Below are 72,089 nucleotides of genomic sequence, written 5' to 3'. Positions count from 1 at the left end.
ACGGTGCAAGATTAGGTAAATAAGGTGGGTGCGGAATTACTTCCCAACCCAATTTTTCCAGTCTAGTAGAACGTGGGCGAGCGTTGTTGTGGAGTAGCATCCCTTCAAGCAGTCTTCCTAGTAGTCGTTGTTGGACAGCGTCTGCAAGGCGTCTCAGGTGTTGACACTAAATGTCAACAGTGACGGTAAATCTTCGGGAAAGCAATAAGCAGTACACCACACCTTCGCTGTTCCACCAGATACACAATATTATCTTATGTGGATACACGTATGTCTTTCTACGGTGAGTTACTGCATTCTTTGGGCTCAGCCTTTCCTTTATTTTCCTTACGTTATCGTAAAGACACTATTTCTCGTCGACAGGAGTAAAACAGGACAGGAATGGTCGGTGTTGTTCACAAGCCAACTGATGACGAATAAGCAGAGCTGCACGTATGACCACCCGCTGATTTATGTGATTTTGGTTTAGAGCATGTGGTACCCATACACCCGTTTCTTGAGCCTCCCCCATTGCTTGCAAATGTCGCATACTGACGTGGATCGCTGTGGATTAATGAATTCAAGCGATCTTCTTCTAACCCTTCCTGAAGCTGGAGAATCACTAATGTCAAGACGATCCTCCTTAAAATGAGAAAACCATTTTCTTGCCGTGGTCTGCCTAAAGTGGCGTTATCCCCATACAAGGTGCAAATGTTTTTGGTTGCCTCCGCTGCTCTAGATGATCTGGTGAACTCAAACAGAACAATGTGACGGAAATGTTCTTATTTCTCCACTTGGCACCCATTTTTCCAGCGTCCACAGGTCCACTCGCTATCTAAAGATAACAATATGATAATATGTAAACTCAAATAGCAACAGTGAACTAGAAATGAAACTAATAATTAATATATAAACGCTTAGCAGCCAGAATACTAAGACACAAAACAAAAACGCTACGAACTTATGCTCCACCCCAATAGATGCTAACGGACAGTGTCACCACTGTCAATGGCAGATGGTTGCAAACTCGGTAGGGATTGTAGCTGTCAGTGAGTACAGGTCCATCTTTACAAGTATAAGGGCGGACATAGCGAAGGAACTCAATGCCTGGAACATTTCGGAGTCGAAAACCTCGCAATAGGCCACTGCTCATAGTGGTACTCAAAACTGTCCGTCTTCAAAGAGCCAAACAACACTGTAAATGGACAGTCGCTGACTGTAGGCGTTTGGTGTGGGTTACGTTATGATGTTCTGAAATTAAAAAAGACAGTTTACTACAAAAATATCGTGGCAACATTTCGACGCCTGCCAAAATCAGGCAAGGAAGGTCAGAATATAAATTGGTTCAGATTAAACATTTGAAAGTAGATAACGAAAAGCTATAGGACTTATTGCACGATTTTCACATTAAGAACCAGTTCTAAGTCTCTGCTTGGAATAAAGCTGACTGTAAGACTCGGTGTACTCCTTACTGAGAATGGTAACAATTTGGGTCCTCCTGCAAGGAACTCATGGAGTATTTACGAGTGCTTTCCGTCAGCCTGTGGATAGTGAGCCAAAAAACTGACTCTTGCGCGGATGTCTGCCTTGAGCAGTATAACGCTTTGTTTGTGATGTTGAAGATGACAGAACACATGAAAAGGAATCATTAGATAAATCACTCTCTTCTCTAGGGGCCGTATTTTTGCCTATGATTATGCGGAGTCGTGAAACATACTAGGAGTAGGCAGAGAAGCAGAGTTTTAGTTTCAGTTCTATGTAATTACCAAAAGCGCCCCATTTTTCTGTTATATGCAAATAAAAACATGAACCGTAGATTATCAACAGGTAAAATGAAAATCGTGCGAAGTTTTCTGGCGAATAGCTTCTCCTCTCACAGATGTGATCATATAAAATTAATTGTTGGTAAGGCGGGTACCGGGTTGAGATTCATTGGGAGAGTCCTTAGAAAATGTAGTCCATCAACAAAGGAGGTGGCTTACAAAACACTCGTTCGACCTATACTTGAGTATTGCTCATCAGTGTGGGATCCGTACCAGATCGGATTGACGGAGGGGATAGAGAAGATCCAAAAAAGAGCGGCGCGTTTCGTCACAGGGTTATTTGGTAACCGTGATAGCGTTACGGTGATGTTTAGCAAACTCAAGTGGCAGACTCTGCAAGAGAGGCGCTCTGCATCGCGGTGTAGCTTGCTGTCCAGGTTTCGAGAGGGTGCGTTTCTGGATGAGGTATCGAATATATTGCTTCCTCCTACTTATACCTCCCGAGGAGATCACGAATGTAAAATTAGAGAGATTCGAGCGCGCATGGAGGCTTTCAGACAGTCGTTCTTCCCGCGAACCATACGCGACTGGAACAGAAAAGGGAGGTAATGACAGTGGCACGTAAAGTGCCCTCCGCCACACACCGTTGGGTGGCTTGCGGAGTAAAAATGTAGATGTAGATGGAGATGTAATTAGCGAGGAAAGGCTCAAGAACGATTTTGATTGTAAACAGATGGAGAGGGAGACACACTACACTATGTCGAGGAAGTTACCGAATTCGCTCTTTTGCACACACGAAGACAATTACTTACATATTCTGGGCATTGTTAATTTACTGTCCCAGGTGCAAAATGAAAATAGATCCCTCCTCCGACTCCTATAATGGTTTTCAGGAGATTTGCTTTGGTCACATGGTAAATACCGTTACTGCAAATTCCTTTCCCTTATTCCCCATTCGGAACTCATCTGTTCAACTGCGGGATGGCTGAGATATGTCTGAAAATAAGCAAGCTCTGCAAATAAGTCAGATCCCAAACACCCCAATCTGACCTCTAGCTCGAGGGATGAAACGTTTAACAATACATAAATATATAAATAATCAGTAACGGGACACGTGTAGCGGTCTCATCGCGTTCAGTAGATTCGTATTCACGCTGTTAGCAAAGCAAGCACCACAATTCTGCATGGCTGCCATTAAATACTGCAGTCAGCAGGTGATCCGCTTCCCACCGCTACGTCAACAAAACACGGATTGATGCAGTTCGCCATCAAGCGATATACCGCGTACAGTACATGTAGAATGTTACAGAATTGCAATTTTCCTCGATGCCTGTGTGAACTACAAAGGAAAATCCAGCCGAAAGACATAAAAGCTACACTCCCGCTCTATAGACCTCACATCTACATGTACACTCTGCGAATCACGAAGAGTGAGGCAAAAGACATTCTTTGTTGTACACACTCATGTAGCACCATACGAAAATTACAGGAAAATTCTGAGGAAGAGAACATAGGGCAAAGTTGAGAAGATAATGAATTGACAGAAATACGGTTTCTGGCTGGGTAGGTTAACGACAGGCACTATTTTTCCGGTAACGCACCTCGCAAGATGCCCTCTGAACTAAACTTTGATATGTCTTTCTCAGAATAGCTACGAATCCGTAGGCGTTGATATAGGAGCTGTACAGATAAACTAAGCATGCTTTTTCAGTTGAGACGACAGGGAAAAGATAACTATTTTGTCGATTAATTTTGCGAGTCGACACGTAAGACATCCTCCTACCTGTTTGTGTAGCATTCTCATACCTCGCAGCAGATAAAACCGCTCTTCTGGAAAAAAATTTGACGTAGCAACGTTCTATCTATGTGGCCCTGGTTGGGCGAGCGGATAACAAGTCTACATTAAACAGTAATTCGGAACGCCATTAACGTGCTTTTTTTGATAAACATCGTAAAACAATAAACAATTTCTCAGTCTAACACATGTAATTCCGTATGTTACTGAAAACGGAGAGCATGAGACAGAGTTCAGACCAGGAGATCATTTTAAAGCCGACTGCCTTAGTTGCAGACTTTCTACGACATGAAAATGATTCGTATTTAGTCGGTGGAGCCTTCACTATCATTTGTTTCTTATTCCGGTTAGTTTAGTGTATAATTTAATAACAGTAAAGACTCTGTAAGGACTTTTGACGGCCCCTAGCATTTATTACGTTAAAACTGGTTCCATGTAATTAATATTCCATAAGACCAGGGTGAAATCATATAAGGGGTTCCCCAAGGCACAATCGTAAGACCAGTATTGTCCCTCAGACACGTAAACGATCCTCCTATAGATACATAACATACAGAAACAGAATAAATGGTAAACAATGTTCTTAAAAGTATTATTGACTGTTTTTCTGCGAATGGTCTCACTCTCAATTTTAAAAAGACACAACTTATGCAGTTCTGCGCATCTAGCGGGGCATGATGACGAAATAATAAATAGAGTAGAAACTTTAAAGTTATCAAGTATCCATATTGGTGAAAATTTAAACGGAGAAAGCATACTTTGGAACTCCTAAAATAACTTAGTTCAGCCACATTTGCACTTACAATCACTGGAAATCTTTGGGAGAGACAAATCAGAAAGCTGACATACTTTACATGTTTCCATTAAATAATGCCGTACGGAATAATGTTATGGGGTAACTCATCTTTAAGAAAGAAAGACTTTGAAACTTCTTCATTTAAATGAGTGTGGCTGTACTTAAATTGCTGAATGACTGAGACCCACAATATCCTAGCGCAACGTAATCTGACTGCTCAAAAAAAAATAAATAAATAAATAAATAAATAAATCAAGCACTTACCTCATAAATCTTCATTAGGCGAACTACTGCAATACAGCGAGCGTCAATACTGACAGCTAAATAAAAGATTCTAACTACTAAATCCATTAACTACTGATAGGCATGTGGTTAGCAAAGGAAAGATTTTGCTGCAAACCTTAATAATGTGACATCCAGTTCAAACATGACTATAAATCGTCATTGACATCCAGTACAAAGATATATAATCATGAATAAATTTCAGTCTCCAAGTCGGATACTTCTAAATCGTTAGCCTACGCTAAGACTCCAGACCTCTCCTCTCCATCAATGCTAACTTCTCACATTTAACATCCATCACTGCTGGCTGTTCGCCTCCAACTGCCCAACAGTACTTCCAGCATTGCTGGCGACTAACTTCCAACTGCCCAACACTACTGGCGATTAACTTCCAACAACGAGTCCAACCAGCCACAGAGTCTCTTACAAAGAAAGCCCAGTCAGATCCAATGCAAAGCGCTACACAGCGCTGCCAACACAGAAGCAGCCCACTTACTTCATTGCTCAAAAACGTGGTGTAAAAACGTGGTGCTCATCCACGATCATCTTGTAGACATCTATTTAAGGATTTGACCGTTCTGACTACTGTCTCGCAGTACATTTATTCCCTCATGAAGACTGCTGTAAATAATTCACTGTAGTTTAAAAGGAACAATGATGTATATAATTACAATACCGGAAGGAAAAATGAGATTCAGTACTCCACGTAAAGGTTGTCTTTGGCACAAAAAGTGGTGCACAATGCTGCAAATAAAGTTATTGATAACTTACCCAGTGACGTAATCTGTCTGACACAGGGCAAAGAAAAAACTGAAAAAGTTTCTCCTTGATAACTCCCTCTGTCCCGTAGAAGAATCTCTGTTACTACAATGTGTAAAAGGTGGTGGGAAGGAATTACTAACATCCGTATATTAAAAAAAAGAGAGCGATATATCTTATAAATGTTCAGCATGTAGTCACATTTACAAATTAAATTGCGATGTAAATGTAAAATGACTCGTTCCATACTATTACGATTTATCACGCAAATGATCCATGGAATATGAAACTAAATGAGAAACTAACTACAGAAAAAGCTGTTTCGCACCTGAACGTCGCATTGTGCCCTGCTTCTCGACTGCTCTGTTAGATACTGTACTCTGTAGAAACACGCATCGCTGGGTTCCAGCGACATATGGCACGACTACACTCGCTGGCAGCTTGCCGATCGTGGGAATTACCTCTCCCCCCACCCCCCTAAGCTTAACAGTAGCGCACTGTACTACCGTTCACGATGGCAACTAGTACAGCATACATGCAGCGTTCAAATGGAAAAAAGGCAAAAATGGGATAGTGAAATAAGAGGGTCCTCATAACCTCTCCAGTTCCTTTCGTCTCTGCATAAACATTGCAAGCTACATGCATTGGAACCTGCTTACTATATTTGTGCTGTGGTCTTCTTCTGCCATTTGAAATCTCCAGACTTCTTTCTATTACCAAATAAACTATCGTAACTGATGGCTCAAGATGTCTCCTTTCAGTTAGTCTCTTCTTATTTTCAAGCTTGTCCTTAAACCTCTTTTCTCCATGAAGTTAATTCGACTGCAATGCATTAAGCTCGTTTTACATTTATTGGCAATCAGCTTCCGAACTCTTTCAAGACACTACATTTCGGCCAACTGCTCTTTCAAGCACTTCACCGTCTCTGAAACGATTGCAATGTCACCGCCATCCGTTGATTTTGCTCTCTACACCTTTACTCTCCTTAGGGTCCTTTACTTATTGCTCAAAATATCGATTATAAAACGAGGTGTCAGAAGTCATGGGATAGCGATATACACATATGCAGGTGGCGGTAGTATCGCGTACACAAGGAGTAAAAGGGCAGCGCACTGATGGAACTGTCATTTGTACTCAGGTGATTCACATGAAAAGGTTTCCGACGTCATTATGGCCTCACGACAGGAATTAACAGACATTGAGCGCGGAATGGTAGTTGGAGCTAGATGCAAGGGACATTCCGTTTCGGTATTCGTCAGGGAATTCAATATAGTGTCAAGAGTGTGCCCAGAATATCAAATATCAGGCATTACTTCTCACCACGGACAACGAAGTGACCGACGGCCTTCACTTAACAATCGAAAGCAGCGGCGTTTGCTTAGAGTTGTCAGTGCTAAGAAACAAGCAGTAATGAGTGAAATAACCGCAGAAATCAGTGTGGGACGTACAGCTAACGTATCCGTTAGGACAGTGCGGCGGAATTTGGCGTTAATGGACTATGGCAGCAGATGACCTACGCGAATGTGTTTGCTAACAGCAAGACATGGCCTGCTGCGCCTTTCTTGGGCTCGTGACCCTGTCTGTCGGACCTAGATGACTGAAGATCCTTGGCCTGGTCCGATGAATCCCGGCTTCGGTTGGTAAGGGCTGACGGAGGGTTTCGAGAGTGGCGCAGACCTCATGAAGCCATGGACCCAAGTTGTCAATGAGACACTGTGAAAGCTGGTGGTGTCTCGGAAGTAATAGTTTGTGCTGTGTTTACACAGAATGGTCTGGGTCCTATGGTCCATTTGAACCGACCATTGACTGGAACTGGTTGTATTGGCTGCTTGGAGAGCATTTGCGACCATTCATGGACTCCATGTCCACAAACAACGATGGAATATTTATGGATGACAGTGCACCACATCACTGAGCCACAATTCTGCGCGACTGGTTTGAAGAACAATCTGGCAGTTCGATAACATGATTTGGCCACTCAGATCGCCCGATATGAATCTCACCAAACATTTATGGGACATAATGAAAAGGTTAGTTCGGGCACAAAGTACTGCACCCGCAACACTTCCGCAATTTTGGTCAGCTGTAGAGACAGGGTGGCACAAGATTTCTGCAGGGGAATCCAACGACTTGTTGAGTCCATGGCCACATCGAGTTGCTGCAGTATGCCGAGAAAATGGAGGTCCGACACAATATTGGAGCCGCCCGGTGTGGCCGAGCGGTTCTAGGCGCTTCAGTCCGGAACCGCGCGACCGCTACGGTCGCAGGTTCGAATCCTGCCTCGGGCATGGATATGTGGGATGTCCCTAGGTTCGTTAGGTTTAAGTCGTTCTAAGTTCTAGGCGACTGATGACCTCATATCTTAAGTCCCATAGTGGTCAGAGCCATTTGAACCGTGTCAACAATATTGGAAGGTATCCCATGACTTTTATCGCCTCAGTGAAGAGTATAACCTTATCTCATTATCTGCTCCACTACAGCTTCCCTTGCCCGCATCTCGTGGTCGTGCGGTAGCGTTCTCGCTTCCCACGCCCGGGTTCCCCGGTTCGATTCCCGGCGGGGTCAGGGATTTTCTCTGCCTCGTGATGGCTGGGTGTTGTGTGCTGTCCTTAGGTTAGTTAGATTTAAGTAGTTCTACGTTCTAGGGGACTGATGACCATAGATGTTAAGTCCCATAGTGCTCAGAGCCATTTGAACCATTTTTTGAACAGCTTCCTTTGGTGTCCTTCGGCCTTCCGAACTACAGTCTGGTTTCTGTACAAGAGTAAACTGCATGCTGCGGATTCTCCTTTATGAATACCGTATGTTGTTGTTGTGGTCTTCAGTAAAGAGACTGGTTTGATGCAGCTTTCCATGCTACTCTATCCTGTGCAAGCTTCTTCAACTCCCAGTACCTACTGCAACCTACATCCTTCTGAATCTGCTTAATGTATTCATGTCTTGGTCTCCCTCTACGATTTTTACTCTCCACGCTGCCCTCCAATACTACATTGTTGATCACTTGATGCCTCAGAACATGTCCTACCAACCGATCCCTTCTTCTAGTCAAGTTGTGCCACAAACTTCTCTTCTCCCCAATCCTGTTCAATACCTCCTCATTAGTTATAGTTATTAGTTATTAGCACCACATTTCGAAAGCTTCTATTCTCCTCTTGTCCAAACTAGTTGTCGTCCTTGTTTCACTTCCATACATGGCTACACTCCATACAAATAATATCAGAAACAACTTCCTGACACTTGAATCTATACTCGATGTGAACAAATTTCTCTTCTTCAGGAACGCTTTCCTTGGCATTGCCAGTCTACATTTTATATCCTCTCTACTTCGACCATCATAAGTTATTTTGCTCCTCAAATAGCAAAACTCCTTTACTACTTTAAGTGTCTCATTTCCTAATCTAATTCCTTCAGCATCGCCCGATTCAATCGACTACATTCCATTATCCTCGTTTTGCTTTTGTTGATGTTCATCTTATATCCTCCTTTCAAGACACTATCCATTCCGTTCAACTGCTCTTGCAAGTCCTTTGTTGTCTCTGACCGAATTACAATCTCATCGGCGAACCTGAAAGTTTTTATTTCTTCTCCATGGATTTTAATACCTACTCCGAATTTTTCTTTTGTTTCCTTTACTTCTTGCTCAATATACAGATTGAATAACATTGGGGATGGGCTACAACACTGTCTCACTCCCTTCCCAACCACTGCTTCCCTTTCATGTCCCTCGACTCTTATAACTGCCATCTGGTTTCTATACAAATTGCAAATAGTCTTTCGCTCCCTGTATTTTACCCCTGCCACCTTCATAATTTGAAAGAGAGTATTTCAGTCAATATTGTCAAAAACTTTCTCTAAATCTACAAATGCTAGAAACGTAGGTTTGCCTTTCCTTAATCTAGCTTCTAAGGTAAGTCGTAGGGTCAGTATTGCCTAAAGCTGCATGCCCTCGGGAAAAATTACGGCTGTAGTTTCCCCTTGCTTTCAGCCGTTCGTAGTACCTGCACAGCAATGCCTATATTTCTGCACAAAACAGACACTCAAAATCAGGGTCGTCTTATACGACAGATATAAAACAAAGATTGAAATACATATAAATTAAAAGCATTATAAAATAAAATAAATCACTCACTAATGCATTTTAAAACGCTGCAAATGCTCACAGTTACTATCTAAGGAAAGCAGCACCTCAGTACATCCTCACTTTCGTTGTTGAGAAAGTCGTCATATGGATCCTATTCTGCATTTTGTGAATCGATTTCCGCTTCATCATTATCCCATCACAAAATGTCCTCAGTGCCAACCCGTAACGTTGGAATTCCTACACTTCTTAATGGATTTGATCTTTCTTCCCACTTTAAGTTTTTTACATGATTTGATCACGAAATCACACAAAACATCAAGCTCTGGATTGACTCGTGCCCACTTCAGTGCGTAAGCTCTAACCATATTTCTTGTAACATCATAACAATTCTGCCTCTATCATTGCAACCGTTTTATAAATCTGGCCGGCAAACTATTCCTCTCCCCATACAACACATTTTCATTGGCAATCTCTTGCCGTCTTCTCTGTCATATTGCAAGCCCTTGCTGCACCACAGTTGTTCGATTCTTTAGCCTGTTTTATGTCCTTTAACTCGAATCTTGCTTCGTGTTTCCTTCTTTGTGTTGGATCCGTCATAAGGCACACACTTTACAAATCTTAAATCCGGTTGCACTTACAGTACAAACTGTCTGAACGCACAACACGACTGACAATACTGACATTACTTGTCAGCTACACATATGAGTCCTTTATTCGGCGCATGCTTCTACAGGAAAAACTGTAACAATACTGAAGGAGACTTTGGTTTTTGGAGTGCGCAGCCGTTTTTTTAGTAGTACTGTGCGGGTATGTCAGCAAAACTAAATAGCCAATACGACGCTTTTATAAATACTCAAATGACATTACCTAAATCAGTGTGCATATTATTACCCAGATGATCACACTTCTAAGCTTAATAGTTTGTGGATCTGAAACTTCCTGGCAGATTAAAACTGTGTGCCAGACCAAGACTCGAACTCGGGACCATTGCCTTTCGCGGGCAAGTGCTCTACCAACTGAGCTCCCCAAGAACGACTCACGCCCCGTTCTCACAGCTTTAGTACTGCCAGTACCTCGTCTCCTACCTTCCAAACTTTACAGAAGCTCCTCTGCGACCTTGCAGAACTAGCACTCCTGAAAGAAAGGATATTGCGGAGACATGGCTTAGCCATAGCCTGGGGGATGTTTCCAGAATGAGATTTTCACTCTGCAGCGGGGTGTGCGCTGATATGAAACTTCCTGGCAGTTTAAAACTGTGTGCCAGACCGAGACTCGAACTCGGGACCATTGCCTTTCGCGGGCAAGTGCTCTACCAACTGAGCTACCCAGCACGACTCACGGCCCGTTCTCACGGCTTTAGTTCTGCCAGTACCTCGTCTCCTACCTTCCAAACTTTACAGAAGCTTTCTGCGAGTTCGAGTTTCGGTCTGGCACACAGTTTTAACCTGCCAGGAAGTTCAAATGCTTCAAATGGCTCTGAGCACTATGCGACTTAACTTCTGAGGTCATCAGTCGCCAGAAATTAGAAGTAATTAAACCTAACTAACCTAAGGACATCACACACATCCATGCCCGGGGCAGGATTCGAACCTGCGACCTTAGCGGTCGCTCGGCTCCAGATTGTAGCGCCTAGAACCGCAAGGCCACTCCGGCTGGCAATCTGCCAGGAAGTTTCATATCAGCGCACACTCCGCTGCAGAGTGAAAATCTCATTCTGGAGTTTGGGGATCGTCTTGTAGGACGGGCATACGGTGTCTTTGACAAAAAGTTATACCTTGTCTTACTTGAAGGTCGCCTTATTCGCCGAAATGTACGGTACGTCTGCTTCGGCTGTACGTGCTGACGCCCGTTGTTCAGTGGAAGCTCGCAGATTTTAGGGAGCAGGGGCAGCTCGTTCGGTGGCGCCACTGTACTTTGCGGACCCCTCCCCCCGCAGCCCTTGCCGCTCTCTACAAGGAGCTGCGAGGCGTTTTGAGTCACCACGGCTGTGGGTGCTTTCAGCCGGGGCTTTATTGCTCTCCTCTAATGAGAGGCGGGCAGCGGCCGCGGCGCCTTTAGATGTGCCAACGCGTAGCCTCCACAACGCCGCCTTGCCGTAATGCCGGTCTGCTCTCTGTAGGCTGCAGTTCCAGCCGGCCTTGGCACATTTCGCTTCTATTTATCTCGGAAACGCCGCTTGGGTTTTCTGTCTTAGACGAGACGTGACCTGTTTTCACTAGGATGATTTGTTTATTGGATTCTGGAAACTGGCACGTCGATGCATCGTTTGTGAACACTGTGTTTAGATATTGAGAATATAAAGAACGTCGAAATAGAAACCGAACTATTGATTACATGCAGGCCAGATCTACTATCAACCTGTTCTCTTCCCAGCCGTAGCCCAACCAAATTAGTGCTCTGTTCCTCTCGATCTCTTGTCGCCGGGGCTTCAAAATTTCATCTTTTAATTCTGTTTGTAGTCAGACAAGTTTAGACAAACTTTTCTCACTCACGAAAAGCAAAGCTACTGAAGGAAAAACTTTTCCACAGCTACACTACTGGCCATTAAAATTGCTACACCACGAAGATGACGTGCCACAGAGGCGAAATTTAACCGACAGGAAGAAGATGCTGTGATATGCAAATGATTAGCTTTTCAGAGCATTCACACAAGGTTGGCGCCAGTGTTGACACCTACAACGTGCTGACATGAGGAAAGTTTCCGACCGATTTCGGATACACAAACAGCAGTTGACCGGCGTTGTCTCGTGAAACGTTGTTGTGATGCCTCGTGTAAGGAGGAGAAATGCGTACCAACACGTTTCCGACTTTGATTAAGATCGGATTGTAGCCTATCGCGATTGCGGTTTATCGTATCGCGACATTACTGCTCGCGTTGGTCGAGATCCAATGATTGTTAGCAGAATATGGAATCGGTGGGTTCAGGAGGGTAATACGGAATGCCCTGCTGGATCCCAACGGCCTCGTATCACTAGCAGTCAAGATGACAGGCATCTTATCCGCATGGCTGTAACCGATCGTGCAGCCACGTCTCGATCCCTGAGTCAACAGATGGGGACGTTTGCAAGACGACAACCATCTGCACCAACAGTTCGACGACGTTTACAGCAGCATGAACTATCAGCTCGGAGACCATGGCTGCGGTTACCCTTGACGCTGCATCACAGACAGGAGCGCATGCGATTGTGTACTCAACGACGAACCTCGGTGCACAAATGCCAAAACGTTATTTTTTCGGATAAATCCAGGTTCTGTTTACAGCATCATTATGGTCACATCAGTGTTTGGCGACATCGCGGTTAACGCACATTGTAAGCGTGTATTCGTCATCGCTATACTGGCATATCACCCGGCGTGATGGTATGAGGTGCCATTGGTTAAACGTCTCGGTCACCTCTTGTTCGCATTGACGGCACTTTGAACACTAGACGTTACATTTCAGATGTTTTACGACCCGTGGCTTTACCCTTCATTCGATTCCTGCGAAACCCTACATTTCAGCAGGATAATGCTCGACCGCAATTGTAAGGTCCTGTACGGGCCTTTCTGAATACAGAAAATGTTTAACTGATGTCCTGGCCAGCACATTCTCCAGATCTCTCACCAACTGAAAACGTCTGATCAATGATGGCCCAGCAACTGGCTCGTCACAATACGCCAGTCACTACTCTTGATGAACTGTGGTATCGTGTTGAAGCTGCATGGGCAACTGTACCTGTATACGCCATCCGAACTCTGTTTGACTGAATGCCGAGGCGTATCAAGGCCGTTATTACGGCCAGAGGTGGTTGTTCTGGGTACTGATTTCTCTGGATCTATGCACCCAAAATGCGTGAAAATGTAATTACAAGTCAGTTATAGTATAATATATTTGTCCAATGAATATCCGTTTATCATCTGCATTTCTTCTTGGTGTAGCAATTTTAATGGCCAGTATTGTGATAAGGTCAAGGAATGTTGCTGACTCGTTATTGGAGAAACCACATTATAAATACAAATCTGAGCTCAAAGCTGGAATGTGGTGGTGTGAGACTCTGCTAGAAATTATTTCTCCGGAAATGTAAAAATCAGCGTCACGTTTAGATACTTTATACTGGTAATATTTTTCCGTTAAGAAAATTAACTGTTTAATCACAAAAATTGTTGGCGAATGCCACGTAGTTTACAAAGCAACTAAGGCAGTGTGTGCGCATTATAGTGCACATGCATTCACTGTGTGCTTCCGAGTGTGTATTTTAGCTTCCAAAATAACTGGACTTTAGACGAACTAAGTACAGTTTCAGTTCTACTTTTCGTTGCTCCTCACACCGAATGCGATATATGAACCCACTGACGCCAGATGTCGCTATTTGTTTGGAACTCGCGTGACTTAATATTTCTACGTCATACAAGTCTCATAGCAAACATTTGCGAACTCCATTGTGAAACAAATTAATTTTGCACCACTCTCTCTTTCACCCAGTAACATTTCGGAATTCCAGCCTACCAAATTCTGTAGTTTATATATATCTTTGGGTTCAAAGCAAATTCCGGCCGCTGTGGTAGAGCGGTTCCAGGCGCCTCAGTTCGGAATCGCGCGACTGCTACGGTCGCAGTTTCGAATCCTCCCTCGGTCATGGATGTATGTGATGTCCTTAGGTTAGTTGGTTTAAGTAGTTCTAAGTTCTAAGGGACTGATAACCTCAGATGTTACGTCCCATAGTGCTCAGAGCCATTTGAACCATTTTTTAAAGCAAGTGGATATGGAATACTCTCTACAGCTGTAATGTTACGTCGCTAACTGGTACTCTTAACACTTATTTCATAATACCCCTTGATGTGATACAATAACCGATACAAGTGTAAATACTATTGCTGTACGATCTGTGCTGCTTTTCCTGTAATTCTGTGCTGTTCATCTAAGCGAATAAGAGAGTGATTGAGGATTACAGAATAAAAGTATCACCTAATAAGCACTGCCTGACAAAGAAAATAAAGCACCTGGAAGACATGGGCGGATGTCAATGACCATCGGCGGCTGTGCAATAGATTGGAGTTGCAGTTCTCTGTGGCAGGTAGAACAGTCACCAGATGCGTTAGAATTGTTAGCGTTTAGTGTTGTTAGCATGCCTGGTAGAGTATGTAAGGGGTGCGAACAACGTTAGATGTTGGGTTATCACCGTGAAGGACGCGGAATTTCGTTACATATCTGAGACAGCGAAATTATGGGTCTCCATATGACTGGCTAGTTAAATCGTACAATATCTAGAATTGTGGGGGATTCTGATGTGACAGTGTCCCGATGTTGGACTAAATAGAAACATGTGGGAGGCGTACTCGTTGTCACGATTCCCGTCGACCATCACGAGGGACAGTTGGCTTCTTCTGTTCCAAGCACATTTTAACCCATTCACATCTGCCATGCCAGAATAAGTAATGGTTCAAATGGCTCTGAGCACTATGGGACTTAACATCTGTGGTCATCAGTCCCATAGAACTTAGAACTACTTAAACCTAACTAACCTAAGGACATCACACACATCCATGCCCGAGGCAGGATTCGAACCTGCGACCATAGCGGTCACGCGGTTCCAGACTGAAGCGCCTAGAACCGCACGGCCACACCGGCCAGCTCCAGAATAAGTAATGGGGTCCTTGTGGCGCTCTGTGTCATTCCAGCAATTGATCGGAGTCTAGCAGCAACTTGACTACGCAATTACCATCCCAAGCGTAGCCTGCCGTTAACAGCACAAAACAAACGACTGCGTTTCGAGTCGTGCCGTGACGGGAAAACATAAACTGCTGACGAATGACGTCACAATGTGCTCACTCAAGAATGGTGATCCTGCACTACGTCGGATGACTATAGTTGGCGGCTACGGCGGGGATCTGCAGAATGGTGCCATTCATTCAATATTTTAGAGAGGCACAGAGGTGTTACTCCTGATGTCATGGAGTGGGTATCCACCATGTATGACGTCAGATCACGGCTGGTAGTGATTGACGGAACTCTGGCTACACAGCTGTACGTCACGGACATCCTACGCCCTCATGTGTTGCCTCTCTTGCGAATGTATTGTGGTGCTATTTTTCAAGACGACCACGCTCGTCCACACATGCACGTGTCTCTATGACATGTCTGCGCTCGATTACACGTGTGGAACCAGTCGGACGTCCACTATGTTCCAGTGACAGTATACAGGATATCAGGGACAGGTTACACCTGTCGTGGGTCAGCTTGCCTCGGGAGAGCACACGACCGATTTGTGACACCCTTCCAAACCGAAACTGTGCATGCATTCCGGCAAGTAGAAAACGAGAGGGGAAGAGAGAGGGTGATATTTACGTTCGTATTAGCAACCCTTTCTCTCGAAGTTTACTTCTGTCCTTCATACCTCCTGTGTGTTACTACAGATGACATGTCACTGATCTCATTTGTACTAAGATCGCAGTACACGCGGGTAGTGGAGCATTTAGTTAGTGCGGGTTGCCTACATAAGGAGATGGTTTACACTCAGGGGCAAACCTGTTCCGTGCTTTTCCATGTCAGCCTATTGTTCTCCATTGGTTCAAATGGCTCTGAGCACTATGGGACTTAACATCTGTGGTCATCAGTCCCCTAGAACTTAGAACTACTTAAACCTAACTAACCTAAGGACAGCACACAACACCCAGCCATCACGAGGCAGAGAAAATCCCTGACCACGCCGGGAATCGATGCCGGGAACCCGGGCGTGGGAAGCGAGAACGCTACCGCACGACCACGAGATGCGGGCTGTTCTCCATTGATTGGCAGGTACTTAACCTATTGTTCTGCTAAGTGATTTTCGTGTAACTTCTGGAAAACCCCCCAACTTTTTTTTCTATTAAATTCTGTCATTCTTCCCAGACTTGTGCTTTCAGGTTGTCTGATAGAAAGATCATTGTTTCTCTCCAAAAATCCTGAAAGCCAATAGGCCCCAAATATTCCTTTTGTGCCCAAGAGGATGGCAATTTCAGGTTAAAGTATTCTGCACGAAGACACCACAGTTCTTGCTCGTTGGTCAACTCGAACATTATTTCGCTGGATCTAACGATATAATCCCTGAGTATTTTTTCCTGATTGTATGAAAACACTTTCATGTGTTTAGAGTACCAACAAGTAACGTTTCCGTCTGTTTCCTTTTTCTTTTTGATGAATCGAGAAAGGTTACAGTAGCAGATACTAAATTCTTTTGCAGTTTTTCCAATAGAAAAATTGTCCTTCCCTCCACTTTCTAAAACCAAAGTGCCCGCTCTCTGTATCACAACTAAAGGTGTCAAACCTTTTTCTTTCGAGTTTGTAATGCCGCATTTTCTTTACCTGAAAGTAAAAATTTGGACTGAGTAAACGTAAAATACAAGAACAAGTAAAAGAAAAAGTCATAAAAATTCGACCTAACCAAGAACGTGGTAAGTTGCAACACCGTGTTGCATCATCATGCCCCATTTCACACCGCCATATAAGTCATAAGTGAACACCCCGACAATGACTTTAAATTAAAAATAGTTATTACATTATTAAACTGCAAAACTATTTAACACTTGTGAAATCTAATTGTCACCGAACGTGTCATTATGTATACAACGGAAAATCTATAAACAGTTACTCACCAATGACGATTTCAATAAAAGAAAGAGAACAGAAAGAAAAACGTCTTCTTGCGACTCTGACCATCACAGTAATGATACTATGCAGTTGAAAGTGCCTCCAAACGATGGCAGCACCTGATAGGTTTCTTCATGAAAAAATGCAGATGTTGCAATTTACCCCTGTTGCAACATGCCCCTCTCTCCCCTACCCATCGATTACGCAACTGCATAATACATACTGTGAATTCCCATCCCTCTCTTCTGTCATTCTCATTCATTTGTAAAGGCTTGTGACGATAGATCGTTGGCTGTCCCTTTTTTTTGTAAACAGCCACTAGAGCTGTGGATGTCCTTCATACCACGAACAAGTAGCGACGGATAGACAGTGCTGACACTGATTCTGCCGACCTGAAGACAGTCGAGCCGACCGCAAAATGCCACACCTCAGTACCAAATGAAATGTCACGATGGACCGGGTGCTCCCGAGAAGGACCGAGCGAAGCTGAGGTAGGCTGAGCCTCTGGCCGCACGTTGCCGAAACATCCGGCTCGCGAGACGTTTGGTACGCCGTGGCTGGCCCTGCTCTAGAGCATAAAATGTCTAACAGTCCAGGGTACCAAATAAAATACTACTTGGCAATTTGCAGTTGAAAATAATTTAGCCTCTGGCTGCAAGGATGATTTTTAATTTCTTTATTGCATAATCGATTTCTGGGCTATCAGTCCCATGTTCAGAAGCACTTTGTAATATGCGCCTAATCGATATTAGGTAATTTTTTTTCCAGTTCGCGTCCACCATCAGCAATACTTGCAAGACCCCTGTCCACAACAGCACACAGAAAATGGCATCTCCGCTGTTTTCTGAAGCCCCTCGGGGGAGACGTACAGTGTAGGATCATGCTTCCATTTCGTTAGGCGGGCCAGTTCCTTTTGAACGGGTAAGTGAACAGTAGACGAAGAAACGGCAGCGCTTTTGGAAAACAAAAGCGGAACGCGTAGGTAGTGGCAGTGCAGTACTGACAGTGGACGGGCGCGCAGGGCCCGCGGCAGCGCCGGTCGGGACTGGGGCGACTGCGGCCTGTGGGCCGCGGCGCGTGCTGGCGCTGCAGTGAGAGTATTCCCGGATCGATGCGGGGCCGCGCTGCCGCCCTTCCAGAAACTTCCGGCCCGGCCTTTGGCCCACCAGTCCGGAGTTGCAGTTCGCCACTCTCCTGCCCTTGGAGTAAACGCGGGACGAGCCTTTCGTACTACCGCAGTTTGACAGGAGACATCCGCCTCATTACGGTGCTCTTGCGCACTTTCCGTCAAGATCTACATCTACGATTCTCAGGTCACTTCACGTACTGAGATATGTAAGTAGGGTACGGTAAACACCGAGCAGTTTAAACCGATACCAGTATTTTAGTTCTGAATAACCAGAATTAGTCTGGTTTCGGTTTTCACATGTGTTTTTATTTTTTACCAGTAATGGAAAATCAACAGAAGAAATATTGAATTTAATTGATGAAAGGAGGAAATATAAAAATGCAGTAAATGAAGCAGGCAAAAAAGAATACAGATGTCTCAAAAATGAGATCGACAGGAAGTGCAAAATGGCTAAGCAGGAATGGCTAGAGGACAAATGTAAGCATGTAGAGGCTTATCTCACCAGGGGTTACATAGATACTGCCTACAGGAAAATTAAAGAGACCTCTGGATAAAAGAGAACCACTAGTATGAATATCAAGAGCTCAGATGGAAACCCAGTTCTAAGCAAAGAAGGGAAAGCAGAAAGGTGGAAGGAGTATACGGAGGGTCTATACAAGGGCGATGAACTGGAGGACAATATTATGCAAATGGAAGAGGATGTAGATGAAGATGCAATGGGAGATATCATACTGCGTGAAGAGTTTGACAGAGCACTGAAAGACCTGAGTCGAAACAAGGTCCCGGGAGTAGACAACATTCCATTAGAAATACTGACAGCCTTGGGAGAGCCAGTCCTGACAAAACTCTACCATCTAGTGAGCAAGATGTATGAGACACGCGAAATACCCTCAGACTTCAAGATGAATACAATAATTCCAATCCCAAAGAAAGCAGCTCTTGACTGATGTGAAAATTACCGAACTATCAGTTTAATAAGTCACGGTTGCAAAATACTTACGCGAATTCTTTACAGACGAATGGAAAAACTGGTAGAAGCCGACCTCGTGGAAGATCAGTTTACATTCCGTAGAAATACTGGATCATGTGAGGCAATACTGACCCTACGACTTATCTGCCCGCATCTCGTGGTCGTGCGGTAGCGTTCTCGCTTCCCACGCCCGGGTTCCCGGGTTCGATTCCCGGCGGGGTCGGGGATTTTCTCTGCCTCGTGATGGCTGGGTGTTGTGTGATGTCCTTAGGTTAGTTAGGTTTAAGTAGTTCTAAGTTCTAGGGGACTGATAACCATAGATGTTAAGTCCCATAGTGCTCAGAGCCACTTATCTCAAAAGATAGATTAACGAAAGGCAAACCTACGTTTCTAGCATTTGTAGACTTAGAGAAAGCTTTTAACAATGTTGACTTGAATACTCTCTTTCAAATTCTGAAGGTGGCAGGGGTAAAATACAGGGAGCGAAAGGCTATTTACAATTTGTACAGAAACCAGATGGCAGTTGTAAGAGTCGAGGGGTATGAAAGGGAAGTAGTGGTTGGGAAGGGAGTGAGACAGGGTTGTAGCCTCTCCCCGATGTTATTCAATCTGTATATTGAGCAAGTAGTAAAGGAAACACAAGAAAAATTCTGAGTAGGTATTAGAATCCATGGAGAAGAAATAAAAACTTTGAGGTTTGCCGATGACATTGTAATTCTGTTCAAATGGTTCAAATGGTTCTGAGCACTATGCGACTTAACTTCTGAGGTCATCAGTCGCCTAGAACTTAGAACTAATTAAAACTAACTAACCGAAGGACATCACACACATCCATGCCCGAGGCAGGATTCGAACCTGCGACCGAAGCGGTCGCTCGGCTCCAGACTGTAGCGCCTAGAACCGCATGGACACTCCGGCCGGCTTCATAATATACTTTTACCTGCTTGTTGCCATATAAAACGGATAAATTAACACCAGAAACAGAGTTCTTCAACCTCAGTTTTCACCCTTTTGCACTAGCTATTCGTAATGCGCAAATGGTAGTATGACCGCCGATTGCAATATGATTTTTGAGCAGAGTTTCAAAAAATTAGAATCAATTGAACAACACCGGTGATTTTTATGGCATTCAATCACTTTTCGAGAAAAGCAATGAACGGTGGACGGCCAAACTTTCCTTTTATTTGCCTGCTTAATTTAATATTTTGGTCCTATGTATCATGAAACAGAAAGAATCAAATTTTTTCGATCTTTGTTCGTTTTCTATATTTATTACTGGAAGTAATAGGAATAAAATACCGAAAACTGTTTTTTTTTCAGAAACCGTTTATTTTGAGTGGTTTTAGCAGTCTCGCTAAATTTTCGATCTAACATCCCAAAGATGTTCGTGCTCACATCCGATTCCTCTCCGTCGAAATGGCTTGGCTCAAACTAGTCTAAGGGTTGAACCGCACGTGTCGCATTACACGCCCTAAATTAGACACTTGTGACCCTTTGGTTAAATTGTCTGTCTGATAGCAAGTTTTAGAATCTGTGTGGTTCAAATGTTTCAAATGGCTCTGAGCACTATGGGGCGTAACATCTGAGGTCATCAGTCGCCTAGAACTTAGAATTACTTAAACCTTACTAACCTAAGGACATCACACACATCCATGCCCGAGGCTGGATTCGAACCTTTGACCGTAGCAGCAGAACGGTTCCGGACTGGAGCGCCTAGAACCGCTCGGCCACAACCGCCGGCAGAAACTGTATGAATCATACAAAGTTAATATATCATATAGTAACAGTAATAAATATATCGGGAACTAAATTAACGACCCATAAATGTTGTAGGCCACGCAGTTTCGATTTGGTTAGAATAACGTTTATTCAGAAAGGGAACTAATAACGAAAGTAGTCGTATTTAGAGTTACTGTTACATTCGAGCGCATATCCATTTGACACAGTTCGATCATTCACAATCTCATCGCGAAACACAAGTCCAATACTCCACCGCGTTATCTACGCGAGAAGTGAAGAGTTCACACCAGGCTCGCGGCTGTCCACCGCTCAGAGCCTAAGTCCCACAATACTACACAACGCGAAATTGTTGAAGCCGTCCATCTGATTGGCTACAGCTTATTCTGCATTATTTAAATTTTAACATATTTAAATAATCAAAGCTTGGCCACTTTCACATTCTAAATAAAGTAACAATAATGTCCATTAAATAATAAATGTCAAATTGTTTTACATAAAACAAATGTAATTTCCTTCTTAACTTTGAATGTCACGGCCAATAGCCTTGCACCAATGTGCTTCCTGATAAATAAATAAACAAAAGTAACTATTATGCAATAAGCTTTCCAACAAATATTCTGTTACCTAACGATTCAATAAGGTGTCATGCTGTCATCATTCAATGTGTTTTGTGTGGAGGAAATGACGATCTGATGCTTGACTGAAAACGCTGATAATTTAAATTTACTACATCTTTTAAACAAATAAAGTTACAAAGTTGATATTTACATTTGTCAATGTAATGATGCGCTTTTACATGAAATGTCGATCGTTAAGATCGACCAAAGCGTTCAGAATTTAGCATTCAGGTCTTTGTTACGAAACTTTTTAATTTCACTTTACCAGTAAATCCTAAACTGTTATAGATATGATCAGTATTAAAGTTTCATTGGGATCACAATGAAAATTTAAGAAACATGGTAGATTAAAATTGCTGTGGTTTCATTCCCTGAATTACTACAGAATTAAATAGTTTTCATAAATGTTTTATGGCCATCTTAGGTCCGCCATATTTAACACTGCTACGCCTCCCTAGGCACAAACAGCTCCTACGGGGTTTACCCATGACGTATGTTGTCGTCTGTCTCACTCGCACACTACAGCGCTTAGGCCTGATCAGCCTGGCCTCACTCAGCACAATAGACGCCTGTGAATTTTCCCATCTCGTGGCGAATCTGCGATCTTTGTGTTACACGGTCCTGGACGACATGCTTCGTTTCACAATTCTTTTCTGCCCGAGGCAGGATTCGAACCTGCTACCGTAGCGATCGCGCGGTTTCGAATCCTGCCTCGGGCATGGATGTGTGTGATGTCCTTAGGTTAGTTAGGTTTAAGTAGTTCTAAGTTCTAGGGGACTGATGACCACAGCAGTTGAGTCCCATAGTGCTCAGAGCCATTTGAACCATTTTTGATCGCGCGGTTCCTGACTGTAGCGCCTAGAACCGCTCGGCCACCCCGGCCGGCCAGAACTGAATTTTGCCAACGGCATGTTGATAAATGTGCAGGAAGTGTGCCATTCCCAATAAAATTGTCTGGAGTAGCGGGATTACATTTAACTTACACTGCTCTATTAATCCAGATGATTGTGGCTACAGTACTACTCAAATCCAGAATGTCACAGAGGAGCACAAAATAATTTTGTAGCCTATTACAGTATGGTGTGCGACTGATCTCTTAGAACCAGTCCCCATTGACTGGACTGTCACTGCTACGGCTTACTTTATTTTTCGCAGTATATGTTTGCGGCTCACACTTTCACGTACGGTTTGAAGCGAAGAGATTTACCTCCAACGAAGTACAGCAACTGCCTACTGCTGGAGGCATAGGGGTACATATAAAGTCCTATGTTGGTATAAACCAGCCGAGGAGATTGAGTGGGCATAGAATCTTTGGTAAATACTCTGACGTTAATAGTACCTCAGATTTATGGATTACTTTAGTGAACATGAGTCAAGAAACAGTTCAACAAATAAAGTTGAAACTGAAAGACAGTGTCTCAGATCGTAAGTGGGATGCTTCATACTGTCTGTGACTCTATTACTCGGTGTATTATACTCTGCATATGCTGGTTATCTGTTCAAGAACCTGCAAACATGTATGACGCAATATATTTGTTATAAATTATTTACATTTCATCTGTCTCGGTTGTTGCGAGAATAAATAATACATAATTTAGCTGTTTTTTTTATTATTATTAGGTCACTTTCTCGGCTTCTCGTCTGTTCAGTACAAATTTTGCAGTTGATTTTAATCTAACTTCCCGATGACCAAGTGACTTGAAACTTTCTACAGGGGTCAGAACTGGATGACAATGCAATAGTAACTCGCTTTCGTGTCTGACGTTTGGGGGAGAGGACTTCGTTTTCCTGACTGTTTGTCAGTTCGGTACAAATTTTGAATTGATTTCTAATTAACTTTCCGATGAACTAGAGACTTGAAACTTCCAAATAGCTCGGAACGGAATAACAATGCGATATTAATTCGCTCTCTTGTCTGGTGTGCCGCCGAGGGTGCTTTGTTTCTCTGTCTGTCTATCTGTTTGATTCAGATTTGACAACCGATTTTAAACCAACTTCCCTCGTGAGTTAGTGACCTGAAACTTTCAACATATCTCAGAACTGGATGTCAGTGCAATCACAGCTCGCTTTTTCTTCTGGTGTGTGGCGCAGAATACTGTGTTTACCACTGCTGTTTCCACTTTATTTCTTCCAGTCGCGAATGTTTTGCGCTACGAACGATCGCTGGTAAGCATCTGTATGAGATCGATTCTCCCTCATTTTTTACCTTCGTGGTTTCTTCGAGAGATATACGTAGGGGAAAGCAAAATACTGGTTCACCCAGGTGAAGGGCAGCTGAACTAAATCTGAAATTGATCACATGTCTGTCGTAATCTCATCAAAAAGTTTGAAGTCGACTGATTAATTTCACACACACAAAGGCTAAAAAGCAGAAAATGATTATTTAAATAATCATTTTTAACGCAATATGTTTTTAAAACGGACTAGAAAGTATAAAATAATTTTTTCTCGCCTCTTCCAGATTTCTAACCTCACATAGATAGCCCTGAAAATCTGCGCTTGTGAAATTTTGATAGCTGTGACAATAGTTGTAAAATATAAAAGGATAAACGTGAGGCACATGCAGTAGATAATAGTAAGGAGTGTAGAGAGTTTTTTCATTAAGGAAAATCACTCAACAGTTTATACCATTTGCAGTGTAATGAAACGGAAAGGCGAAATATTCGTGCATCAATCAGCTGTTGCATCCGCCCCACATTTGGGTTTTAAACTATTATCATAGCTATTGAAAATACACAAACAGAAATTTTTAGGACTATATTTATTGGATTTAGGAGTCTATGTAGGGCTATGAGGAATTATTTTATACTGTTTAATTCACTTTAAATTTCACTAGATGTAAGACGTCCAGTTCACAGACTGCCCTAGGTGGCATTCTGTTCACAGTGTGTGGAAGGTGCAGTTCGGACCGGAGGCGTTTTTGTGATATTCTGGGAGTGTTTTTCATACAATAGCTAGGGCCCCATCATTCAGATTGCCGTGAACATGAACCAGGATGTTAATTTAAAGATTATCTGTGATGCCCTTTTCTTACATATTCGTGATGAGTATGAGTGTACATTCCCGTCTTCCGAGATGACAACAGTCTGTGTTCACGAGGCTGCACACGTACATTCCCGTACTGAACATTCAGCCCATCTAGCGTAACTCGACTGAGGCGTTAAATCACCCGACCTTAATCCCACTGAAAATCTGCCATGAAATTTCATATCAGTACACACTCTGCTGCAGAGCGAATATTAATTCTTTAAATAATTCCCCAGACTGTGGTTGAACCATGGCTCCGCAATTATCCTTACTTCTAAGAGCGTTAATCTCCCAAGTTTCGCAGGAGAACTTCTCTGAAGTATGGAAGATAAGAGATGACTTACTGGCGGAAGTAGGGCTATGAGGACGGGTCGTGTTTGAGTAGCAGCCTGCGAAAGGAGAAGGTTCCAGGTTCGAGTCATCGTACGGCAGACAGTTTTAGTTTGACTGAATGTTTCTATGTGTGGGACTATTTGCAACAGGAGGCAAAAAGTAGCTATTAGCATCCCCACGAAAGGAAAATGTCCCGTGTTTGAGTCTCCGACTGGTTTTAATCCTCCAGGAATTTTTATACTCATACTTTCAGGTTCAGGACTGTTCTTAACATATCAGTTGTTGTTGTTGTGGTCTTCAGTCCTGACACTGGTTTGATGCAGCTTTCCATGCAACCCTATCCTGTGCAAGCTTCTTCATCTCCCAGTACTTACTGCAACCTACATCCTTTTCAATCTGCTTAGTATATTCATCTCTTGGTCTCCCTCTACGATTTTTACCCTCCAATGCTAAATTTGTGATCCCTTGATGCCTCAGAACATGTCCTACCAACCGATTCCTTCTTCTTTTCACGTTGTGTCGCAAACACCTCTTCTTCCCAATTCTATTCAATGCCACCTTATTAGTTATGTGATCTGTCCATCTAATCTTCAGCATTCTTCTGTAGCACCACATTTCGAAAGCTTCTATTCATTCTTGTCCAAACTATTTATCGTCCATATTTCACTTCCATACATGGCTACACTCCATACAAATACTTTCAGAAACGACTTCCTGACACTTAAATCTATACTCGATGTTAACAAATTTCTCTTCTTCAGAAACGCTTTCCTTGCCATTGACAGTCTACATTTAATATCCTCTCTACTTCGACCATCGTCAGTTATTTTGCTCCCCAAATAGCAAAACTCCTTTACTACTTTAAGTGTCTCATTTCCTAATCTAATTCCCTCAGCATCACCCAACTTAATTCGACTACATTCCATTATCCTCGTTTTGCTTTTGTTGATGTTCATCTTATATCCTCCTTTCAAGACAATGTCCATTCCGTTCAACTGCTCTTCCAAGTCCTTTGCTGTCTCTGACAGAATTACAATGTCATCGGCGAACCTCAAAGTTTTTATTTCTTCTCCATGGATTTTAACACCTACTCCCAATTTTTCTTTTGTTTCTTTTACTGCTTGCTCAATATACAGATTGAATAACATCGGGGAGAGACTACAACCCTGTCTCACTCCCTTCCAAACCACTGCTTTCCTTTCATGCCCCTCGACTCTTATAACTGCCATCTGGTTTCTGTACAAATTGTAAATAGCCTTTCGCTCCCTGTATTTTACACCTGCCACCTTCAGTATTTGAGAGAGAGTATTCCAGTCAACATTGTCAAAAGCTTTCTTTAAGTCTTCTAAGATAAGTCGTAAGGTCATTATTGCCTCACGTGTTCCATTATGTCTACGGAATCCAAACTGATCTTCCACGAGGTCGGCTTCTAACAATTTTTTCATTCGTCTGCAAAGAATTCGCGTTAGTATTTTGCAGCTGTGACTTCTTAAACTGACAGTTCGGTAATTTTCACATCTGTCAACACCTGCTTTCTTTGGGGCTGGAATTATTATATTCTTCTTGAAGTCTGAGGGTATTTCACCTGTCTCATACATCTTGCTCACCAGATGGTAGAGTTTTGTCAGGACTGGCCCTCCCAACGCCGTCAGTAGCTCTAATGGAACGTTGCCTACTCCCAGGGCCTTGTTTCGACTTAGGTCTTTCAGTGCTCTGTCAAACTCTTCACGCAGTATCATATCTCCCATTTCATCTTCATCTACATTCTCTTCCATTTCCATAATATTGTCCTCAAGTACATCGCCCTTGTATAGACCCTCTATATACTCCTTCCACTTTTCTGCTTTCCCTTCTTTGCTTAGAACTGGTTTTCCATCTGAGCTCTTGATGTTCATACAAGTGGTTCTCTTTTCTCCAAAGGTCTCTTTAATTTTCCTGTAGGCAGTATCTATCTTACCCCTAGTGAGATAAGCCTCTACATCCTTACATTTGTCCTCTAGCCATCCCTGCTTAGCCATTTTGCACTTCCTGTCGATCTCATTATTGAGATGCTTGTATTCCTTTTTGCCTGCTTCTTTTACTGCACTTTATATTTCCTCCTTTCATCAATTACATTCAATATTTCTTCTGTGACCCAAAGATTTCTACTAGCCCTTGACTTTTTACCTACTTGTTCCTCTGCTGGCTTCACTACTTCATCCCTCAGAGCTACCCATTCTGCTCCTGCTGTATTTCTTTCCCCCATTCCTGTCAATTGTTCCCTTATGCTCTCCCTGAAACTCTGTAAAACCTCTGTTTAGTCACTTTATCCAGGTCCCGTCTCCTTGAATTCCAACCTTTTTGCAGTTTCTTCACTTTTGATCTACAGTTCATAAATAATAGATTGTGGTCGGAGTCCACATCTGCCCCTGGAAATGTCTTACAATTTAAAACCTGGTTCCTAAATCTCTATCTCACCATTATATAATCTATGTGATACCTTCTAGTATCTCCAGGATTCTTCCATATATACAACCTTCTTTTATGATTCTTGAACCAAGTGTTAGCTATGATTAAGTTATGCTCTGTGCAAAATTCTACCAGGCGGCTTCCTCTTTCATTTCTTACCCCCAATCCATACTTACCTACAATGTTTCCTTCTCTTCCTACTCTCGAATTCCAGTCACCCATGACTATTACATTTTCGTCTCCCTTCAGTACCTGAATAATTTCTTTTATCTCATCATACATTTCATCAGTTTCTTCATCATCTGCAGAGCTAGTTGGCATATAAACTTGTACTACTGTAGTGGGCCTGGGCTTCTTATCTATCTTGGCCACAATAATGCGTTCAATATGCTGTTTGTAGTAGCTTACCCGCACTCCTATTTTTTTATTCATTATTAAACCTACTCCTGCATTACCCCTATTTGATTTTGTATTTATAACCCAGTATTCACCTGACCAAAAGTCTAGTTCCTCCTTCCACCGAACTTCACTAATTCCCACTATATCTAACTTTAACCTATCCATTTCCCTTTTTAAATTTTCTAACCTACCTGCCCGATTAAGGGATCTGACATTCCACGCTCCGATCTGTAGAACGCCAGTTTTCTTTCTCCTGATAACGATGTCCTCTGGAGTAGTCCCCGCCCGGAGATCCGAATGGGGGACTATTTTACCTCCGGAATATTTTACCCAAGAGGACGCTATCATCATTTAACCATACAGAAAAGCTGCATGCCCTCGGGAAAAATTACACCTGTAGTTTCCCCTTGCTTTCAGCCGTTCGCAGTACCAGCACAGTAAGGCCGTTTTGGTTAGTGTTGCAAGGCCAGATCAGTCAATCATCCAGACTGTTGCCCCTGCAACCACTGAAAAGGCTTCTGCCCCTCCTCAGGAACCACACGTTTGTCTGGCCTCTTTTTTTTGGGGGGGGGCATAAAGTACCCAGTTCATGGTATAATAGGTTATGGAAAATGTGATAGTATTGTCAAGATTGCACTAAAAAATATTTTCATGTTCTAGGCCCTACTCACATATCAGTATCTATTTAAAAAGTAATATTGTTAATAAAAGTCAGTAAACGAAATATGTTTTTTTATTTGAATTTGTTTGAGGTGGGAATGAAGTACGCCCCACTTTTCATAGTACACTTTATGGAAAATGTGTTGGTACTGCCATGGTTAATTAAATTGCCTTACGACCAACATATCATCAAGGTCAACGGCACTTACATCTATCACCCATCCCATCTTCTGTTTTTCTCTTCCTTTTAATTTTTAATATAATTTAATTATATTTCCGTTTTACGAAACTGTTACTTTATTTTAAATAAATAAAAATCTGCTTTAACAAAAAAGACAAAATAGTAAAAGATAATGGCAGACACGAGCAGTGGTGTATGAGGTGCAGGGATTGATGATGGCCAGTTTTGGCACCTTTAAGCTCAGCAGAGAGACACAGCAACTAAGAGGCCAAAAACAGACCACGATGAGAACTGAGGCGGTTATTCTTATACCGAGCAGCAAGTGAACAAGAACCCCCAAGAAACTTGTGGAGCTTCTTCCTCTCCAGGCTACTTTCAGGGCGATGTTATTAGGAATTAGAAGTGACATCTCCGAGTGGTGATTTAGCGTTTTGTCCTGTGTGTAAATTGTATAATTCATTCGTGTTCTTCTCTTGCGCAAGCTAAATCAACAGCTTGTTTATAATATCTTACGTTTTGTTCTTTGGAGGTTACATTCATAGTGCGTAGTGTCCTTTGGGTTAGGATATGTTATTTCTAAGGCCTTGTGCTTATTACTGTAGCGAGATTAATGTTAAGATGGCACTTTGGCATTAAAATATTTTTCGAGCAACATTCTCCCTATTTAAATTGAGTATGGGTCTTATTCTGTGCGACTCACTTCTGTTTTGTAACAGCAGAACAACAGTTATCTCTTCAATATATTACTTTATATTCTTTAATAGTCGGCCGGTGTGGCCAAGCGGTTCTAGGCGCTTCAGTCCGGAACCGCGCGACCGCTACTGTCGCAAGTTCGAATCCTGCCTCGGGCATGGATGAGTGTGCTGTCCTTAGGTTAGTTAGGTTTAAGTAGTTCTAAGTTCTAGGGGACTGATGACCTCAGATGATACGTCCCAGAGTGCTCGGAACCATTTGAACCATTTTTGAATTCTCTAATAAACATCCTTTAAACTTGACCCAATAGAAAACAAGTGCTTACAATAAAATTCTCAGTCAGCATCTCATTGTCGTGTATCAAGCAGAATATTTTCGTGCATATTATATGAAGTGCAGAAAAGTACACTCTTCGGTCTGAACAGCACTATCACCATCTAACATTTAAGTAACGATGCCTGACCACAAGTAGCTCACATGAGGATTCCCATTAATTACGTCAGGGGTTTTATTTAAAAGTTCCGCCCCCTTTACCCTTGGAGCCCCCCTCATGTGATTTTTACCCTGCAGTCCTGTTTTTGTTTTAAATACTGATCAAAACACTTTAATAAAACCAAGATTTATTTATAAAGTGTATTAAACAGTCTTTTTAACACATGATTAAAACACTGTTTTAAACATGCCAATCCCGGGTAGTATTAGCACAGACGGACAAAAAGACTCCACAAAATTAGTATTAACTGTTTTGATGCTTCCCCAAATACATAACCTTTTTGGTATAAAATGTATACATTAAGTGTCATTGAATATTTACTTGTTTTGTGAATAAAAGACAACATTATGTGTACCTTCCTTTGAATTGTATAATTATGTATCTTTTCAATCTCTTGATTTATAATATCTTTGGTGTTCCTAAAGTGAACTTTCGGCTTAGCTTCCTTCCACAAATGATAAAGTTCCACTCGCTCCTGTGTTTCATTTTGTCAGCATACCACTTAACAGACACGTTGTAAAAGTTTTGATATAAATTCGTGCTTAACAAAATAACGTCAGCTTAATATGTGTTGCAACATATCATGACTGGCTCGCTGACTGACAGGCAGTGACTTCGACCAGTGCACCTGAGAACTCCCTGAATGAATTTGACATGTGTGTGGCACTTGTTTCAAACTGGAGAAAACTGGGCATGCACCCATGTAAAGCATTCAGTTCAGAGAGACCACAAAGACTGTTGAGCACTTAAATACTGCCTGCAGTCCAGATTAATTATATATTTTAATAGTGTATATTCTCTGGATTAAAAAGTTGTGATATTTTCAATCGCCTTTGTTTAAATGAGATTTGGTGATCTGAGCTTTTTCCAGATGCCTTTCTCCATTTTGAGCTCATGTAATTAATGAACATCACCCATGTTCATGCTGGAGGTACCATTGAATAATAAGTATTGGGATGTGGTAAATAATTTTGATTGAGATTGCAAGGAAGGTGAAAGCTGCTGATTAATAGCTTATGATCCATGGTAGATAAACACGGAGAAATCCTGCTGAAAGTAATGGAATAATTTCAGTTTTGCTGTCTCATTCTGAAGTTTTAGGTTGTTACTGTTGACTCGATACCTTGTCTAGACTGAATTATTATAACTTTCTGTTGGAAATTGCCTACAATGTTGAACTTATTTTGAGCTTAGTGAATGTGCTGATATCAAAGTCAGACATGTTGGATTATAGACACTAAACTTCACCCTTCCCATTTTCTTTTGCATGAACTACGAGTGTGACTGAACCTCACCCTGAAACTGGGCTAACTGATTCAGAATACATCTGACTGTATTTTTGTTTAAGACAAAAGTTATAAGGTTTTCACCAAGAACACAGTTGTGTAATGCACTTAATCATATGTTATATTGTTATGTACTTCTGTGGTGTTGTACAGTAATCTTACCTTTTCAGGTGCTGATGATGATGGTGGACTATGACAGTCCAGGCTTGGGTCTTTGATCAACATGTAGTTTGTTAATGTTTAGGTAAACAATTGTTACTTTTATTCCTCTGCTTTTGAGATATCTTTTAAATTTTCTTGTGGTGAAACTAATTGGTCTCCATTGTATATCTACAGTGTAGTGTATATACACAGTAATGTTTCATTTCTAATACTAAGAGATTGTTTCAACAGTAGGCAAAAGTCAAATGAATGATACATTCGTGACTGAACTTTTAATGCTGATAATATTCTAATGGAAAACCTAATTTAATAAACCAGAAAGTTTATAACTGTATCTGCATGTGTGTGTCATTCAAAAGACCAAAAAACTGATAGAAAAGGAAATTAATATTAGATAATGTTAATCCCACATGAGTAAACTGGTCTGTACAAATAAAGTGTGCTAAACTAGCCATGAAATCATGATGAACAACAACGTTTCCTGCAATCTTAAGTCAAATAGTTATTTACTTGAAAATGTTTCTTAAATATCACAATAAATTGTAGCTGGTCTGAAGAAACAATAAAATAAAAATTTGTGACATTTTCCACATATGTAAACAGTAATTAGTTAGCATTATTTTCAGTATCAGAATGCATGTGTATCACAGCACTAGATTTCTTACCTCTTGCAATGCAGAGTGTTCTATACCTGGCTGAGTCAATTGGCAGTTGAAATTTATATATATCGAATGACATTGTGGCTGTATCCTTCAGGTATGCTTGATTCCATCAATACACCAAGATTCTACAGTGCTTTAGATTAAATATGAGGTTCTAAACTGGATGAAGTCAACTTAATATCACTGTCCACAGGTCCTTGCCTAAAGATTCCACAGTGCTCAAACTTTCTAATTCTTGGCACACAGATAAATTAATTGTGAAAATAAATGAAGTGAAAGACAAGTGTGCTGTGAAGAAATAACATGTGACCCCCAAGCTGTAATCCACTGCTGAGTTCAAGTATACAGAATTTAACAATGAGTGACTTGTGAGTGTTTCATGTAGTAAATGTGTGAAATGTAACCAGCTGAGCACCAATGACTTTCTAATATCAGAACCCAAATGCATTTAGGACCTAATAAAAAGAGGTAATTACAGTGACACATTTCTTGTAACTCTTGCCAGTACAAGTCCTAACAACTGTAAGAATATTTATGATAACTACTAACACCTAATGTAACATATGTTAAGTATGAATATCTCACACTGATACTCAATGTGTATCTTGTGTTCACAATTTACACAAAATAAAGCAAAAGAAAGTAATGTCAATTGGAAAGGAGTTTACACGTCTGGAAAGCAAGCAAATTTTCAGGTATAAAATACTGTGTGTTAACTGTGAAGTGTCTCTTCTGTGTACCACATATAATGTAAATATGAACTACTGATAATTTATACCATATATTTGGCATCATGTTGTCATGCACACATCTGGGTTATATCATCCAGTGTCAGTAGAACTTTTGACCATATAATCAAAATAGGTCTTGCATAAAATGTTATGAATTTGTAATGCAATTATAAGACAGGTAATTGTAAAATTCATCACAACTTTTTGACTTCTGTAAACAATGAGAATGAGATTTCAATTGTGCAATTAATGAAGCACTGAGTGTGGGAAGGGATGTAGGCTACTGATTGAACATATTCCACGTTTTAAATCATTCTTAAATGCAGTTATTATTCATATGTACACAATATATATATATTCACACATCTTATGATAATTTTTACATAGAATATACACAAAGTAAAGGAATACTTTATAGTCAGCAGTCACTAAGGGTCTTAAGTTCCTCAGCTACAGCTTTGTCATATAATATGTGATGATCACAGATCTGATATTTTGTTACAGGATTTCCTACTCTTACATTTAGTGGTTTATAAATTAGGTATTTCATGCTGAAACCAAACAAGTGATTCAGATTGCATAATTCAGCTCTCTTGGCCATATATAAAACTGATCATGTGCCACTGGTTTTTAGATAATTTGTGATCCCTCACAAAATTTGGCAGTTTCTTTCACTCAGTATTTTATTATTACAACAATAAAAATTCTTGATTCAGACATTGTCTTTGGTACTATTTTGTTCATTGCATGATTAACTTACAAGCGTATGTTATATACAGAAACAGTCTCATGCAATGAAAATCCTCTTTTTCTCCTTTTGCTTCACAACAGTCTAATTTTGTCAGGCATGCGGCTCTATGTTTGAAATGTAGTAATGTATAATGGATATAATTTATAATGAAGTTAGTTTAGTCAGACCATTACAAGTACCCCTTTTTCTTTTAAATTTTCAAGGAAATATTGCCACTCAAGAACAACAAGATGTTAATACTTTGACAGTTAGTACATTGACAATTGGCACATGTGTCAGTTGCATGCTGTGTTACTACAAGTACTTATCACTGAGAAACACTGGATTTTTCTTTAGATATTTAATGTGGACTGTAGTTCTATGATAGCACATTTATTGCTCCACGTGAAGAAAAAATTCCTGAGTTAATGATTGTATAGTGCTACAAATACACGACCTTGTAATACTGCTCACAAAATTAAAAAGAATATAAACAATATGTATATTATTAATGCCATGATTTGGTTAGGTCCTTAACTCATTTAATCTCCAAACCAAAATGAATGAGGGAGAAATGCTAATATCAAGGAAATTCTAATGGGCAGGTCATTAATATTAATTTCATTCTTGGCCCATCAAAAAAAATTATATGTTTGCCAGTTACATTCCACTACGCAGCAACTCTCCACAGAGAGTGCTATCTTCTGAACCCTGTAGTATATGGTTACCTTCAATAGATGAAATAATCTGAAAGGGAAAGAGATCCCTCCATAAAAGGCAAGATTTCACTATCATTCTTCTAGGCAATTTTTTTCACATTCTCTTACATAATGGAAAGAAGAACAACTAGAGTGAAGTATGTTGGTGAATGTAGGCAAAATAAATCAAAGACCTTATTTTATAATATGTGTATATTTGCATTTAAATAATTAAAAATGAGAAAAAGATTTTTACAGTCTGATTTCATTTTTAGGTCGTAGCAGCTCTTTTTATGTAACTCAATATACTATGCCATAAACTGTGGCAAGAAAAATGAATGTGAAATTTCAGATTGATGATCATAATATGCAAAGATGTGATAATGGTCTACAGTCAGTCATTTATTCTTAGATACTTGTCGATATACAATAAAGTAATCTGTCATTTTGCTAAAACACATATAGCAACATTTATGAAGCATATTATTCAAAGAAAGCAGAAATTAGTAGGCAGATTAGGTCTTGGTGTTGCAAGGAACTGTCGTACAAGTCTGTTAGCATAATGTACTTTTTTGAAAGGAGAGGACTACAAGGATCAAGTTATTTATAAGTTGTTATAATATGTAATAACAGAAAATTAAATCAGAAACATAACAGTATTAACAGAATTTTAAGAAATGCTTTTCATTTCCTCATGAAAAAATTTACAAACTTAACAATCAATATCGGGTTCAAGCAAACAACAATACTATGAGAAGAATGTGCTGTTAACAAGATACAATGGAGTAATAAAATGATAGTTATATAGCATGATGATACTGACTCCATTTACATGGATATCAGGGTACAGATTATTAAGTTTGTAAACCTGTTATCAAGCCATAAAAGTTTTGATAACGTACAGTATTAAGCATCACAGGTTTGAAAAATAATTCTTTAAGCTCTAATGCTACTGTTGCACTAACAGGTAAATTTCTTTTCAGTACTCTTCTACTCTTGACTCAGTTCCATAACGTTTGGTTTTGTAAGATCATATCTCACAGCACTGTGATTTTTAAATATATAATACAGAAGTTCTGGACTAGTTTTCTATGTTAAAAATATCTACAGACATAACTCTATTATAAACCACAAATAGTCTTAACAAAATAAAATAATCATTCACTTTTGTAATGTTATTGTGCTTGCACATCGTCAAACATCCAAGAGATTTAACTATAATATAAAGCAACTATCATACTGATTGTTACTTCAAACAAACAAAATGTATTCACAAATAGTTGCAATCAGGTTATACATACAGCTTCCTACCATGAACTCTCAGTCTATTGCTGTATCACTCAGAAAAACTCTCATATATTTTAACAGCTCAGTGAAACATTCATCTAAACTTCCATTACAATATTAGATCAATTTCTCAGAACAAGAACCAACAGATAGACATTCTTAAAAAAAGGAACATATTTATGGTTCAAATTACTCATTAAAACCTCTATCACTGATCGCAATAATGTGGAATGTAATTCCGCTTATACTGGTTATATATATATATTTATTTATTTTTATATGTAAACAATAGCTCATCATTGCGATATGTTCTTCTTTATTGTACAATAATGCGGAAAACTGAAAACTAATGTAGTTTTCATTGACGAAATTATCTCACGAATGGCACACAGGTGAAGGGCAATGTCAAGGCAAAAGCATAATGCAGTTATACAAATCACTACTTTACTGCTGAGAGCCCTTTTATCAGTTAATCTATATAAAATTTAGATTCTAAAAATCACAGTGTCAGTAGTTTCCTGAGATAACTGAAGGGTAAAGAATGTATGCTCATTTCCATCATCTGCATCGTAATGAGTGTGCACATTTGTAATACTGTGGCACTCAAAGTCATTCCTGATTCTGTTCGTACATAACCACACAACAGAAAACGCAGTTCTCTGCTTAAACTTGCACCTGCAAAGTCCTCTGTGAACAAATTACATTTTGTTTTGGCCCAACAGACAATATAAGATTTCGAATATTGTGACGCAGACAAAACATTACAAGTTGTAAACGGCTCTAGAAAATCTTTCACACGTGGAGGCTTCTTTAAAAGAGTATTTTGCAGTATAAAACCTTTCGAAAATATAACAAGACGATGTGTTTCACTCTTTAGTCGAAAAATATATCAGGAAACTCACTGAGCACATTCAAATATTCAAAACGCGTTGAAATTCGACTCAAACTTGACAAATATATATATTGCACTAACGAACGAAACAAGAGGTAAAAACAGTTCACCTGAAACAATATACAGAAGCAACACTACCTGAAACGATATCGACTCCCGAACTCAGTCATCTAGAAGGAAATGTGCAAGTACTGTCGTGTGTGTCAGTCAATGTTCGCACTAGGGGCGAGGCGGCGGCCCGCCGTCGGGCTGTATGTTGTACTCGGTCACATGGACAGTCCGCGCATGCGCCGTCTTCCGGAGGCCCATCGCTACTCGCCGGTCGCTGTCACCGTCGTCCACTGCCAAGGGCTGCTGTAGCTCTTCTGACTGAAACAAACCAAAATACATTATAATTACAGGCCACATCTCTACATTAGTAATTCATGGTTTATTTCGCATGGCACATGCAAAAAAATTACAAATACATTCTCAGTCTCTAGTCGTACTTCTGGATCAGCTATGTACATCTGGGAAATTATTATGAGAACAATTACAGTTACAAATAAAAACAAAAACAGTGAATACGCCGAGGTGGCAAAAGTCGTGGGACAGTGATACACAGATGGCAGTAGTATCGTGTACACAAGGTATAAAAGGGCAGTGCATTGGCGGCGTTGTTATTTGTACTCAAATGATTCGTGTGAAAAGGTTTCCGGTGTGATTATGGCTGCACGACTGGAATTAGCAGACTCTGAACGCACATTGGTAGTTGGAACCATACGCATGGGACATTCCACTTCAGAAATCGTTAGTTTCAAATGGTTCAAATGGCTCTGAGCACTATGCGACTTAACTTCTGAGGTCATCAGTCGCCTAGAACTTAGAACTATTTAAACCTAACTAACCTAAGGACATCACACACATCCATGCCCGAGGCAGGATTCGAACCTGCGACCGTAGCGAATCGTTAGGGAATTCAGTATTTCATGATCCACAAAGTCAAGAGTGTGTCGAGAACACCAAATGTCAGGCATTACCTCTCACCACGGCTAACGCAGCGGCCATTGGTCTTCACTTAACGATCGAGAGCAGTGGCGTTGGCGTAGAGTTGTCAGAACTAACAGACAAGAAACACACCGCGAAATAACAGCAGAAATCAATGTGGACATAAGACGAAATCTGGCATTAATAGGATATGGAAGCAGACGTCCGACGCGAGTGCCTTTGGTAACAAAAGGTTCAAATGGCTCTGAGCAGTATGGGACTTAACTTCTGAGGTCATCAGTCCTCTAGAACTTAGAACTATTTAAACCTAACTAACCTAAGGACATCACACACATCCGTGCCCGAGGCAGGATTCGAACCTGCCACCGTAGCGGTCGCGCGGTTGCAGACTGTAGCGCCTAGAACCGCTCGGCCACTCCGGCCGGCCCTTTGCCAACAGATGACATCGCCTGCAGCGCCTCTCCTGGGGTCGTGACCATACTGGTTGGCCCCTATACGACTAGAGAATCGTGGCCTGGTCACATGAGACCCAATTTCGGTTCGCAAGAGCTGATGGTAGGGCACAAGTGTGACGCATTTCCCACAAAGCCATGGACCCAATGTATCAACAAGGCGCTGTGCAAGCTGGCAATGGCTTCATAATGGCGTGGGCTGTGTTTACATGGAATGGACTAGGTCCTCTGGTGCAACTGAACAGATATTGACTGGGTTCAAATGGTTCAAATGGCTCTGAGCACTATGGGACTCAACTGCTGAGGTCATTAGTCCCCTAGAACTTAGAACTAGTTAAACCTAACTAACCTAAGGACATCACAAACATCCATGCCCGAGGCAGGATTCGAACCTGCGACCGTTGCGGTCTTGCGGTTCCAGACTGCAGCGCCTTTAACCGCACGGCCACTTCGGCCGGCGATATTGACTGGGAATGGTTATGATTGGCTGTTTGTTGACCAAACAACGATGCTATGTCACCGAGTCACGAAGGTGGCGATTGGTTTGAATAACATTTTGAACAATCCGAGCGAATGATTTGGCCAGATAGGTCGCCCGAAGTGAATTCCATCCAACACTTATGAGACATGATCGAGGGGTCAGTTCGTACATAAAATCCTAGCCCAGCAGCACTTTCGCAGCTGTGGATCGCTATAGAGACAGAAAAATTAGCTTATTCCTGAGCAAAGATGACAGTTGGATTTTGTGACCAAATAAGGTATACTCATTCTGCCCTGAAATAACGGATGAAGTTAGAGATATTGACGGAAGATAGACTAACAAAGAAGATTCACATAGTCTTCCAAAACTGGAAAACAGAGAAAGAAAATGATTGGGGGAGGCAACACAAACAAGATGTTGAAAGAAGCGCAAATCAACAGCAGACCTTATTCAACAGAAGTCAAGAATTACAAAGGTTTTCAAAGAAAACAAAACAAAGAGAAGAACAACTGGTATCAAATGGTCATATGAGAGCAAATGGGCTCATTTTGAGAGAATGAAAGAGTTTTGGAAAAGAATGAAGGAAAAAGGAATAAACAATTATCCTGACGTGTTCCTTAGTTGGTCTGAAACGAAATATAATAATAGTAACAACAATAACAAAGATGAACCTCAAGAATAACAATAATATTGATAAGCTTAGCAAATTTGACGCCCTGTTTTGTATCATCAGAGACAGAAGGGGTAATGGAAAAGGTGAAGATGAAGGCTGATATGACAGTGCGAATAGTTGTGAAGAAAAAACAGCCTGTCAGTAGATGATTGTGTGACAAACAGGAAGGAGAAATGATGGGCAAAGGGGTGTTGACAAGCGTGAGCAGTAGATAAGTGGAAGAGATAGCTAAAAGGTGCACCATTAGCTGTCTTTTGAAATTTGAAATATATTTATCTGACATTTTGGGAAAGATCGTTCGAAAATCGGATTCCTGATACAGAAAATGATTTTCAAAAGATGGCTGTGTTACGTAGTGGGATAGGGAGGTTTTTAATTTGTCGAGGGCGAGTTTTTCTCTTCTGCTGTTAAGATTTATAGAGGGAGGGAAATTAATGAAAAGACGATAGAGCTCACACAGGCTGTGGTAGTCTCTACCCTTATCGGCTTGTAGCCATGGCAACTGTTCGTAGGCAGGTCGATATTGCGAACGTGCAGAATGTACCATACACAAACATTCGTCGTTATTTCCGGCCAGTGTGAACTCTCATACGAAAGTCCATCGAGAATATGATCAACAAAATTAAGTATGCCGAGTATTAGTGATCGCACGAGCTTCTAAGTTCTAGGAGAAATGCATTTCTACATTTCTGCAGTGCACACCACAGTATCTGCATGAAGCAGTGCATGCATAAACTTGACTATTTTTTTCTGTATCTAAAGTAAGGTACACTATCGCATAAAAATATATTAGATGTGTGAAAATAGTAAGTTAAATGTATAAGCGATGTCTCCAGGCCTGACGCAACTTGGCTTTGAGCTGTGCGATTATACATTTACCTCACTTAAGTTTAAGCCTCATCCATCTCGATTTAATGACAGTTGAGAATTGTGCCAGAGCGAAACTTGAACACGTATTTCATGCTTACCACGAGCAGTCGCCTTAACCATCAGGCTATCTGAAAACACTTCCGGGAGTAAATCAAACTTTCATTATCACTGATGTTTCCACCTATGATAACCTCAGACTACCAGAGGTTCTCTTAAAGTGCGTGCGGGAATAGCACTACTCTCGGAGCGGAATCTCTGCCGCATTAAATGACACTGGGGATCCGATTTAGGCACAGGCCAGGTAGGTCCGGACCTAGGGTGCTGAGAGGAAAAGGGCGCCTCTAGATCAGCACTTTTATTTTCAGTAGAATTCGTCAAAAAAATGTGGTCTGGAAACAGGGAAGGTAAGACTGCAGCGCTGTTGCTAGAGCAGCGCTCACTGTTGAGTTCAGCTGGGTGTGTATGTGTGGGGGGGGGGCACTGTTCGATGCCACTGGTCCCAACTACTGTAGAGATACTTCGTATCGATACATGTACAAGTAGGCATTGTTTTGATTGTCGTTTAATAAGTGTGTTACCTCATATTCTTTTTGAAAACGTTATCTATCAAATACCACGAACGGCTTGGAGAAGCTAATTGGAGCACAGAATGGACAGAATAACAAAAATTGTATGAAAACTAAATCGTCCAGAGGCAAAAACAATCTCTGTCTCTCTATCATACACGCAGACACACACACACACACACACACACACACACACACACAACTTTGAGCTATGAGAAAACTGTGTTAATGTTAAGCGGGTCTAGTTAGAAGTGGTATTGTCATGCTCTGACTTGGATGTGTAAGTGGTTAATGTTTTGCAGACTGTCCTCAAACATTCCTGCAAAATGGGCAGGAATGTCGTGTCCTGGAGACATTCAGGCAGACAACCAAACCAATAAATAATGAGGAAGCGAGCTGCAGGGCTTGCGCATGCTGCCATGATTTACTTCTTAGGAGCCTCCGCTAGCTTAGGCATCCCTATTTATACGCATATATTTTATCTGACACCTGGAGCTTTATGGAAGTTACCCACTGACAGCGGTCCCAGCAAGGAAGGAAACTGATTTGCGATTAGACTTTACGGTCCCGTTGACAATGAGGTGAGTGGAAACGGGACACAAACCCAAATACAGAAAGGAGTGAGAAGGAAATCGGCTGCGTCAGTTTCAAAGGAACCACTGCGGTATTCTCCTGAATCGACGCAGGAGGACCACGAGATGCTCATATCTGGGTGACCGAAATGGTCTGTTTACTCGGAATCAAGCTCTTCCGTAATGCGAGTCCATGGTCTTGAGAGCACTTAGGTCTTTAGGTCTAGGAAGGATAGAACTACGACTTCCTGCTTCACGGATAAGTAGCTCCGAGGACAATGGCGTAGCAGATTAAACTAACTTGAACTGGTTTCGGTAAAACGACATAATTCACAGAAAAGATAATACAATGACATTAAGCCTTCCTCAGTTCATACATACGTTTCTGCGGAATGTTACAGCTTAAATTTTCGTATCTGACAGCATTACTTTCCTCTGTCTGCTTATTAGTCGCAGCCTTCACTGTTGTTCAAAGTGTACCTCCCAAGCTCTGCTGAACTGCGGTACAGTGTTGTACGTACTTCTTTCCTACTTTTACAACCGTGATTGTAATCACTAGTTTGGTACGGAAGTTTGCTAATCAATATTATCTGAAGGCTTTCATTTTGTGGTATATTTCAAGTTCGCAGAGCTAGCCAAGATAAAAAAAAAAGGAAAACAGATTATCAGTGACAAATATCCCATGTACTGAGGAAAGGAAGTTTTTACCTCGCAAGAAAGATGACTATCTGACAATGTTGCACATGGCACCATTCTATTGCTGGAATACGCATCCGTTTCCCCTGCTGTAATTCCTCTCTAAACTTGTGTTCTAGATTTCCTCAAAAGGTCAATCGAAATAGTAGGTAGTCGGTTTAAACACAGACTTAATTATCCACAGTATTCTTTAGTGCAAATGTCACTGTTTCTTTCCTAGATTAGTGTTCTCCTTGATTCTACGCATTTTTTTTAAAGACAGCAGATGATGCGTGAGTGTAGTATCCCGTCGGCATCTATGAGTTATGTCAGAGGCGCTAGTAAGTGAACTGGACTAAAACAGTGGCGGCCGGCCGGAGTGGCCGAGCGGTTAAAGGCGCTGCAGTCTGGAACCGCACGACCGCTACGGTCGCAGGTTCGAATCCTGCCTCGGGCATGGATGTGTGTGATGTCCTTAGGTTAGTTAGGTTTAAGTAGTTCTAAGTTCTAGGGGACTTATGACCACAGCAGTTGAGTCCCATAGTGCTCAGAGCCATTTGAACCATTTTTTTTTTTTTTGGCTAAAACAGTGGCGGCTCAACCATAGTCTTGGTAGAGGCATTCACCTGGAGTGGTCAGAAGCGTGTCCGGCAGTTTCATCACTACCTTCCCGAATGCATGTCCAGTGACTAAATTTTTGTGGCACTCGGTACAATGACGATGATGATGATGTTTGGTTTGTGGGGCGCGCAACTGCGCGGTCATCAGCGCCCGCACAAAGTCCCAATTTTTACACAGTCCAAGGTTTGACGCAGTCCAATCTAGCCACTATCACGAATGATGATGATGATATGATGAGGACAACACAAACACCCAGTCCTCGGGCAGAGATAATCCCCAACCCGGCCGGTAATGGAACCCGGGACCCTGTGATCGACAGGCAGCAACGCTAGCCACTAGACCACGAACTGCGGACTCGGCACAGAGAAAGAAACGTAGGGAAAGAAAACGTGATAAAAATCTACAAATATCGTCAAGGTATGATAACCATTGCACCTGGATGAACTGTATTTTTTTTCTTACTCTACTCTTTTCATTCATCTCTGATGAGATTCTCTCTCAGACTTTTAGTGTAGTAATGGCTATTTCGGATCCGTTCAGTTTTTGGCGCATCTACCAATATGAGCACCAGCTACTATCAGAAGCTCCTGCACATTACTACTCTTTTCGTCACTAAGTAGCAGTTTATGTTTATAATACAGTACACATAGCTCAGAAAACTTTCCTGCTTTTATCAGTGAAGGGAAGAAACAACGCTCTTAATTTCATCTGAACGTAAGTCGCTGAAACAGTAATTTCATTATTTTGCTCTGTTTCCTGGTGACAGCACATGACCAATCTAGAAAAAATAAAATAAAATGCTGCCTTTGAAGGGAAACCACCTGTATTAGAAGATTTCCTTATGAAGAACCTATTGAAAATAAATCTTGTTCTGTGCCCATCGAGACACTATATTCGACAAGACGACTATAGGTAATATAACAAGTCCTTCAGTCTTAAGGAAACCTCGTATTTTTAATGAAAGGTTTCACAGTACTCTGTTGCCAATTTAAGTATTCTTCGAAGAGACTGAGATAGATATTGGAGAGGGGAGCGGAGAGGTGCGCACGAATGCCCGATAAATAAACGGTTCACTCCACTGCAGGGCGAAACAAGATATTCTGCACCTAACGTTCACTCCATTATTCGCATATCAAAAGAAAACCTGTGCGCGTCAACACAGAGTTTGTTTATTCCGCGTGAGAGCGACGCTGTAATTATCAACAAACTGTAAAGGAATGCTTTATAAGAAAGGAGACATTCATCCCGATGAACTTCAGTCTAAAAGTTCCAAGAGTCCAAGTTCCAATGAGTGTCAAAGACATATATATTAATCTACTCAGCTTATATTTCGTCTAAGGACATCAATGATGTACACTGAGCGGTCTTTCTTCCCAGTCATCATGTGCTATGGAATGGAAAGTGGGAGAGGTATCATGCTAGTATACAATAAACTCTCTGTATCATACCATAGTGGCTTGCGGAGCACAGCACCACTCCATTTTCTTTGGAATGCTAGTCCTGCATACTTGACACTGTAGGTGTTGGTAGCGTTTTGTCAGTTTTCGTGACCGGAGCCGCTACATCTCAGTAAAGGATCTCGTAAACTGGCCTCACAAGGGCTGAGTGCACCGAGTTTAGGAACAGCGCCCGGCATTCCTGGAGTGTCATCCATCCAAGTGCTCGCCAAGCTCCATTGCGCTTTACTTCGGTGATCTGACGGGAACCGGTGTTATCACTGGGGCAAGGCCGTTAGCACGCACACGCACGACTATCCACAACGTATCTGATTTCTTTCAGATGCACCAAAGTTGTCTCGTCGCTAAGTGCAAAATAATTTTCTTAAAATCCTTCCCCAGAACACAGCTATTACTACATCATATAGTTACATCGAATAGGGTGGAGCAGGATGATTGCTTCACAAAGTCCTATGCTTTCTCTTCATCTCATTTCGATATGAATAGCTCTTACACCGCCTCTCAAAGGGGTCGGTTAAATAGACGGAATGGAGCGAATTTTCCTCGCACACGATATCTGAATGAACACGAAAGATAGTCGCTGCAACGCTATGCTCCGAAGCAATAGTAACGCTAAGGTGTTTGCTGAAGAAATTTCCATGGGAGTGTCTTTAATTAAAATTTTTGCTGCCTTATTAGATCTACTGTAGTCGTAAAAGTAGCTTCGGGCCTACCCCAAGGGTGCTATAGGAAAACATCTGACGCTCCACGTGTACGATGATGTCGTATATAAAAAAAGTCGCAACACTACAAAATTGTAGCGAAGTGCAGGAAGATCAGCAGAGGACCGAAGCTTGGTGTAGAGACTGGCAGTTGACTCTGAACAGAAACAAATGTAACTTATTGCGCACAAGTAGGCGGAAAGGATCGTTATTGTTTGAATACACGATGATCACCGAACAACCATAGGAAATGGTCTCAGTCATTATTTAAGCTGCGGTCACAGTGGCGCCGAAATCGGTGGATTTCGCCGACGACCGATATCGACCGAAGACGACCGATTTTTTCGAATCAGTACGACACTACTTGCGTGGTAAGACTGTAGCCGATTTCGTCGCCCGAATTTACTGACTTCGGACAACAACTGGCGAAATTCAGATCAGCTTCTTACCTTCGGTCCAGCCGGCCGGGGTGGCCGAGCGGTTCTAGGCGCTACAGTCTGGAACCGCGCGACCGCTACGGTCGCAGGTTCGAATCCTGCCTCGGGCATGGATGTGTGTGATGTCCGTAGGTTAGTTAGGTTTAAGTAGTTCTAAGTTCTAGGGGACTGATGACCTGAGAAGTTAAGTCCCATAGTGCTCAGAGCCATTTTGAACCTTCGGTCAAATCAGCCGACTTTCCACCACTGTGAGACTGAGAAATTGGTAAGTTTAGGCTAAGAAAGAGTGTGTTTGTGGCATTATTAGGATAATAAAAATCGTAATCCGGATATAGTTCGGAAGGATATAGTTCGGAAGCTGTGGACTGAAATCGCAGGTTTCTTCGGGACCACAAATAGATAAAATCCTTATCGGAAGTTTTAGGCATAAGTCGTAACCTCTAAAAATAATTTATTCAAGTGAGAACGGTGGCGTATCATACGCTTATAGTTCCTGTAGTGGATCTCTTTTTGACTTGTGGCAGATGGGGATTAGCCGTCTACAAATTATTATTACTGTTTACCGGCGTTTTTATGCTAGTAAGATGGCGTTTCTCTTACGTGAACTGGTTTGCGAATATGGTATATGTGTTTCCATTTGTAAGAGATTTAGGTGTTCAGAGCATCTTACTCTAAACTTTATGCTTGTATTTCACATGTGTGGTGAACGATAGTCGTTAAAGGTTAATTAATGTATGGCTGTACAACTTCAAATAAATACAACAAAACAGTGTCTCCAGTCTTGCTTTTCAAGGTCACCAGAAATCATCTCAAGTATGTAATAGAATGACTGTTCCTTCATCACAGATATTTATAAAACTTATCTGGTTATTATAATAATATAACACAGAGTGCACAGTACTCGCCACGTTCTTTTCAAAACAGATAAAGCTCATTCACATGCTTTTAAGAGCACAAACCGAATTGCAGCACTCCTCTGCAAATACAGAGGCGTCGTTGTACCCGTCTCTCTCTAGGAGGTTAAAGTCTAACCCACTCCATACATAGAATAGATTCTAGCCTAGCCTCTCTGGCCCAGCCAAAAACTAACGGAGGTGACCAGACACTCAGTGACCAAGCGGTGGACCGATGTTGTCGGGCGACTTCTGGCGACGGCGTCTATTGTCGGTGCCACTGAGAACACAGCCTTATCTGGGAGTAGGCTCCCCTCCTGGTAATACAGTACCCCCCCCCCCCCCCTCCTTTTATACTGACAGATCCGCATCTCCTGACATCTAGTAGTCAATTCCGCATTACATTGGATCTCTGGATACTCCTAATCTGATAATGTAAGTTGGTTGACTCGCCGAATATAAATCTGCATACGAATAGATTATTTCTACCGTCTGAATCTGCGCTTTTTCCGGTGGAAACATCGCACCACTTCACGAAAGTTCCTTACCGTCGTTTTCCCTTTGGAGAAGGACGAGCACTCGCTTCTCTGCGCGTCCAGGCGCTGCAGCAGTGCCTGCCGGCTGAACGTAATCCGCGTGAAGCTCCAACTGCGCTAATGCTATTACAGGGGAAAACTCGGAGCCTGCAGCAGCGCAGATAAATAGGATTAACACGGCGAGGGTGCCATGGTCGGTGCACTCGATAGCGGCGCCACCGTCAACACGGTACGTAAGCGCGAAGCTGCTCCAGCGAAACCGTGGCTGGAATTCCGAGCCATTGTCGGAAAGCTGTCTGCTGCCGCAGAATCCTGATAACACGTGTACGGCTTCTGTCGGACTCCGTTCGCATACGGAATAAGACGGGACGCCGGAGAACTGTAACAAAACACCTGCATTCATTACAAACACTGGTTGTAAATGTATAAAGGCGCAAACTGGATCAGGCTGTGTCACTTGACGGACGTTTTATGGTCGGATGGCATCCTTATACAGTTCACAGCTTGAAGCTAAATCTGCGAAAATGTATATCATACTATCCGATCAGAAATCCGGACACCCCTATGTGATGCTGAATTGATCAGAAGATGACACGGGAGGCGAAACGGATAATATACGAGGGTCACTCCAAAAGAAATGCACACTATTTTTGTAAAAATACAGCTTTCATTCTGCATGTGTGAAAGTTTTACAGTGTGTAGATTCATGCTTTCCGCTTGCTTTCAAACTTAGTTCAACCTGTTCCCGTGAGTGGCGCCGTCACAGCATGTCTTTGAGATGGCTGCTACACTTGACGTTCGTCAGAAGCAACGTGCTGTCATAGAATTCCTGTGCTGTGGCAACGAGACAGTGGGAAACATCCACAAGAGGTTGAAAAAGGTGTATGGAGATGCTGCTGTCGATCGCAGTACAGTTAATCGGCGGGCAAGCAGGTTACGCGATGAAAGCGGGCACGGCAATATTGAGGATTGTCCTCGCAGCGGCAGACCTCGTACTGCACACACTCCAGACAATGTGCAGAGAGTTAACGAATTGGTGACTGCTGACAGACGCATCACAGTGAAGGAATTGTCACGCTACGTTGGGATAGGGGAAGGAAGTGTTTGTAGAATACTGAAAGTGCTGGAGTTAAAAAAAGGTTTGTGCCAGGTGGGTTCCCAGGATGTTGACAGTGGCTCACAAACTCGGATGGACAACACTGAAACACCCACCTTACAATCCTGATCTGGCCGCATGTGACTATCATCTCTTTGGGAAATTGAAAGACTCTCCTCGTGAAACAATATTTGAAGATGATGCCTCCCTTGTGCATGCTGCCAAACAGTAGCTCCAAAAGGTTGGTCCAGAATTTTACCGTGCGGGTATACAGGCGCTGGTTCCAAGATGGCGTAAGGCAGTTGAGAGGGATGGAAATTATGTGGAGAAATGAAAATATTGTTCCTGAAGGATGTATCTACACACTGTAAAACGTTCAAACATTTAGAATAAAAGATGGATTTAAAAAAAAATTAGTGTGCATTTCTTTTGGAGTGACCCTCGTAAATGGAGGCGGGTAGTATTGTGTTGTCAGTAGAGAAGCAGAAACTGCAGAATGGGTCGGTCCGGAGTGTTGAGTGACTTCGAAGGAGAACAAGCCACTGGATGTCACATGAGTAGCAAATCCGTAAGAGACATTTCAACCCTCCTAAAGCTGCTCAGATTTGCTGTCGGTGACGTGTTTGTGAAGTGAAAACACGAAGGAACAACCACGGCTACACCAAGACCAAGCAGATCTCATGTACTGACGGACAGAACTGTCGGTCGTTACAGAGTGTGGTTGTGAAAATTCACACCAAATCAGCGGAAGAAGTCACTCGTAAGTTCTACAGTGCTACCACCGGACCCGCTAGCACAATGTTTGTGCTCAAAGAGTTTAAAAGAACGAGGTAGAATGGTCGGGTAGCCACACATATCTGAAGTCAGTGCAAAGCGGTGCTTCAGGTGACGTAAAGACTGACACCACTGGACAGTAGACTGCTACATACGAGTGATATGGAGTGATGAATCACGCTGTGTTCAACTGGATTTAGACGGAACGGTTTGGGTTTGCCGAATGTCTGGAGGACGTGACCTACCACCATGGTAGTGGCAACAGTGAAATACGGAGGATGGTGTTAAGGTATGGGGTGTTTTTCATGGTTAGGGCGTGGTCCCCTTGTTGTACTTACATAAACGTGAAGTGCTGAAGGATATGAGCACATTTTACAGCACTATGTACTACGCAAAGTAGAGGAACATTTCGGAGACGATGGCAGTGCATTCTGTCATAAAGCAGCATCTGTGAAGCAATGGATTGTGGACAGCAACATTCCTGAAATGGACTAGCCTACCAAGCGTCCTTACTTGAAATCAATGGAACATCTTTGACGTGAGATAGAACGCCGACTTCGCTCCAGACCCCAGCGTCAACGTCACTGACTTCCTAGTTTCGGCTCTTGAGGAAGAATGGGCTGCCATTCCTTCGCAGGCATTCAGATTGCCAATTGAAAGTGTCCCCATCAGAGTTTAAGCCGTCATGGTGTCCACTAATGTCCACCAATAGGTGTCGAATACTTTTGACCAAATAGTAGTCTCAGATCCATACCGGTGTATCATGTATATTCTCTATAAATACATACCACTAACCATAAAATTCTTCTTTGTTGTAGTTCGCGTCTGTTGTAAAATTATGTATCATCTTTAGGCTCAGTATTGCAAATGGCGTTTATCAATGTATTACCCTTGCATAAGCTGAGGGAGACCACTTTCCATAATGGTCGAAACCTTTAAATGATTTTACAACAACTTTGCGGATATTGACTCCGGTCGCAAAAGCCTACAAACATACAAGCATACGAGTATTTCTCCTTCGTACTATCATATTTAATCTGTGCGGCTTGGTGGCTCATTACTACTAAGGATCCGCGGCCAGTCCGAAGCTTTTTATGATACTTACCACTTCCGTCTACATTCGTTAATGTGAAAAATGCCGAGTTTCGCTGTGGTTCGAAACCTACGTTAAACTCTAGATCCTCCTGTAACTGGCTGGGTAACTCATTTCAATGGTCGGGGGAAAGCAACTGTACACCACTTTCAATAGAACCATGCCTAATAAAGCACTGCGGTATTCAGACCAGCCTTCCAGTTGATAACAGCTTCACTACTTTTTATTTAAAATAACGCTGCCATACTAGCCTTCATCTGTCAAGGATGTGAGGAGTCGTCGGACAAAAAAACAAGTAGCTCGGATTCAACGTGAAACTGTAGGTTCCCTTTCACTGATTGAATAGCTGGAGTACGTTAGGGACACTAAGTCGCCGAGGTGGCGTCCAAAAGAAAGATTTCCAGCAGGCCATTGAGCTACTTGAATTATTGTAATATCATGATGAAAAATGATTTATTATAGATATAGTCGTTGATAAAGCAAGTGACAAGACTTCGAGTCATTGATAGGATACGGGGAAACTGTAGTTTGACTACGAATGCGATTTCTTATAACGTGAGTGTACGATCTATTCTGGAGGACTGTTATGAGAGACAGAAGACGAGGGTCTTTGAGCATATACATGAACTGACGGACGGAGAGCATTTACATGCATCAGCTTGTTTCTTATGCAGTGCTTCAGTACGGATTGTGGAAACAGACTAACTATAGTTTGCACAACATTTGAGCACTTCTTGCTTTCATGAGTTCCAGTGATGCATCTTCACTTAGTTAGGTTATGTCAGAATGGGAAAAACCTAGGGAATAGTGTGTGTCAACGTCCTTGCGTCCTGTTTGTATCTATAATAAACGTAGCATTTTTACAAAATATATTTCACTGCAGAGTTACGGGAATTGACGACAACCTTCTCAGAGATAGAAAAATAGAATTCCTTACAGCGCTTGTAATCTGAACGACAGTGATTCAAGTTCTGATCTGATTACTTTAAATTTGAGGGCGCTTCGTTTTCCTGCGTTATTCCAGACGAACGTAGTAATGATTTACTATCAAATACAATGTATGGGTATAGAGTTTAGAGTAAGCTAACGAAAAGGTACCTCCTGATAATTTCTATATTGATGAGTCATCTAATATCATGCAATCATTTCTCTCTGGAATATTTGTCTATTCTGATGACTTTGTGCACGGTTATTGGAAATAGTCTCTCACATCTTCAGAAGTTAATGACTAAAACTGTGCCTACCACAGGTAGGCAAAGGCCGCATGTCTTTCATTCGTCGTGCACGCTCTACAATCCAAATACAGGTGACAATCTGATCTCGCAGTCCCGTATGTCGCACTTTAAACGATACTTTCGTTTCACTTGACTTGCTTAGTAAACGGATGTTTGAACCAGCGTTGAGAAATTTTTTCCTATTACTCCGGAAGCATTCACTCTTCTCCGTAAGTTATTACATTAATCACCTCACATGGAATGAAACGATGATGAAGACTATATCTCACATTGAAGGATCATTGCAAGATTGAGTCATACGGTTCATATGTCAACAATATGCGCTGATTTAGGTCGTCCATCATTCTGCCACTAACAGGCATCATCTATAGAAAATACCCTTAATTTCTCGGAAGTTACGTATTCGCGACATTTGTCGGCTGGAACAGTGACCAACACAGTCCGAAAAAATTTACTTGATTTAGTCTATAGTGGCACATTTATTTTGTCTTCTCATTACGGGTTACTGTTCCAAGTAACATCATCAGGCTATATCCTAGCGCTCAGTCGACAGACTCGCTTATCCGAGTAGGTGCGTCAAAACAAAAGTGCGACTACAGACCAAAGTGAACATTTTTTTCTTTGAAGTTGTTCATCACGAAGCTTATGTTCTGCTCTGTCTTACTACGCCAGAATGTCAAACCGACAGAGAGCTGTATGAAAAGTTTACTTTTATTCCTGTTACATCAATGGTTATTCTTTTTCCAATAGCTGTTTCTCTTCACAGTGATACTTATTTCTACGACTGCAGTTTTTCAGTTGCATTCATCGCTGTAAAGAGGAGTCCACACTTAATGACTGTGGGACGTTTTACTTCTCTAACAGCGGTAGCCTTTATGCGCTGAAGTTGAATTACATATGGCGGCGCCGTACGGTAGCATCGAGCAGGTTACATAAGTGGAAATACAACACAGCACAAATCACAGATCGTGCTCACCTCACCGAATGATATATGAAGCGTGTCGTTTTTAGGCTTTTACAGATCTCAAATATTATCCCGTCCACCCAACTCCAAGTGGTGTTTGCTCTGTGCATTAGCAGCGATGTACTGCGCCGCGAGAGCCTTATCTCCCCTCTGGCACTTCTCTCTCTCGCCCCCCCCCCCTCCAGCGATAAGCTTTCCGATAAATCGTCCGGTATGATCTAAGCAAAGAACTTCATCCGTCAGAGAGATTCTCCACAACTCTGGTGCACAATGAAAAGAAACTGCGCTTCTCAAAACTGTGATCAAAGATGTGCATTTTTTGCACCTGATTATTAGGAAAACCCCTGAATCATATAAAGAATGGCAGCTTCTGAACTCTTGAATGAATACGTTCCGTAAAGATTCTGCCTTTTCGGAGGCCGTGTGGGGATTCGTGAATGAAAACAGTTAAGCTTAATACTGGTAATATTCGTAAACTAACTATCAGTTGCCTCGTTTATCTATTGCAGTGCGAATGCTGTGACATTTAATACCATCGAACTTCATTTGAAGTACTATTTTAGGAGAGGAAAAAGCATCTGACCCTAATAGTAAACAAGTCGATGACAAGCGACTATGATTTTTTTCAACTTTTATTCAGAGTTCAAATGACATATTAACAGAATAGACATTAGCTTTGTTTGAGTGTAGTGTCTATAATACTGAAACACAAAGATTCAAATTAACACATCCCAAGACACATGACGAACGAAGAAAAGTTGTTCAACAAGAACGAAACTTTTTCGGCTTAATATTGATCTGCATTTTGCCTAAATTGTGGGTCTACCAATTTTCTATGAGTAAAATACGGAATTATTACAGAGCAACAGGGCACCTGAAGCTGTGTTAGTTTCCGAAAAACTGAACTTCGAAGTAGTTATTAAGATTTGTAGCAGTGAGGGTGTTACTAAACGAGAACGCGTTACCTCAATGTCCGATCTGCAACAGGAGCTTCGGAAAGCATTAGCAATATTCTTTTGTATTAATAGTGTCATTTGATTTGTAAATTCACAAGTAGCGAACATTTACAGATCGGAGAGAACAGGTTCTGGCATACCGGCCTCCCACTCGACATAAGCGTTGTGCAGGTGGCGTGTATACCAGGGGCAGATCATCTCGACACGCTAAAGACTCGTTCCACAGCGTTACATTTCACCGCTAGGCAAGAGGTTTGCAATAGTTTGGTACAGAATTGCCTCTTTTTATAGTGTATTACGGGTAGAATCATAGCTGCAGGCTGGGTTGATCAGTCACTACTTCATACGACTTCACTGGTTTGTGACTTAATCACTAAAGACCTAAGTTCGTGACAGAGGACTTCGGCAGGTCGTAATACCGGTGGTTTAGCAAGATCAGCCAACGGAAGATTAATTTTAGCAACTGACGAATGATTTCACAATATTAGTGACTTACGATTGCGTACATCTGTTAACCAGCATCCGTCCTACAACAGTTTGTCAGACGGTATTGGGTAGTACGGTTCAGATGTATGTCTATGCCTGTAATTACGCAAGAAGTTAACGTCAGCTGCTACAACATTTAAAAAATAAACTGTGTTACAGGAAGGTTCTTTAGCGACGTTTTCTACGAGATATTCGAAGCCCTTTATAGAAGATTAACCACATTTGAAAAGCTGACAAATGCATTGTAATTGAACTAGTAACTTTATTGTATTAAGGGATACTTCATGTCTTGGAACTGTAAATACGACGGGATTTCCTCCTTTCTATGGGACAAAAATACAGCACGCACCCATGACTCCACAGCACAAAATTAAGATCTGCCTTTACCCAGGCCATCGAAGGCACTTTTCAGTTCCGTTGCTATTCGCCATGAGCGAGAGGTTCTATGAGGACGTGTTGAAAATCAATACTAGTGAATTTTTTTGTGAAAACTCCTAAAGCTTTTAAAATAATTTCTACATTTTTTCAGCCCTCTGCCGCAAGAGGGCTCCGAAATGTAGCGTGTAAAATGGTGTGTAATGTAACTATGCCGGTGGATGAGAAACAGTGCTGTAATCGCATTTAGAATTCGATGAATTCGTCCACACATGGAGCACAGTCTCCTTCACCATGACAATGCAAACCGCACACAAGTGCTGTGTGTGACATCAGCAACAATCACTGTCCATACAGTGCCGAATTGACCTCAACCGATTTTCATATGTTTGCAAAACTTAAAGAACACCTTCGAGGACTTAACTTTGATAGTGAAGAAGCGGTGAAAACAGAGATGAGCTTGGGGCTTCGCCAACGAAGACAAACATTCTACTGCGTTCGGGAGGATGACCGTTCAGTTCCCTGGTTCGCCATCCAAATTTAGATTTTCCATAGTTTCCCTAACTTGCTTACGGCAAACGCAAGGATTGTTGCACTGAAAATGGCGCAGCCGATTTCCTTACTCGTAGAAGGAATATTGTGCTACGGCTCTAACGGCATCAGCCGGCCGTTGTCGCCGAGTGGTTCTAGGCACATCAGTCCGGAACCGCGCTGCTGCTACGGTCGCAGGTTCGAATCCTGCCTCGGGCATGGATTTGTGTGATGTCCTTAGGTTAGTTAGGTTTATGTATTTCTAAGTTCTAGGGGACTGATGACCTCAGATGTTAAGTCCCATAGTGCTTAGAGCTATTTTTTTTCTAATGACATCGTCCGCGGGAGTTCAAACCTAGTTTTCTTTCCATTCTTCAGTAGACCAAAGCGTAACTCTTGTTTTAGCCTATTCTCGTTATGTACACTATCTGATCAAAAGTATGCGGATTCCTGTTAGTCGACCTCAATACAGGTTGTGTCAACCCTTCGGACTTATGACGGCATGAACTCTGCCGCTGGACACGTTCAATGAAGTTTCTGAAAGTGGAGGAATGGCAGTCTATTCTTCCTCAAGAGGTAAAACTGAAGAAGATAGCAATGTTGGACGTTGGGACCTGGAGCGAAGTCGACATTCTAACTCATACCAAAGGTGTTCGGCTGGGTTCAGGTAGGAACTCTGGGCAGAACTTTCGATTTCAGGAATGTTATTGTCGACAGTACTCTGCCTCACTGATGCTGCTTTACGAAAAGTGCAGTGTGATGCTAATACAAAAGAACCATCGTCTCCGAACTATTTCCCTAATGTGATGCAGTCCACAATGCTATAAAATGTGTTCATATCGTTCCACATCTGGAGTTTTCTTAAGTTCAACAAAGGGATCACGCTCTAACCACGAAAGAATCCCCCAAGCCGTAACAGCGCCTCCTCCGCAGTTCACTGTTGACGCTACACAAGATGGCAGGTAACGTTCTCCAAGTGTTGACCGAACGTAATCCCTTCCGTCGGGTTGCCACAGGGTATAGCATGGTTCATCATTCCAAATCACTAGTTTCCAGTCACCCATTGTCCTGTGGCGTCGCCCTTTACATCAAATCAATCGTCGCTTGGCATCGGCTGCAGAAATGTGTGGCTTATGAATGTTCGACCGTTGTATCCTATATCCATTATCAATAAAATAACAGTTAAGCATTGCGAATTCTAAAGTAAATGTAGTGTAAGGTGCTGGCAATCTAGCAAGGGAGCACTCAGACGTGGATGAATACCTAACGTTAATGCATAGGTTTTGCAATACCATTTCTCTACTGCTAACTATAATCTACTTTGCGATTTTGCTGTGACTGGCGGTCAACAGCTTGAAGAAACCATTCGGTGGTATTGACGCCCATTCAGAATCGGTTATGGCACTAACAAATCTCTCCTCTATCCTATCATCTTCTCATATTCTTTTTAAAAACAATAAAATTTTATTTTTATTTCAAACTCAAATTACTTTCAAAGTATTTATTCCGTGTCAAATAATGCAGATAAAAAACTACAAAAAAGATAGCAAACGAAAGACGACTTGTTTTGAAATGCCAGGGAACAAGCCTCTAAATTTCCAATAAGTAAATAAACATAATCAAATATTATATCACATTTTTAAACTGACTACACACAGCAACTATGCTAGCTGGTTTATGGGTACTCCGGAGCTCACGAATCATTCCATGCACTAATTTCATCTACATCTACATCTACGTGGTTACTCTGCAACTGACAATTAAGTGCCTGGCAGAGGGTTTATCGAACCAGTCTTCAAGCTATTTCTATACCGTTACACTCTCGAGCAGTGCGCGGGAAAAACGAGCACTTAAATCTTTCTGTGCGAGCTCTCATATGTAGGTGGACCCCAACAAAATATTTTCCTATTTTCACAATCTGAAGAGGAAATTGGCGATTGAAAGTTCAAGAAAAGATCCTGTCGCAACGAAAAACGTCTTTGTTTTATTGATTTCCACCCCGATTCACGTATCATACATATCTGTGGCGCTCTCTCCTCTATTTCGCGATAATACGAAATGAGCTGCCCTTCTTTGAACTTTTTCAATGTCTTCCGTCGACCCTATCTGATGAGGATCCCACACCGCACAGCAGTACTCCACAAGAGGACGTACAGGCGTAGTGTGGGCAGTGTCTTCAGTGTTTCTTAGTGTTCTGCCGATAAATCGTTGTTTTTGGTTGCTTTATTCACAACATTATCTATATGATCGTTCCAGCTTACGTTATTAGCAATTGCAATCCGTAAGTATTTAGGCGAATTTACAGCCTTTCAATGTGTGTGATTTAATGTCTAAAAGAAATTTAGCGGATCCTTTTGATAGTTATCTGGATGACGTCACACTTCTCATTATTTACAGTAAATTACCACTTTTCGCACCATACAGAAAACTTGTCCAAATCGATTTACAATTTGTTTTGATCAACAGATGACTTTACAGGCCTGTAATGACAGATGACAGTATCATCTGCAAACAATCTAAGAGTGCTACTCAGATTGCAGACTTCATGCGATTTTTTTACAACCATCCTTTGGAATGCTCAGGTCACCAAAAGTTGAGTTGAGCAGCTTTAGAAGGTTTGAACTGTTCCTAATGGATATGTTACTCAGTGACGCAATTTCTTTTACCATGGTAGAGCATTCGTGCGGAAATATGTATGCATCTACTAACATTTAGGAATGAGGTGTAACGGTAGCAGCAGCAGCACATGTAAGTCTTTCTCAATTACGATAGCTGTCTGTTCGTCATCAGGCCTACCGAATATTTTCTGCTGTTGTCTGAACAGAATGCAGAGAAGGGCGAGAGCTAGCTAGCGTGTGTACACTGGGCGTCGAGTTGCAGTGGCTGCGGCTGCGTCAGCACTCAGCCGGTGCGCAGCGATGACGCAACTCGCAGGCGCCGCACCACGCGCCAAGCCGCTGTGTTTACAAACATAGCGACCACGTGGTCGGCGAGACCTTGGGATAGATGTCGCTGTCGGCGGCCGCGTGCCGCGCCAATCAATGAACCTCTCTCCCCGCTAGCGCGGCTCCGCTAACAACCAGCGTGCCTTTCTGTGTTCCGCTGTCGCTTCTGACTTCACTTATCGTGTTTATATCTGACAACCAGCACATCCTGAACCCGAGTCAGACTTCACAATAGAGAAGTGTATTGTCAGTACGGCGTAGTAACAATGCAGTCTGGGATCGCAGATGAACTGGTATTTAGATTGTAAATCAAAGACTGCCACACTCATTGGTGATGCGAACCTCCTTCGTTTCGTTCATGGTGCTGCCTCTGGCGATGGAACTCACTACTCCCCATTTCCTAACAGGTGACCGTGTGTAAGCTACACATGAGCGAAATGTAAGTGGCAAGAAAGCAGAATCTTGGGAGAAGAGACTTTCCTATCAAGATTAGCGGAATATTTTCTTCAGTTTGTTCTGCCTCTTAATTACAGGAATGTGGTGACCATTATTAGGCGTAGTATTCCTTCAGCAACTTGATGGAGCAACGCTAACACGAGTGATTTCAGCCCGTTTGGACTTAAATCAATCATAGCGGAGCAAATGAACGTTCATTTGCTATCAGAGATCTTACAAACTGACGTTCTTGTTCTGGCATCAGACATGAAGTCTAATATAAGAAAAAAGATCAAATATAAAATATTTTGGTGCGAAAACATGCAGTATGAAGTGCAAACTGTTCAAGAGTCAATTGAGATGACGCCATTCATGAAAAAGGTGAAATAAACACTTCGTTTTTTATTGTTTTCTACGTGCCCTTTCTAGACTCGGATACACTCGGATAATGGAAGAACACCTGTTTCAAGTACAAAAGACGCCTGAACAAACTTATAAGAGAAAGGGGCTGAATATTCATCAGTTCACAGATATTTTTTTTGTAGATAAAATACTTTTTTAATGCGCAATGCTATTGCTAATTCCGTAAAAGCTTGATACTTTCACAATACTAAGTAACAAGGCTTGCCGAAGTATTTCATCCGCTGGGTATAGCATACTGAACAATCACTTTAAACGAATTTTCTGATTAAAAATTAAGAGGACACGTCATGTGATGCTTGATTTGTTGCTAAGGTAAGTTTTCAACCAGTTGCAAGGTATTATCATCAACTATCCAGCTGCTTTTATCTTAAATATCGACGATTAAAGTTAATTTCGAGGAACATGTTACAGTACTGTGCCATCGTTCAGACTGGACATAACCGCACTTCTCCGAGCTATGAGAGTATGTAATGAAGGGTTATAGTTTTAGGGGCATCTTGTCTTTGTATTACGTGAATTGTATCTCATGAAAAACCAGAGCAGTTTCAACCAAACGTGGTAACCTTATGCGACTTTATACTTGGTTTACTGTTCGAGTAAACCACCCCTAGGAACTTTAGTGGTGGGGTGGGGGTGTGACTTGTAAAAATAATATAAAACGAATTATTTTAGTGTCAAATTTGCACTTTCTAGGAGTACTCTGAAACGCAGTGAAAAATCTCAACCACCTCTGGCATGAATATGACTTATTATCTGAGGGGAAAAAAGAAAATAAAATAGTTGGATTAGCACGCCACTAGTTCTTTCTTGGGGGATGGGGTGGAGGTCGGGAAGAGAAGGGAGTAACATTTTTCAGCCCGACTTAGCACAAATATTGCTTACTATTTACGAAAAGATAATGCGTGGGTAACATACACCTAGCAACTGTGTTTGTGACCAGAGGAAGTCATCACATAAATCATAACTCACATACAATCAAAACATTAACATTGTGCTAAAAGGGTGGAAACGAGGTGAAATATGAAAGTAATGGAAACGACCAATATTAGTGAACGGCAGATTGTTTTAGGATTTCACAGGCTGAATGGGACCTTTTATTTATTTCGAAAGAAATTTCCACTATTTGAATGTTAATTGTTCATTTATTGTACACAATCATGATTTCGTCTTTGTAGCCATTCTCGTGTGCATTTTGAAATGTTAAAATACCTGTAACCTGTTTTTCACATGTCTAAATTACATCTTACTCGGCTTAAAGACCAATTGTCGTATGACACGTCAGAGACAGGAGAGAAATATTTAGCCGAAATAATGGTTGAGTACAATAAATGAACAATTAACAGTCAAATGGCGGAAATTTATTTTAAAATAAATTATATGACTGTCGTCCCCTATGAAGGAAAGTAAATAGGGATGAAAAGAAAATGATACGAATAAATAATGGAAATTTATTGTTATTTTTGCGCTTTTGGTGTGGCGAGGTTGATGAGTGACAGTTACGATGACGTTTCACCCCTATATAGGACTGGGAGAGGAGAGCGCAGCGCTTTGCGGATACTGACCTTCCGAAAAGTGGGTGCCAGAGGTTCTGCGCGCCGGACACCTTGTCGGGGGTGGGAGGCGGCCCGGGGCTGACGGCCGTCGAGCTGACAATGGGCGCGCACTCTGGGGGCGGCTCCTTGAGGAGGCGCGGCGTGTGCAGTGGGTCCACCAGGTGCTGCGGCTGCTTCACTTTCAGCTTGGGCGTCGCCGACAGGTCGATGGGTCCCGCCCCCGGGGGCTGGGGAACCTTGAGCGCCACGGGCTCCGGCCGCCGCTGCCCCCCGCTGCTGCTGAGCAGGTTGAGAAGCGACTTGCACGTCACCGACGGGGGCCTGTTGGCCGCCGCGGCGGGCTGCGCAGGCGGGGGCGGAGGGGGCGGTGCCTGCGGAGCGGGGGCGGCGTGGTGGCGCTGCGGCCGCGACAGCGGGCTGGCGCGCGGCGAACGCTTCGCCGCCGACGGCGCCTTCGATTTCGTCGGTGCCACGTGCTGCTGTTGTTGCCAGAAGCTGGCGGCGATGGCTTCCAGCTGCGCCTTGTAATCGACGCCGGCGGTGGGTGACAGCAGGTACGGCGGAGGCGGAGGAACGGCCGCGGCGCCGCCACCGAAGCCGGCGGGAGGGAAGACGGCGTTGACCGCGGCGACGAACTCGGCGTAGTTGCCGCAGAGAGCGGACGCCGCCTCCAGTTGCGTGAGGTAGGGCAGCCACATGACCTGCGTGATCGACGCCGCCGTCGCCGCCTCCGCGGCCGCCACCTGCTGGCGCTGCTGCCACTCGGCGAAGGCGGCCAGCGTGGCGAAGTCCGGCACCGGCGCGTGGGCGGAGGCGGCGGGCGCGTCCTTGGCGTGCTGCTGCTGCTGCAGGGTGGCGTACAGCTGGCGCAGCGGCACCACCAGCAAGTCCGGGTCGTGCACCAGCGCCGGACTCGACAGTGCCGCCGGCAGCCGCAGGTCGGGCCTGGACGCCAGCAGCCTCGGCGCTTCCGCGGCGGGCGCGGCGAGCAGCGCGGGCAGCCTGTCCCGCGGCACGACCAGAGGGTCCGGAAAGTCGCGCTCCAGTCTGCGCAGCTGCGCCACCGGCTCCTCTGCCGTCAGCAGCTCCAGCAGCCGCGACCGGCCGCTCTGTTCCGCGGTGACGGCGGGCAGCGTGGGCGGCGGTGCCACTGGGGCCGCCTGGTGCCGGTGGTGCTGTTGGTGGTGGTGGTGTTGCTGCGCGGGTGGCGGCGGTGGCGGCGGCGCCGCCATGGGGTGCTGCACGGGCTGCTGGTGCGAGCCGCCGGCCAGCAGCGCGCGCAGCGTCAGGTCGTCCCGCTCGCGCTCCGCCTTCTCGTCGGAGGAGCAGCTCACGGTGGGGCTGCCGGCGGCCGCTACCCGCGTGCCGAGGTCGATGGCTCCCGCGCCGCCTCCGGTCGCGGGGGAGGTGCGCTCCGTCGTCGGTTTCGCCTCAGTAGGTACCACTGCGGACACCTTCCTCGACAGCAGCGACTCTAGGAATGCTGACTTGGCCGCGGACCGAGGAGGTTGCTGGTGGGCCGGTTGCGCCTCCTGATACTGCTTCTCCACTTGCTGTACACCGGCCCCGCACGACGGCGAGTATTTGGGTATCGTGATGGGCGGCGACCGGGACAGCATCAACCTCCTCGGCTTGCACTCCATTTCGTCTTCTTCTCGCTTTCGGAGTTTGGGCAGGCTGAGATCAGTGGGCAAAACTTCTTCCTCTTCCTCCTCCTCCTCTTCTTCTTGGCAAAGCTCGCCTTCTTCTTCACAACCCTCCACTATTTCGCCCTCGTCCAAATGCTGCACTTCTTCTTCCTCCTCCTCCTCTTCTTCGCCTCCGTGAGTTTCTTCTTCCTGATGCATTTCTTGGTAGCATTCGGGATCACAAAACTCGTCCGCATCTTCCGCCTTCAACGAAGCCATCTCGTGATCGTCTTCCGGTTCCTCCATTTCGCAACACGTGTCACCTCCCTCGATGCCGGCGTCACTTTCTGCGACGTCCTCCTCGTACTCCATCTCTTCCTCGCAGTCGTATTCTGGGAGATGGGTACCCGTTTCGTCCTCTTCTTCCTCGTGTGCCCCTTCGTCTTCGTCCTCCAGCCTCCCCTCTTTGGTTTCCGCGCCGGACTCGGCGTCTTCGTCCTCGATCCTCTGCGAGATATCGATCCGCTCTTCGCGAGTAGCGACACTCGCCACGGCTGGCGCCACAGTCGGGATGCGCGCACTGCCACCTACCGGCGACAGCCGCGACTCGGTAGAGCTCCGCGACGCCTCCCTGCGGCCGCTCCCCGAACTACTACTACCACTGCTACTGCTATGAGTCCTCGACAGCGGCGGCGACTGTGTTTTGCCGGCAGGGAGAGATTGTTTCTGCACTGCAGGGGGACTGAGGGCCGACGCTAACCTCTCGGTGTGAGGTATCGCCCGCCACCCGTGCGCCGTCTTAGTAATCCTAATGCGATTGCGCTTGTCGTAATCTTCACACAACACTTCCACAATGCGAGTATCGTCCTGCTTGATCCACACAAAAATTGGGTTGACACGCGGGGTGGGTGTCGGGCTGGGTTCGCGCCTGTCGTCGGCGCCGCCCTCCGTCGTCCTGGCGGCGGCGTACAACGCGCTCCGCCTCTCCCGCTTGCGCTGGCGCCGCCGCTCGCGGCCGTGCGAGGAAGACGCCCCGGACGAAGACGTGGAGGCGGCGGAGGCGGACCTCCGGCGGCGGCGTTTGCGGGCCTTGCGGCCGTGGGGGGCGGTGGCGCAAGCGGCGGCGAAGAGCGCGCAGGCGGCAGCGGGCGGCGGCGGCGGCGGCGGCTCGGCCACCGCCTCCACGAGCTCGCGCAGCAGGCCGCTCACCTCGGTCTGGGCGCGCGTCGCGCTCACGCGGCCCTCGCAGCTGAGCGAGCGCAGCACGCCCCGCGGCAGCGGGTCCAGCACCACCGAGCACGCGCTCGCGCCCGGCCGCTCCTCCGGGTCGTCGTCCGCGTCGTCGACGTCGTCGTCCTCGTCCGCGCTGTCTCCGCCGAGCAGGCGCAGCAGCTTCTCGTCCTCGGAGCCGCCCGCGCAGCCGCTGCCGCGCACTGTTATCACACCCCCGTAGCGCGCGGCCGCCGCCTCGCCCTCCGCGTCGCTGTCGAGGTCGTGGTCCTGCTCGGCCACGACCAGGTCGTGCTCGGGCTCCGGCTCGGGCTCCTCCTTCACGTCCTCACTGTCCGCCACGAACTGGAAACCGAACTCCTCCGCGTGCCGGCTGAGCTCGGCCGCGGGATCCGCCGGCGGCGGGAACCACTGCTGCACGCCCAGCGTCGTGCTCATGATCGCGCACTCACAACACTCGCGCACACTCGCACACACACTGTCGGCACTGTCGCACTACTATTATCCGCACTCGCTCCACCGTCAAATCCCAGACGGGGTAGAGCAGTGGCGACGCAGCACATTTACGGGCACAAAGTACACTCTCCTGTGGGGATTCCGCCGGTATCACACGCGACTCGCGAAACGCTGCAACAGACGCACTGCGACCGCGGCCCGGCTTGCGTGGCCGGTCATCTCACTTACCGGAACGTCGACGTCCGCGAACGGGCGGCGAGTTTACAGTTGTCACACTCGCGGCACTGGCAAAGCACTGTGCCACACACACACACACACACAGAGCGCGCGCACGCCTTTTACACCAAGTCGGCTCGACTGTTGTTCGCGATGTCGCTGCCTGGGAACGACTGCGGCTGTCGGCGCGCCTCGCGTTGCTGGCACGGCCCGACGGCGTACGGACGGAACCGAGCGCGCACGGGTGCCGCCGAGCGCGCTCCGAGCGGGGCACCGACGCTCGTGACGTCACTGAGTCGCAGGCCTATGAGCGCGTGAGGACTTTGCCCCCTCGTGTGGCGTTCTGGCGGGGGAGGGGGGAGGAGGCGTGGTGTTGCGCGGCCCCCACCACCCGGCCGCGTCACGTCGCTGGTGGCCTTGACTCGCACCCCCACTCCCGACTGCGGCAGCAACCCGGGCTCCTTTTTTTGGGTCCGGCGGGTGTGTGTGAGGCCCCGTGTGCGCACACAGGCCCGGCCGACACTGTATTTGTTCAAACAGGACTGCCAACGCAGCGGCGGCGACGGTGGCCTCGCTTTCTACGGGGCGCTGCGCTGCGCCGCGCTGGGGTGGGGCGCAGGTCATTATCTCGCCAGTCCGGGACGGGGACGAGTCCTGGCGTCGTCCTTTGTTAACGTCTCGTGCCGAGTGCTGCCCGTCTCGCCTGTCCTGCAGCGCAGCTAGTCAGTCACTTGTGCCCTTCTTTCGAGCAGACGTTCTCTCACACAAAGCCCAAAAACTGAAGAAGCGATTAGATATCTAAGTTCCCATGACCAGCATAAAAAGTATTTTTTTTTAAAGTAACACGGAGCTAAGCCGCTGTTACTCGAAGGGAGAATGACTGACTAGACCTCGGAAGGAGTAAAACCGGACACTCGATGAGAGAGCGAATGACTACACCTCGGAAGAGAACTAATCTTGTCGCTTAATATGTCGAATAGGTAGACGCAAAAAAGATACTGTGGGTGTCATAAACCGGACTCATCTGTTCGTCTCGTATTTCGCACTTAACAATTCCTCATAACTCCATGACTGAGCTGGGCTCTAAAGTGTTATATTAGGCGTGGTCCTATTAGAGATTACGTGTTTCGGCTTTCCTCTCGTCTGTGAATCTTATTATGCAGACTTATAACTGCAAAAGTTCATGGGGGGAGGGGGGGAAGGGGGGGGGGTAGGCACTATTTCGGGCTGTATGACTTAATCGATCTACGTGAGACTCTACTGTGTACTTGCATTTGAATAGATCAGGGTAAGCCTCATACGACCGTCCTGTATCAGGTATTTCCCCAGTACACTTCAAATCAATAAGGGGATGGATCCGCCAACGAGACCACAACCTAATTCCTTCGATATTCTTCTCCTGTTTAGCTCGAATGATCTCAATTCCTTCGATATTCTTCTCCTGTTTAGCTCGAATGATCTCGATGTCAAGAACTGTTAAAACATTACCAACTTTTGTTCATCGTCTCTGCAAACAAGTGTTCAATGCACATTCACTGACTTGATACGAACACAACAGTACGAAAAGTTGGATTAAAGAAAACAGTTATACGTCATATTTTCGCATTCACTTAGTGACTTCTAAGCTATCGCCTACAGTTTGCAACAAGGAAATGAAACCACATTACATCTACATCTACGTGATTCCTCTGCTATTCACAATAAAGTGCCTGGCACAATTACAGTCAGCAGACGTACTAAACTTATGGCACATCGAGTAAATCCTTAGTCCTAATCATTGTATCATTTTCACAATGCATCAGAAGACACATACGTAGTGTAAGCAGTGAATTGATATTTGATAAGTTGTTTCAAAGCAATTCCATCTTCTGTCAAAGCTTAAGGCTCGTTTGTCGGTACCGTCAACGACATTTCTCGGGTAGGAGCGCCAGAAAACTGTAGCTGAGTATGAAAAGCACGAAAACGCTCAAGCTCCGTCTTTAATGATCTCCATGTCGACGGCAGGTTAAGATACTACACTATTTTCTGCATTGCCGGTGTATCCAAGTGACTTCCCCAGTAGACAACATTCATGAATAGATACTGAGTTCGTTTCAAATGGTTCAAATGGCTCTAAGCACTATGGGACTTAACATCTGCGGTCATCAGTCCCCTAGACGTAGAACTACTTAAACCTAACTAACCTAAGGACATCACACACATCCATGCCCGAGTCAGGATTCGAACCTGCGATCGTAGCAGCAGCGCGGTTTCGGACTAAAGCGCCTAGAACCGCTCGGCCACAGTGGCCGGCTGTGTTCGTTTCGTCTGACCACATCGTTCCTGGTTACCTACATCTACGTATGCAGGATGATACAGTAGGAATGTTCAATCTTTAGGAACACGACAGAAACGATCATGCAGAGCAAAAAAGTCTAGCCTCTAAAATGCGAGAAGTATGAGCACTTCTTCATCTTCGATACTGTGAATCAAGTCTCTTTTACTGGAAGCTCTCTGTTTCTGTATTTTGGGAGAAGGTATTATGGACGAAAACAAGAAAAAACTGTCCAGTAATGATGGGCTCTAAAATCCGTACCTTAGGAATCGTGAGCACTTCTTCATCATCGCTACTGTGAAACAAAAAAACGGCTCTGAGCACTATTAACTTCTGAGGTCATCAGTCCCCTAGAACTTTGAACTACTTAAACCTAACTAACCTAAGGACATGACACACATCCATGCCCGAGGCAGGATTCGAACCTGCGACCTTAGCGGTCGCTCAGTTCCAGACTGTAGCGCCTAGAACCGCTCGGCCACTCGGGCCGACACTGTGAAACACATCTACCCTAGGATTACTTAAGGTATGCGTTTTAAAGCCCACGTTTATCAGGCAATTTTTCTTGTTGTGGTCCATATTTCTCGCAAAATATGAAAAGCAAAGAGCTTGGAGTAGAACAGATTTGTTAAGTAGTATCGAAGATGAAGAAGCACTCATAACTCTTAAAGTACGCATTTTAAAGCCCATGTTCACTAGCCTTTTTTGCTATGAGTGATCGATCCTGTCGTATCCCTGAAGATTGATCATTGATTCTGGGACATCCCGCATACTCCGCAAGCCACTGTGCAGTGCATGGCGGAGGGTAGATCGTACCAGTATCATCAATTTTCTTTCCTATTCCACTCGCGTACTGAGCGAGGCATGAACGATTGTCTACGTAACTCCTTACGTGCTTCGTCTGTCTTGTCTTATTGTCACGATCCCTACTCGAGATAAGTAGCATGAAGGCCGCTCAGTCTTTTTCGAACACCGATTCCCTAAACTTGCCATACAACGTACCTAGATAACTGCGTCGTCTTTCTTCCAGGGATTACCATTTAAGTTCGCCGAGCATTTCTGTTAATCATACAGTGAAGGCTTTCACGACCGGATGGTACTGTTGTTGATAATTCTTCCGGGTTATATGGCCGTGGTCCATGGAATACTTCTATTCCTAACGTTTCGTCCAATACTACGTTGGACATCCTCAGAGGTATGGCTGGTCCTGTTGAGTCCTGGACCAGCCATACCTCTGAGGATGTCCAACGTTAGGAATAGAAGTATTCCATGGACCACGGCCATATAACCGGGAAGAATTGTTGTTAAAAATATCAACAACATTTCTGTTAATCTTTCGCATGGACTACACCGACAAATAACGATCCAGCACTGCGTCTGTGGAATCGTCTGATGTCTGTTGTCGCGCCTGCTTGATAAGGACTCCAAACTCTAGAACAACTCTCCAGATTCGGTCACCATAGCGTCTTGCAGGCGATGTCCTTCACAGTTACATAGCATTTCCCCACAACTCTTTGGACAAATCCATTCGCCATACTGATTTTACACGATCGTTCCATTTCATATATCCTCTTAACATTACCCCTAAATACTTATAAGCTGTGGCGTGTTCAGAATGTTCACTACTAATCTCGTATTTCTCTTTGTTACAGTCGTTACGTTGTTTTCGTCGAATAATTGAATATATCTTCTGCTGCTGGCTATACGTGGGTGATGTGGGGAGTGAAACGCGAACCAGATCGGCGACGCCTGCTGCACGAACAGGAGAGATGTGGAGACGGTGGCTGGCAGCGGCGCGCACCGCCGCTGGCTGGCCGGAGTCCTGAGAGGTCGGCGGGAGGCGCGGCCTCGTGTCCTTGGACGCAGGACGCTCCACCTCCGCCATTGTCCTCAGTCTGCCGCTGCAGGACTCCCGTCTGATTGAAGACGCTCGGCCAGGCACCGCCGTGCACCTCGAGCGAATCTGTCGCCACGTTCCACACTGACAGAGAGCCTTTCACAACCACTGTTACATCGACAAAACCCCGATTTCGAGCCGATGTTAAAGAAAAACACACATGGACAGGGACATTCCCAAGCGAGAAGGAACTGACCATTTATTACTGTACACACAACGTCTCCAAAGGCGCTCATACCTATGGGCAAGCACACCCCCCTCCCCTTTAGCTCTCAGGGAAATGAAAAAAATGTGGTGTATACAGGTGTTTTTCTTTCTAGACAACGATGTTAAAGTCAGTATTACACAAGTTTTTAAAACATTTTTTATGACTATTTAAGTGTGCCATTCCTCTTTCAAAACGTTCAAAATGTACAAACCACCTCCTCCTCCTCTACGAACACTCTTACGGGCGCCCTTGAACGTTCCACGTCTTCCTCTCCCCTCCTCCCCCCCCCCCCCCCCCCCCCCTCTCCTAGAACACAGGCGAGCTCTGACGCTTCCAATGTAGAAAATGATCTAGTTCCAGTTTTCAAGTTGTCACCGGCTGTGCTCGAGAATTTACAGTGTACTACGTCAGGGATGGTTTACTGCAAGCTCCATCCAGGCCTGTTTTGGCGGATGTGACTTATCAACTTCTTATTTGCAACTGAAAAAAGTCCTATTTCAGTAATGTCAAGAGCTGCTGATGAAATGGTTCAAATGACTCTGAGCACTATAGGACTTAACTGCTGAGGTCATCAGTCCCCTAGAACTTAGAACTACTTAAATCTAACTAACCTAAGGACGTCACACACATCCATGCCCGAGGCAGGATTCGAACCTGCGACCGTAGCGGTCGGGCGTTTCCAGACTTAGCGCCTAGAACCGCCCGACCACCCCGACCGGCTGCTGATGAAATAAACATTTCGATCAACTGATCATCATCATCAAATATCAACGTTCTTACTGTGGCGTCAAGTAAACCAAAAACCACCCAGCCACACTGAAACTGCCGCAAATAGCTAAGTGCTTTAATACAGCCAACGGTAAAACGCACTGACATACTTAAATAACCTTCGTACACTGACAATCACGTTCCATCCTCCTTCATGGAGTGCGTACTGCATACTGACAGATGTGTAATTACATTGTACCTCTCAGGAGACATCACACTTAGATTTTTATTCTTCACACAGCTTAAAAATTTGAAATAATACCGAACTGCCGTCTTTACGACAAAGATTTAAAACCTGACGTCCAGTCGAGAATATCATAAGAATCGGCACACAAACTGATATCGGAGAAGAATGCGAAAGGGGATTAAGGGTGTCCTTTTCAAGGGAAGTCCCTCAGCTTTCACCTTAATTTTTCTGGGTATAGCGCAGAAAGTCTAAATCGCATGAGCCCATTTCTTCCGAATAAGAGTCCAGTGTTTTAACCACTGACAGAACATCACTTCGTGTCTCTTAATATTATGAACTATATTGAATTTTCGGACCCTTACGTGATGTTTCATAGAAATAAGATTATCTAGCAACTTCATGGAGGTGCCCTGGTGCCTACCTCTCTGTTCCGACAGTGTTGTAACAGTTTCGTCCAGTAATCAATGAACTTTTTACGCAGACGACTTACGCACTCTCTAAGCTTTCATTTGGGAAAACTCGAACAGTCAATGGCAGTAACTGAAGCGCAGACAAGAATATAGACGCCGGCAGTTTTCACTAGTCGTTACGAGAGCAGATACTTCAAGCGGAACACTCACAACGCTGCCTGAGAGGCGCCTTGATGGGAGCTGCGCCCTGGCGGCGGAATGCCGCACTAAGCGCGCCGCGCGGCTACTAGATGGCAGCGCCTGTACCGCCGCCGCCGGAGGCCGTTGCCGTCTGCTTCACAGTCGTAAATCTCCCGTAAAGGCTTCGGTGTGGAACAATCCAGAAAAACTGGGCAGCGCCCAGACGTTCTCATGGAGGGGAAGACACCGCGCGCCCTCCTTGAGGAGTAGGAAGGTCGCGCTCATTGTTCTCGCAAGAACACCTCACCATTGTACGGGGCACGGACTCCTTTGCGTTATCTGATTCGGGTCTGTGTGTACACCCCAGACTCGTCCGATGGTCACAAAGGAGCTGTTTAGCATTTCTGCTGCGCCAATTGACCCTGATCTACATATTACTCAGAGGCGCACGTGTTAGGCCTCCAGACCCAGTCAGGCAGGACGAGTTCCTTCTGCTCAACTCCTTTGATGGTCTTCCGTTCAAGAAGGATAATGCTGTCAGTGCAGAGGCGGCGACACTTCCGTTACAAATAGGCTCCACAGTCAGAACTGTAACAACTTGCCTTAATTTATCGTTACTATCCTTTCCTTGTCTTCAATTGGCCACACAAGGGCTGAGTGCATCCCATTTGTCAACAGCACTCGGCAGATGCGGACGGTGACCCGTCAAGTGCTGGCCAAGACCGACAGTGCTTCGGTGATCTGACGGGAACCGGTGTTACCACTGCGGCAAGGCCGTTGGTGAATTACACTACTGGCCATTAAAATTTAACCAACAAGAAGAAGATGCTGTGATATGCAAATTATTAGCTTTTCAGAGCATTCACACAACGGTGGCGACACCTACAACGTGCTGACATGAGGAAAGTTTCCAACCGATTTCTCATACACAAACAGCAGTTGACCGGCGTTGCCTGGTGAAACGTTGTTGTGATGCCTCGTGTAAGGACGATAAATGCGTACCATCACGTTTCCGACTTTGTCGGATTGTAGCCTTTCGCGATTGCGGTTTATCGTACCGCGACATTGCTGCTCACGTTGGTCGAGATCCAATGACTGTTAGCAGAATATGGAATTGGTGGGTTCGGGAGGGTAATACGGAACGCCGTGCTGGATCCCAACGGCCTCGTATCATTAGCAGTCGAGATGACAGGCATTTTATCCACATGGCTGTAACGGATCGTGCAGTCACGTCTCGATCCCTGAGTCAACAGATGGGGACGTTTGCAAGACAACAACCATCTGCACCAACAGTTCGACGACGTTTGCAGCAGCATGGACTATCAGCTCGGAGACCATGGCTGCAGTTACCCTTGACGCTGCATCACAGACAGGAGCGTCTGCGATGGTGCACTCAACGACGAACCTGGGTGCACGAATGTCAAAACGTCATTTTTTCGGATGAATCCAGGTTCTGTTTACAGCATCATGATGGTCGCATCCGTGTTTGGCGCCATCACGGAGAACGCACATCGGAAGCGTGTATTCTTCATCGCCATAGTGGTGTATCACCCGGCGTGATGGTATGGGGTGCCATTGTTACAGGTCTCGGTCACGTCTTGTTCGGATTGAACGTTACAAAAAATGGCTGTGAGCGCTATGGGACTCAACTGCTGAGGTCATAAGTCCCCTAGAACTGCTTAAACCTAACTAACCTAAGGACAACACACACATCCATGCCCGAGGCAGGATTCGAACCTGCGACCGTAGCGGTCGCGCGGTTCCAGACTGTAGCGCCAGAACCGCTCGGCCACAGAGGGCGTTACATTTCAGATGTGTTACGACCCGTGGCTCTACCCTTCATTCGGTCCCTGCGAAACCATATATTTCAGCAGGATAATGGACGACCACATGTTGCAGGTCCTGTACTGGCCTTTCTGGATACAGAAAACGTTCGACTGCTGCCCTGGCCAGCACATTCTCTAGATCTCTCAGCAATTGAAAACGTCTGGTCAATGGTGGCTGGGCAACTGGCTCGTCACAATACGCCAGTCACTACTCTTGATGAACTGTGGTTGAAGCTGCATGGGCAGCTGTACCTGTACACGCCATCCAAGCTCTGTTTGACTCAATACCAAGGCGTATCAAGGCCGTTATTACGGCCAGAGATCGTTGTTCTGGGTACTGATTTCTCAGGATCTATGCACCCAAATTGCGTGAAAATATAATCACATGTCAGTTCTAGTATAATATATTTGTGCAACGAATACCCGTTTATCATCTGCATTTCGTCTTGGTGTAGCAATTTTAATGGCCAGTAGTGTAGATAACATAAATAGTGGTATTACCGTTTCCGACTTCATACGAAAACATCGTCAGACGATCTGAGTATCTCATATACAGCATCTCATCAAAAGTGTCCAAATATGAGGTGTGTCCACCCTTCGTCTTTACGACGGCTTGAACGTTAGGGATGATTTTCAGTGAGGTGTGTTAATGTCTATGGAGGAACAGTAGCTCTTTCTTGTTCTAGAGCCGGAAACAGAGTAGCTAGTGATGTTGGACGTTGGCGGCAGCGACGTCGACGATCTCTCACCCAAACGGTGTTCCCTTGGTTCAGGTCGAGCCGCTGTGCAGGACAGTCCATTTAAGGAATGTTATTGTCCACAAACCATAGTCTCATACATGCTGCCTTATGGCGGGGTGTACCGTCATACAGATACAAGCAGCTATCGTCTGTGAATTGTTCCTCTGCTGCACGTGGTACATAATTCTGTATTCTGAATAACACCACCTCCGTACTGCACTGTTGGTGCCATGGCAGGTAACCTACTCGTGGCATTCACGAAACCCAGACTCTTCCATCGGATTGCCACAGTTTATAGCGTTATTCTTCACTCTAAATCACTCGTTTCCAGTCATACTTTGTCCAATGGCTCCCTCTTTACACCACCTCAAGAGTCGCTTATCATTGGCTACAGAAATGTGTGCCTTATGAGTTGATGCTCGACTATTGTATTTCATTCTTTTTAATGTCCTCCGAACAGGCATTGTGCTAGCTGGACTGTTGATACCACTTTAGAACTCAGTCCTTCCGCTGATTTCATGCGATTTTTTAAACCATCTTCCCAAATGCCCCACGTTCCGTCTCCGTCAGTATGGAACGTTCCTCCTAGTCTGTCATCTCGGAGCCCCTTCAGCGGCTGATGAAGTCCGTCGTGACCGCGGCCAGAGCTCGCGAAGTCTTAGTGTTGTGCGGTGCGCGAGAAAAATCAAGTGACATATTGTTCTGTAGACTTCCTCCCTAAGGTCTGTTGGCGGATCCGAATCATTTCTAGGCCCTGATACACCTATGCTATAACCCAAATAACGGTCATCAGCCACACTTAGATCAGCGAGACGGGGTTAAAACAGTTACTCCCGCTACATCACTACCCAACAGCCTGAAGCCACCTTCAAAAGCTCCCACGTCCGACCACTGGACTGGACAACCAACACCGCAATGAGTCAGTACACCATCATCAACCGGTTTAACCCCTCTTCTGTAAACGAAAAAGTAACACAATCTAAAGTAAAAGAAGGTAAGGACATAGACGACAACTCCACACTTCAAATTTCTATTGGAGCAAA

General features: G+C 43.9%; 1 protein-coding gene and 2 non-coding genes across 3 annotated transcripts; all 3 read right to left on the bottom strand.

The window, feature by feature from the left end:
- Positions 1–10,712: 10,712 nt before the first annotated feature.
- Positions 10,713–10,786, bottom strand: Trnas-cga. Its single transcript has one exon. It is a non-coding gene; the product is annotated as a tRNA-Ser (tRNA).
- A 22,133-nt stretch (positions 10,787–32,919) lies between these two features.
- Positions 32,920–62,676, bottom strand: LOC124615338 (bromodomain-containing protein 4). Its single transcript, XM_047143140.1, has 2 exons — positions 58,996–62,676; positions 32,920–36,568 (listed from the first exon to the last, which is right to left on the bottom strand). The coding sequence occupies exons 1-2, from the start codon at positions 62,280–62,282 to the stop codon at positions 36,511–36,513; spliced, it is 3,345 nt and encodes a 1,114-aa protein (XP_046999096.1). The 5' UTR covers positions 62,283–62,676; the 3' UTR covers positions 32,920–36,510.
- Positions 62,677–65,234: 2,558 nt separating this feature from the next.
- Trnas-gga lies at positions 65,235–65,318 on the bottom strand. Its single transcript is given in 2 exon segments — positions 65,235–65,269; positions 65,279–65,318. It is a non-coding gene; the product is annotated as a tRNA-Ser (tRNA).
- Positions 65,319–72,089: the final 6,771 nt, after the last annotated feature.

This window comes from Schistocerca americana, chromosome 1 (genome assembly GCF_021461395.2).
Source record: "Schistocerca americana isolate TAMUIC-IGC-003095 chromosome 1, iqSchAmer2.1, whole genome shotgun sequence".
NCBI lineage: Eukaryota > Metazoa > Arthropoda > Insecta > Orthoptera > Acrididae > Schistocerca > Schistocerca americana.
Note: the sequence above shows the minus strand (reverse complement) of the source record. Positions and strands in the feature narration are given on the sequence as shown.

What these genes read in the sequence shown, in the direction of transcription:
- LOC124615338 (XM_047143140.1), bottom strand. Translation starts at nt 62,282, where the DNA reads ATGAGCACGACGCTGGGCGTGCAGCAGTGGTTCCCGCCGCCGGCGGAT. An exon ending in TGGCACCCACTTTTCGGAAG is followed by an intron (nt 36,569 to 58,995) that starts GTCAGTATCCGC and finishes GGTTTGTTTCAG; the next exon opens with TCAGAAGAGCTACAGCAGCC.